The sequence below is a fragment of the Perognathus longimembris genome, chromosome 16 (genome assembly GCF_023159225.1).
Source record: "Perognathus longimembris pacificus isolate PPM17 chromosome 16, ASM2315922v1, whole genome shotgun sequence".
NCBI lineage: Eukaryota > Metazoa > Chordata > Mammalia > Rodentia > Heteromyidae > Perognathus > Perognathus longimembris.
The window spans coordinates 53,188,762-53,259,858 of record NC_063176.1 but is presented as its reverse complement, the minus strand read 5'-3'; the positions used below and the strand labels follow the sequence as shown (position 1 = coordinate 53,259,858).

Here is a 71,097-nt window from a genome sequence, read left to right as displayed (position 1 = left end):
AGTGGGTAACATAGAAGAAAGAGAGAGAGAGAGAGAGAGAGAGAGAGAGAGAGAGAGAGAGAGAGAGAGAGAGAGAGAGAGAGAGAGAGAGAGAGAGAGAGAGAGAGAGGAAGTTACTCTGTATTTCCAATTAAGCCGTCCATGGCCTAAGGGCCAGGTGAGAGCGCGAGCGCGCTGGGAAAGCCCGGTTAGGATGAGTTGGGCCTGACCTCGAGTTTGTTTCGGAGTCCAGCATCCTCACCAAGGCAAACTGAGATCGACGGGCCGTTGGGAGGGGAGTCCCACAAATTCGGATCAAACTGAATTTAATGTGGGTCTCTTCCACTCCCCCCTCACTTTCTCCCCCTTTACAGTCCCAGCGGAAAGCCCAAGTCGGCCAGGCCCTGCTCCCGCCGGTGGCCATGGGGGGGACAGGTTTGTGGTGGGGGAGGAAGCGGCCGAATGTGCCGCCATGGACGTCAGGTCGTTCGCCAAGTTGGAAGAAACGCTTTGGCTGCCTTGCCTGCGAATCAGCCAGGAAGGAGGGGAGCCAACCAGCCTCTTAGGGCTGATGGAAGAAGGGGGTGGGGGGGGGGGAATGGCCTTTGTTTTTTTTCCTTCCTAAAAACACACAAAACACCCTCTTCATCCGAGGGCCCTGTCTGGGGAAAGGAAGGGAGGAGATCGCAGGAGGAATGGCAGGGCGACAGCGTCCTCTAAGGAAAGTGCACGTCTGGTTGGTGGTGGGATTGAAGCGGGAAGGCCGCGCGTTTGCCGGAGCCGGCGGCGGGCCGGCCGGGGCCGGGGCGGCGGGCTGGGTTCCGCGACGGCGTTTCTCGCCCCGGGCTTCGCCGCTCCCGGGAGCGGGCACCTTTTGGAAAAGCTCTGGCGGCGGCGCGCGGCCCGGGGTGGCTTCGGGGGTGGGGGTGGGGGGGTGGCCCCCCTGCCTGGGGCCGGTACTCGGCCGGGTCAGACGGCCGGTGGGGTGGCTCCGATCGGCGCCCCGGGCTCCGGGGGAGCTGCCGCGGGCCGGGGCGGCGGGGGAGCCTGCGAGGAGCCACGGGCCCCGGCGGAGCTGGGGTGTGCTAGGGAATCGAGGCACTCGGGGTGTTCATCTGGGACATGGGGGTGAGGCGTGGCGCGCCCTCCGCTCTCCCAAGGGCGCTGGGCCCCCGAACGCTGGGGAACGCGCCCCGACCTTCCCGGGGAGCCGCGATCCCCGCAGCGCGTCCGCAACCTCCGCGGCAGGTGTTCGGAGCCCTTTCTGGGCAGGAAACGAAAACGGGGTCGTCCGTTTCGGAGGGGGCGGGAAGCGCTGAAAAATCCCACGTGGAAAGCAGGGAGTCGGCGGGAGGCCCGGGAAGGATCCGTGGATTTCAGCGGTGGATGGGAATCGGCCCTGGGAGGGAAACTCGTGACCTCGGAAAAAAAAAAAAAAAAAACCACGACGTCGTGGGGATGTGTGTCCCCGGGTTCAAGGCCTCCTGGTTAAAAATAAATAAAGTAAAATAAAATCCCAGAGATCTTGGTTCTCAGATCCTGACGGATTTAAAGCCTTGATTGGCCGTGGGGTTGCTGGGGAGAGAGATGAGTCCAAGACCCCAGACTCCGGGGGCGGGGTGGGGGGGACTGGCCAGGAGACCCCGCTCTCTCCAGCCCTCCCCAGCCGCTCGGAGGGAAGCTGGAGCGACGACGCGGCGTGCAGAAAGACGCGCGACACCGAACGTTTATAAATTACAGAAACACACACAGCCAACAGAGCTCCCAAGTCTCACAAATCTCTTTTAAAGATAATACTCTAGTTGAGTGCACAGTGCCACGAAGGAGGCAAAAAACACGGAGAGAGGTTGGTAAGATGGGGGGGAGGGGGGGGGTCACCGGTCTTACCCCAGGTGCGGGCCATCGCGGGCAGCCCAGGCCCGCAGGCGTGGTGGACGGTGGAACTCAGGGGCCAGGCTTTGGGGAGGGGGGCAGGGGGAGACACACTGGGCCAGGCCCCTCCATGGAATTGCCGGCGGGGATGAGGGGGGGGGTTATTCACATTGAATACAAAAATAACTGTTATTTGAATACAAACCATTGGAAAGTGCTGCACGTCTTAATCTCCTTTGTAAAATAAAATAAGAGAGCAAGAAAGACAAGCGTCGGCCCAAGGCCCCAATCAATCGGATCGGGTGTGACGTCTGCTCACGGGGGGGTGGGGGGGTCTAGGAGCTTCTTTTCGGGCTGAGCCCTGGACTTCATAAAGCGAAGTGTCGGGGAGGGGGGGAACCCCCTGGCTTGGCCTGTCTGGCGCTGAGAAGCTCCCATTCCAAATTCCGCATCTGACAGGGCCGATCCCTCCCCCCTCCCATGACTTTAAGAACGGAGGGGTGGGGGGGTCCCCCAAACCAAACCTTTCGCGGTTCAAAACATAAACCCCACCAGCCCCCGGGAGCTGTCAAGAGTTCCCACTCCTTTGTCTCAAATGTAATCTCCGAATACAAAATAAAAAATAGAAGATATGTAGATACACATAGATTGGTAACATGGATACCATGAACTAAGTGTGGCCTAACGCACGAAGCTCCCCCCTTCCTCGCCCCCCCCCCCCCACCAAGGCCGGTGGCCTGACATCCTGGGGTTCAGGCTCTGTGGGCTCCAGGAGTCCTCTCTGCTCTGGGGAAAACACCATCCCCAGACAAATCTTGGCGTGGTAATAAATAGCGTCCGTGGGGTGTGTGTGGGGGGGGAGGGGGGTTAAGGCAAGTTGAGGGGCAAGCAGAGCCCCCTGGGTATTCTTAGGGTGCCTCTGAACAAGTCGGAAACGGCGCCCTCCCCTGGGCAAGGCTCAGTTTGGCTACCAGGCGGCGGGGCCCAGCCTCCCCCTCGGCCCTCGCGGGAGCGCCGGGGCGGGAAGGGGGCGCTGGGGACCCCCTCACTGCGTGGAGAGCGCCCAGCCCGGGAGGCAGTAGTACGGGTAGTAGTAGGAGGGCTGGAGCGGCAGGAGCGAGGGCGGCCTGAGCACCTCGCCGGGCAGGTACTGTCTCTGGTCGTCGCGCACCAGCACCTTGACGGCCACCTTTTTGGCGGCGGGCGCCGAGGCCAGCAGGTCGGCGGCCATCTGGCGGCGTTTGGTCTTGTAGCGCCGGTTCTGGAACCAGATCTTCACCTGCGTCTCGGTGAGTTTCAGGGACGCCGCCAGGTCGGCGCGCTCGGGCCCGGACAGGTAGCGCTGGTGGTTGAAGCGGCGCTCGAGCTCGAAGACCTGCGCGTGCGAGAAGGCGGCCCGCGACCGTTTCTTCCGGGGCTTGGGAGCCACCGGCTCGTCCTCGTCCTCCTCGTCCTCGTCCTCCTCCTCCGCGCCGCCCGCCGGCCCGGCGCCTCCGCGGCCGCCCGCGCCGCCACCGCCGCCGCCGCCCGGGCCGGCCACGCGCGCCCCCCCGGGGCCCGCACGCTCGTCCTCCGCTCCGGGGCTGCGGTCGCCTGCGGGCCGGGAAAAGCAGACAACTGTCAGGGCGGCGGGGTCCCCGGGGTCACGGGAAGCGCAGGGCGGGCTGCAACGGGCCCAGCCAGTCCCCGCCGAGCCCGGGCGTGCTGGGCTGGGCTTCTCGGTCTCTGCGCTCGGGGGGTCACCGGCCCCCTTGCACCCCGCTTTCCCACGCGCACCCGAGGTGCGGGGAGCCACTGGGAGGGAGCTGGCCACACGGCGCACCCTTGGGCGGCTTAGCCAGGGAATAAGAGGGGGGACTGGGGCTAGGTGGTGGAGCCGGGGCAGTGCCTCCCCCGCCCCCCCGGCCCCCCGAGTCTTTAGACGGATCCAGCCTCCCTCAGTCACTCTGCACGCGACCCCGTGACAAGCCCACCCGCGGCCTGAGGCCTACGCCGGCGCGCACCGGACCCGGCCCGTCTCTCAGCCCCAGGACGGTGCCGGCGCGCGGCCGAGGACACCCCTCACTTCAGCGTCTCTGGGGTGCTCCAGGTTCGGCTGTGACCCCTCCGACTTCAGATCGCTTTTCCCACAGCCGGATGCCCAGGCCGATCCCGCGCTCCCTGCCCTGGAGTGTGCACGCTCAGCCAGGCCTCTCCCCCCAGCCCCGCCATCCCCGCTCGGTTCCAGTGGGGGACCCCTCATCCCCCGCCCCGCAAGCTCTGAGGCTGGGCTCTGGGACCTCCAGCCCCGAGGGGTCTGTCTACACCCCGGGGTGTCGTGCTGGTCTCGGAACCCCGTCCAGCGGTCCCAGGACTTAGGGTCCTATCTGGGGCCTCCGTGGGTTCAGGGTTGGGGCGGCCCTTTCCAGCTCGTAGAACCAGGGGCTCGCAGCCGGCGCACCCCACTCGGCAGCGGCTGACCCCCCCCCCCCCGCCCCACTTCCCCTCGAAGGCACCGCAGACCTGAAACGCTGGCGGACATCTCGCTGTCGCTGCGGCCCGCGGCGTCCTCCTCCAGGTCCCGGGCGGCGGCGTGCAGCTGGCAGCCCGGCGGATCGAGGCCCAGGGTCCCCCCGGGGCGGCCGGCCCCGCTGGCTCCGGGCGCGTCGGCGCCGCGCCGGCGGCCCTCGTTCTCCTCGCTGACGGCGGAGTCGGAATCCCAGGCCCCCGGGCTCTCGGCCGTCAGCCCCGCGGCCGTTCGGATCCCGGCGGGAGACGCCAGCAGGCAGTCCTCGGCGCCCCCCAGAGCGCCCGGGTCCGTCTCCCCAAAGAGCCGCCAACAGCAGACGGCCGGCGCCGCGGCCACCGCCGCCGCCAGGGCCGCCGTGCTCCCCGCGGCCGGGCGCCCCTCGGGCGCAGCCCGCCCGCCGCGCTCCTCCTTCTTGTTGAGGATCGCCTGGATGGAGAAGGGCGTCAAGGTGCTGGCGCCGCGCACCGCCATGGGCGCCGCGGGCCGGAGCGGGCGGCCGGCCGGGCGGGCAGCGGGGACGCCGAAGCCCTCGCCGCCGGAGGGAGAGCGCGGGCGCCCGCGGCGCGCGCCGGCCGGGTGCGCCAGGCCCCCCGCGCGGTCCGGGTCCCCCGGCCTCCTCCTCCCCTCGGTGCCCGGAGCGGCGCCGATCCGCGCCCCCGCCTCGGAGGGCCCCCTACCCTCCCGCGCTCCCCCGGAATCCAGAGCCGGACGCTCGCTCTCCCGCCGCCGCCGCTCAGACGCAGTCTCGCATGGTCGGAAGCCTTCCGGAGCGGGCGGGCGGGCGGGCGGGCGGGCGGGCTGGGGGCTGCGGGACGTGCGGGGTCGCTGGCCCCGTGGCCGTCCGCCCGGGCGCACGCACGCACGCACGGCCCGGGCCACGCTTTTCTCCCCCGGTGCCTCGGTCTCTTCCTAGCCGGCTGGATGGGTGGGGGGGGGGGGTTCCCGGCGAGTCCTCCTCCCGCTCCCGCTGGGCTGGCTTTTCCGGATCCCACCCCCCTGGTGGCGGCCGCGGAGACGGCGGGCGGCCCGCGGGGTGCGGAGAGGAGCCGCCGGGCACCTTTTACCCTCGGGCCCCGGCTTTATCTGTTCCGTCTCTTTCCTTCCCCGGCGTTGCGCCGTGCACCGAACCCCCCCGCCCGCCCGGGTGTCATTCCCCGGGGCTGAGTGACAGCCCGGGGCCACGCCCCTTCGCTGGGCCGTCTGGGGCGCTCCCGGCCACCCATTGGCTGGCTCCAGCCTGGGGGGTGGGGGGGCGAAACGTTGACTTTAAGAGACTAAACTGGGCCCATTGAGCCACCGGAGACGAGGTCTGACTTAACCCCTTTCTCCTAAGCGGGGTGATGGAAGCATCCTGGAGCCAATAGCGGCTCACCCACACCGACAGCTCCCTTCTCGTCTCCGCACATCTATGCATCTACGACAGCGCTGGTCTGGACCGCTGGGAAGCTCAGTCAAAGTCTGCCGCGAATCTCAGATCATCGAGGGCCGTCGGCGACACGCTTAGTTTCTATTCCCTACGACGCCCAAGGCGAAGAACGAAATCCATCTTTATTTTCACTCCCCAAGCTTCCCTGCTTCCTCATTGTGAGTGCTTTTTGCTGAAAAAAAAAAAAAACAAAAACCAAAACCAGTTACTTAGGAGCACGCTAGAGATGTTTTTCTTTCCTTGACACCTGTGATTTGTTTTGAGGAATGAGGAGGTTTTTAATAAGGACCCACATGTGGAACGAGAAGGCATCTTTGAGAGAGTTTTCTGGAATTGTACCATTATTTTTCCTGGGCAGTCAATACTGACCTTAGCTGGAGTTTGTTCCCGGTCTTACAGCAGGAAGAAGGGAATCTTTAAAAACTTGTACTTAGGTGTTCTGTTACTTGAATAGAATATCTGGGAATCTCTATAATATCGATCCAGAACTGACAGCTAACACTCTTTGAGACTGAGATACACACACACACGTTGTTTTAAGTAAAAGAAGGAAACAAGCAAAAAAAAAATATTGTGAGTGTATCAAAACATAGGTGGCTGGCCAGGTGTTGGTGGTGGCTCATGGCTGTGATCCTAGCTGCTCAGGAGGCTGAGATCTGAGAATCTTGGTTCAGAGCCAACCTGGACAAGGAAAGTCCAGGAGACTCTTCAAGTCATCACTAAAAACCTGGAAGTGGAGCTGTAACTCAAGAGGCAAAGCACTAGCTGTGAGCAAAAACGGTCAGGGATAGTGCTCAGGCCCTGAGTTCAAACACACACACACACACACACACACACACACACACACACACACGGCTTATCTATGTTAGCCATTTCTAAATAAAATTTTATTTAACATATTTTATTGGCTTCCATAGATTTCCCCCCCCCAAGCTAACAAAGCCAATTATGCAAACTTGAACGATTAAGTACGTTTATAGAGCTGTGACTTTAATCTAAAATTTGCTGAGGTTAGTGATTTGGGTGTGAGGAAAATCGGTCGCCGTCCAGGGTTACTTGCTGTCTGGTTGCTCTTCTGAACTGCCAGGCAGCGTATTAGGGGCTGAGCCATTCAGCTCCGCGCTACAACGTTCAGTGTTTCATCAGCAAAATGTTTTCTTGCTCTTCCCCGACACTGTAGTATATTTGGGGGAGAGGGCGGGGAACCCTCTCATTTGAGGAGGTCATTGCCCTCCGTAGCTCTTTACCAGTACATCAGTTTTGAGGGGGAAAGTGTTTAAATTTAGCGTCAGCAAGCAAGTGCAGGTGATGCTCTTCAGGCTGGGAGGGGAACCGAACTGAAGACGGATGGGGCTCCTCCCCTGGAAACCTTTCCAAAGTTTAAAAATTGCTGCCACATGCTCTCCCTCCTCCCACCCCCACCCCCCCGCCCCGCAAGCCGGGGTGGGTAGGAGGTCCCTAGAGGTCACTGTAGGACCAGATTGATACAGTTGCCTTCCTGTGGGGACGGACAGGTGTGTCCCCCAAATAGCTGTGGCTTTGTGGGGTCACGACCTAGTTGGAAAAACACAACTGTTAAGTCCAGGAATGAAGGGGGTTGGACGGCCATGTACCAGAGTGAACTTTGGGAATCTAGAGACTTGAAAGCAAGATTTCATGAACTATTATTAACAAGAAACTCCAATCCCGGTTGCCACGGGTGGGTAGCGGTTTTCAGAGCATGGAAAGGTGCGTTTCGGTCCATGTGAAAGCTGCCAGGGTTTGGAGGAGGCTCGGGCAGGAACGAGAAAGCGGCCGAGTGAGTCCCCATCTCCAGCGGGCGCAGTTGGCTGGTGGCTGGTGGGGACGTGCGGTGACATTGGCAGCCACTGCCTGGGTCCCGGATCTGTGGGTCTGCGGGCAGGGCCCCGGCGGGGGCGGGAAGGCTGGGTCCCGGCGCGGAGGAGGTGGGCCGCGCGGATACCCCAGCCGGGCCTCGGGGGTCGGGGGAGCGCGTGGCTGGGGACCAGAGTGCCGGAGATGCCCGCGGATCGCCCGGGTGCCGCGATCGAGCCCGTCCTGGGTGGGTTCTGGCGAGCGTAGCGGGAGATCCCGGAGCGCAGCGATCGCCCGGGGGCCGGGCCGGGCCGGGCCGGGCTGGGGAGCCGCGCTCGGCGGCTGGGTGATCGCGCCTTCCCCTCCGGACTCACCCTCGCCTCTCTCCGGGTGTCTTTTCTTTCCTCCCCTTCCCCCATTGTCTCCCCCGTTTCCTCCCCTGATCGACCCCGGCGTCTCCCTCGCGGTCTTCCCGGGGCGGTTCGGAGCCCGCGCGCCCCCTGCGTGGCGCGCCCTCGGGGCCTGGAGGCCGCCCGGGCCGGGACCTCCGCTCTCCCCGAGGGCCGGGGGGAGGCAGCGGGCGGCAAAGCTGCCGGGGCCCGGGCGGCTGAGGAGCGAACTCTGGGTCCGGGCAGCCGGGAAGCCGGCGTGTGTCAAGCCGCGGGGTCACGGGGGCACGCGTGGCCGCTCACCGTCACCCGCACCCCCAGCCACCTGGCCTGCCGACGGGGGGCGCCTGATCTTGGGATAGGCCAGGGGCCGGGGCTGGGCGCGGTCCCGGGGTTCACCTTTCAGCGCCCTGACCTTGACCCGAAGTCACCTTTCCTCTGCGCTCGGGTCGGAGGGAGGGCAGTGGGGTCGCCTGCAGGCTCCCCTGAGCCCGGGCCGGGCCGGGACCCGCGGCCAGTCGGCGTGTGCACACTTGGCGGGTGGAGGAAGCGCCCTGCGTCTCCCGTGTCCCCACGCGGGGCCCCCCACGCGGGGTCCGGAGATGCGGGAGGCCGGCACCGTTCCAGGCCGAGGGACGAACACGTTTAAATCTGACGCATGGACTGTGTGCCCGGTGCCAAACCCCACCCATGGAGTCGGGGTGACGCGCCCCGGGGGGTGCAGTGACTAGAAACCAGTGCGCCTCGTTTGCAGTGGAGGGCCAGGCTCGCGGGCCCCACGCGTGTGCGGATTCACACGTGACACGGGCGCGCCGAGTCCAGTTGGGTTTTCCACTCCAAATCAACTTTCGGGGTCCGGTCGTCCTTACCGATGTCTAAAACGCCCCGCTTTTGACTTGGGAGGGATCCAAGACAAGATGGACGCGCTTGCAGAAGCCAGGGGGAGGATGTTCTGTGTTCCCTGTCACGCGCATCCCCAAGTCCACGCGCGCGCGGGGCCGCGGATCGGACTTGAAACCCAGTTAAGCCGGAAGACGTAGTTCACTGGGATCCCCAAACTAAATCCTGGGGACAGCTAGACAGCCCGGGGGTGGAAATTCACCGGGTCCAGGGCGCAGACGTCATGGAATCGCCTCCCCGGGATCGCTTCCCCTTCGTAGCTTGGCTTTTCTCAGGCGTTAAAAAAAAAAGCCAGGCTTGGAGATCACCCACTTAGGGTATTCAAAAGTGAACGCACTAGTTCTGGAAGCTTCCTGGGTACAGTGGAGGACGAGCGCCACCTAGCGCGAGCCAAGCAAATCCAAGGAGAAGGCCTCCCCGCCCTCCCTCCCCTCCCCCCCGCCCCGGCCCCCCACCTCCAGGGTTTTCGCTCTCAAGTTTGATCATTCAGAGGGTAGCAGGAGACCCTGCATTCAAAGGAGCGCACGGGAGATTCAAGCGCGCGGGGGTGGGGTGGAGGGTGGGGGGAGGATGGGGGGCAGCGGTGGATGGGGAAGGATGGGTGGGAAGGACTTGGGGGAGGGCCCAGGACCTGGCCTGATCTCTGGCCCGGTCTCCTGGGCTGAAGACTGGGGCACAGCAAGCTGTGTGTTTGACCGGAGCCGCAGGAATGTTATTGGGAGACAAATTTATTCGTGACTCTGACAAAGCACTGAACCCTGTACATCAGGATGCTCAAGCCCGTCCTGTCCTTCCTGCGTGTGGGTTGCTGGGTCAGCGGGGGGAACGGGGAGGCGTGATGTCGGTTGAGTGTGAGTTGGTTGTGTAATCCAGAAAAATCGCATTTGGGCTCCAAGAAACAAACGGTTTGCGCTTTCTCGGTGTTGTGCTAGGTTGTCCTGGGGGCGGGGGAGGGGCGGGAATTAACTCATTCCTGTTGGGGCTCAGGCACTTTTTAGGGTTTGAAGGTTCCAAGTGTTGTAAGATCTTCCTCCTACAAGCCAACAAGTTAGTGGGGGGGGGGGGGGGAGGATCACACTCACAAGAAGTCTTCACCACGGGAGAATTAAAATGGAGCAATGGGATAAAAAGAGATGCAGCTACTTTATAGACTGTGAGGTTTGAAACAGAAGGAGATTACCTTGGAGAACACCAAAAGAGACTAGAAAGAACCAGGGAGGTGGGTGCGAGAGAGAGAGAGAGAGAGAGAGAGAGAGAGAGAGAGAAGAGAGAGAGAGAGATATCACCTCAATGAGAAACCCAATGAAGGTCAAGGTTTGCTACTGTCGTTGAACAATTTGAGACCGAGGTGGTGCTGGGGTCTCGGGACACAGACCCCCACAGGAACTGCCTTTCAGGACCACGGGAAGAGACAAGGTTGTTTGGTGTTGCGGTGCTGGGGATGGAGTCCAGAGTCCGTGCATCCCAGGACAAGCATTCAATCGCGGAGTTATGTCTCAGCCTGGGAAGAGACCAGGAGATCGGTTTGGAAAGCATCTCAGTGACTACGGCAAGAGGAAGAAACTGGCGGCTATTGGCCACCCTTTCCAGAAGATTGGTGCAAAGCTGAGCAAAGCACTGAGGTGGAAGCTGCCGAGGATCTCATCTCAGAGATTCATTCGCCCACAGAACATACTTGGGTGTAGGTCTGTGCTGATGGAAGCCAGCCAACACAAAGTGACAACGTTGATAATGCAGGAGAGCAAGGTCATTGCAAAGCCCTTGCGAAGGTGGCTACAACGGGTTTCTGGTAAGAAGAACACATTGGAGAGGAAGGGGAGGAGAATGCAAGAATAATATTCAATGCATATGCTACGAACAGAGGAAAATTGAAGAGCGGATTGGATTTGGAGTGCTGGGTGAGCACAATGAAAGGAATGATACCGATCAAGATGCACTGTACTTATAAACTGACTCGCTGAGTGGCAACCCCCTTACATAACTACTTAAAGATAATAAAAATAGAATAAAAACACACGGATGCCTGTAGGTTGATTATGCCAGTGACATAGGATCAGGTCATAGGTGATGGCTGGCATTCACAGAGCCCTGGTCCAGCCAGGTACAGTTCAAATGATTTACATTTCCTTTATGGAATTCTCTCAACAAGCAGGAGGCCAGCTGGGCTTGGAGAAAAAGCTGAGAGAATTCAGGACACAATGTCAAGGTGGGAAATAGTCACTGGGACAATGGCAGCAAAAACATTGCCATTCCACGATAATAAACAAAGACTCTTAAATCAAAAGTGTGGCTTTGTAGAGCAGCATGTACCAAATTCCCGGCTTTCATACCCTCTAACATCTTTGTACCTGCATGTATCCGCCACTGTGATTGATTCAATACTTTTATTTAAACAACTTAGAAAGCTTTCAATGAAAAAAGGACAGTTATATTTTAACAATGATGCAATGTAAATATACTTATAATATGGAAACAAGTAATATAAATATTGTAACACAAAGCAACAGTAACTTCTTTCCATATACAATGTTCCAGGTACATGGAATGTAGATTAAGCAAAGGTTGTGAATGGTAGCCAATACAGACAGAAGACTAAAAGTAGCTTCCTGTCATGTGATCAATGGATAAGGGTTAAAAGGATGTTCTAGCATACTAGCCGCAACCTGGGACCATCTGGCATTATTAGGAAGCCCGATGGGGAGTTGGTTGCTTTACAGAAAGGCATACACAAGTCTCCTTTAGACCACTTGGACTCTTATTTGTTTTCAAAATAGCCAAATGCTCAATAGTAGAATGGATACACCAACCCTAGTATATTCATAGAATAGAATACTATACAGCAAGGAACGTGACCACTTTATAACTACATGCAGCTACAGGGAGGAACCTCATAAACTCAATGATCAAAGGACTCCCTGTCTTGTCCCTAGTGCCTTGAAAGTACCAGACACAACACAGGCTCTTAGCAAATAGTTTTTCAGTAAATGACCTCATTTTTTGTCCTTACTACCACCCTAGGCAGGCTGCAGGTCAGGTATCAGAATTTCTCATTACAGATGAGGAACCCGACTCCCTCTCCCTTCCTGCCATGTTTTGGTGGTACTGGGATTTGAACTCAGGCTCTTGTGCTTGCTTTATCACTCAAGCCATGCTCCCAGCTCCAGATCAAGAACAAGGAGAGGCCACGTGGTTTGTTCTAGGTCACCACAGAACATGGCTGTCCCAGGAGGAGTTCACTGGAACAAAATGTGTGCTCCCTGATCATTTCAAGCGACAGGGCTGCTCTCTTCACCTTTTAGCACACACAACATATTTCAGTTGCTCTCGTTGTTGTTAAATCATCTTCGGAGACCTAACGTGGAGATGTTTATTTCCATGGCAGGACGTGTTGGATTGAGTTTCCAAAAGGAAAGTCCTAGAGGGCTGTGACTTCAGAGAAAGGGGCTTCAGTTAGGCAAGAAAGCTCACTGCAGAGATTTATGTGAAGGAATTAGAGCAAAGGCTGTCATTCTGTCTGAGTAAGTGTGGTGGGGAACAGGGAGGGGGAAACAGGATGGAGCAGGTCGCTCTGGGCTTAGTGGCTGTCAGAGGGACAGATGAGACAGAGCTGTCCTGGGAACTGTCAAAGGATCCTCAGAGGAAGCATCAGCACAGCTCGCAGACACCGACACAGGAGATGTGAACTCAAAACAGGGTGTTAACCAGCTGACCAAAGTGCCAGCTCCGCCCATTGCACCGGAGTCATCTCTGCAAGTCGGGTTCCAGAGCTGGGAGATGAACACATGACTAAGACCTGGCGTTCCCACATTCTTTGATCCAAAGGCTCTGAACCAATCGATTATAGATGCAATGTTTAGGAGGGAAAGATTCTTTTTTATTTTTGAAGGACCTCAGGGCCCTAAATGACAGGGATAAAATTAACTACACTGGAAGGTAAACAGGAGACATGGTGTTAGAGTATTTCAAAGAATTCTAGTTGAAGCCTGACACATGGGTTTGGACAAATAAAAGTCATTGTCATTGAGCGATGTACAATGGCTTATGTCCATAATCTTAGTAAGGGGGATTATGATGAGAGGCCAGCCCAGGCAAGAATGTTCACAAGACTCTGCCTCCACTAAAAAAAGGTGGGCATGGTGTCGTACCCCAGTCACTAAAGGGGGACTCTAACCCATGGCCAGACAGCAGTGTTTCATCCCGAATTCAAAGGAGACTCCAAGCAAATAGACATACAGAAGCAGAATTGGTGGTTAATGGTTACCGATGATTACAATTCCCGTAAACAAGCTAACAGGGACTGGCACACATTCCAGGTTTTTGCGCTCTTCGGAGGGAAGTTCCCAGGAGTTATCATAGTCTGGATGTCACATTCCCAATTCCTTTTGTTTTTTTTCGGGGCGGGGGGTGCCCAAATCATTGGCACATTTCCACATTTCCCCCTCTTCCTCCTGATTTAAGAGTTGGTACAGAGCCTGGGAAGGAAGGACCATGAGTTTAACTGCCTGCACTCTTTCTTTTTCTTTTTTTCTTTTTTTTATTAATTGGACATAAATTTTTTTACAAGGTGTTGTGCAAAGAGGGTGCAGTTACATAGTAGGGCAGTGTGTACATTTCTTGTGATATCTTACGACCTGTTTTTCTATCCCTTGTCTAGGTCAGGTTGACATATATGCAATATACAATGTATCAAGAACATATACAGTATTCACAGACTTGGTCTCTACTGTCTCTCCCGTCTCCCTTTGTTAACAGTCATATATCAGGGAGATCATGCCCCTTTGTTTTCTGTGTTCTAGGCTTGTCTCACTCAACATTATTTGTTCAAGTTCTGACCATTTCCCTGCGAATAACAGTATTTCACCATTCCTAATCGCTATGTAGTATTCCATTGTGTATAAGTACCATATTTTTTGGATCCATTCGTCTGTGGAGGGGCATCTGGGTTGTTTCCATATTTTGGCTATTGTGAATTGCCTGCACTCTTTCTTGAACATATGTCATGGACAAGTTATAAGACATGGGCCAACAGTCAGGGCCAAGAGTAAGAGAGCCGAAGGGCTGCCAGGGCCATCATCGGGGTGCTTACCCACGGTGACCCCGAGAGCAAAGTCTCATACCAGTTTGCTCCTTCTTGCTTTCCTTAAGATTTTTGTGTACCAACGCTAAGCTTTCCCTAATAATTACTGATTGATTGGCATAAAACAACATTTTTCCTACAGCCATACTATAGCCCACCTTGATTTGTGGGGAGCAAATCCAGCCATTGGCAATGTTGCAGGACCATCTCAGTGAGAAAAATCAAGCTGTTATGTTTACATAAGGAGATCTTTCTGGTTTGTATTTAGAGGACATCACACGAGTCCCTCAACCCCGCAGACACAGATAAACATAGAGAATAGTTCCATAGCAACGCAGCCACTCTGACCCTATTTATATTATAGCCAACTTGACTGCATACGGGTCTTTTACTTATATGCTCCATTTCAAGACATACTCATACCATCTGCTACATACTCACACTTTCTGGGGCTTGTCTTCCTCCCTTTTCTACTTTGGAACAAACCATTGAGAACAATCCCTACCTTCCAAATTCTTTCTTTCTTTTTTTTTTTTTTTGGCCAGTCCTGGGGCTTGGACTCAGGGCCTGAGCACTGTCCCTGGCTTTTTTTTGCTCAAGGCTACTAGCACTCTGCCACTTGAGCCACAGCGCCACTTCTGGCCGTTTTCTGTATATGTGGTGCTGGGGAATTGAACCCAGGGCCTCATGTATACAAGGCAAGCACTCTTGCCACTAGGCCATATCCCCAGCCCCCCAAATTCTTTCTTATCCAGAGGAAACCATTTTTGTTTCCTCAGTCCCTTTCCCGAGGCTTTCTTGACTAACATTCCTCCTTTTCAAAAAACCATTACCTTGAGCTTCTTTGTGGCATAAGTTTAAAACTGTCCACATTTTCCCTTTTGCTGGTGGACCCAGGTTTTCTCAGAACTACCTCGAGGCAATGTACTGTGACTCCACCCGCAAAGATGGGCCCCGCGCCAGCCTGGTGGGATGGCTGCTCCAAAGCTCACACCCAGGAGGAAACAGGTTACTACCATCCCAGACGCAACCATCATGAGGATGCTACCTACTGTTGGATAGGTAGGTAGCCCTTGACAGGCCAGAGCTGAATCCAGTGGTGGAAGGCTGGGACCCGTACGGCAGGGTGGAGGTGATCAGGATGATGTAGTCTCCTCCAGAAGGCTGTCAGGCTGTCCTTGTACTTTACTCCAGGTTGGAAGAGAGGGGCAGGACAGCAGTATCTCCCCACATCTGTCTGATGGATCGTCACATCTGCTGGGTTGCCTGCAAATTTCTACAGGGAATGACTAAACAATCTTAACCTAAGGCCTGACTTTAGTGGAATCTGAATATTTTTCCGGTTGCCTTTTTCTAAGTGCACTGGCTTTTTGTTTGTTTCAGGCTTGCACTCCACTGGGTTTTAATTTTGCCAGGGCAACAACATTACGAACCAGATTTTAAGTAAGGCTGGGATTTTTAGGCAGACATGGAAGGCTTGGCCTGTAACCATCCCTCACAAGTGCTGGCTCCCCATTTTCACGCTTGTTAATACTATTTTTCACGCTCTTCCTTTAATCCATCCTCTTGCCTCATTTGCCAAAAGTGGCTGATCCCTGGATCTGAAAGGGGGGTTGATGGGCGAAGATCATCCATCTTCTGTAACTTCAAGCTGACTCAGAGGCACTGACCCTACCTAGCCAGGAACTCTAAAACCTCAGAACAGCTGCACAGATCTTCTCTTGAGTTACAGCAGAATAGCCTGTTTGACACTTGGGTTTGCAAAAGCATTTTTTTCTAGCTGCCTGGGGAACCTGATGGCCGGTGACCCCAGCAATGCCTATGTCACCTGTACAGGCTTAGACAGATCTCAGGGACAAGAGCTCAGGTCCTCAGCTTCCTTTCCTTAACAGAAGTGCCAGCTCAAAATTCCCTGCCAGTTAGGGCTTTGAGCAGGTGCAAGGGGTTGGGATTTTAAACTCTCCTCCCCATTGACAATCTTAGTTGTACTTTCCACTAGCACAGAGGACTGGCATGTTCCTGTCCAGCTACTTAGGAGACAGACACGGGCATTAGAAAGGCATGTTTATGAACTATTCTCCCGTGACCTCCTGGCTCTCACTGGTTTTTGAAGGGCCAAGCCCAAGTGACTCCAGGATCTGATATCATCTCTGCCATCTGAGCAATGGCTTTTCACTGCTTCTAGATTCGGCACCATTATTTCCAGGGTCCTCGGAGTGTCCTTTCCATGTTGGACTTGAACTCAGGGCGTGAGCGCTGTCCCTCAGCTCTCCAGCTCAAGGCTAGCACCCTGCCACTTTGAGCTTTAGCACCTCCACTTCTTAGCACTCCGCTGGCAAATTAGAAATGACAGTCTCACAGGGACCTTTTTCTGCCCAGGCTGGCTTTAAACGTCAGTTTTCAGATCAGTGAGTCTTAAAAAAAGCAACTTTACTTCAATTAAGGCAATACGGTGGTCAACACAGCCGTTTCAAGCATGCTTCTACCTGGAACTTATTAAGGGCCAAAGTTACATCTGACAAACTTAGAAGGCTCATTTGTTCCTCCATGGGCCTGTCTGCAACTGTTACAGAGAACCTGAACCCGAAAGGTAATCTAGAATAGCAATTAATCAATCATTTTGATAGCCCTAATTTTTCCTTTCTTCACTTTGAAACAAGCATGGCATTTTTACTTTTTAAATTCTCTTTGTCTAGGAAGGCAGCTACTCCCCTCTACTCCCCAAATTTTTTACACAGGGTATGCCAGTCTTCCCTTCACCCAAAGCCATCTTTTTTTTTTTTCCAGTCTGAGTTTCTACCTAGAAAACCTCTGAACTCAATAAGTTTTTCTTAATGCAAGAATTACAAGCATCAGCATTGTGCCACACATCCAGGCTTGACAAACAAGGAGTCTCAGAGCATCTTCTTGCTATTTCTCAAATGCCTCTAATTACAAAGATGGCATTGAAACCACATTGCATTACACAGATAGAACTTTTGAAACCCTCCTTTACTTCCCAAGGGGCAGCTCTAGAGAGACCAATCCCATCACCCGAAGTTTCCAGTATCTGTCTGCAGGGGAGAGAGACAGGGCAAAGACAGGCACCCGTCCCATCAACAGAGTGGGTACACACCCACCCCACCTCTTAGGGTTATATGAGCTGGCTTTGTGCCAGCTTAGCCTCTTCCAGCATGCGTGGCCTCCCCCAGGGCCTGTCCCCCCATGCGCGGGCCAGCCGAGCTGCACCTTTGCCAGTTCATCCCTGACCCCTGAAGATAGGCCCACAGTCCTGTTTTCTGTTTCCTTGTCCTTTCTACTGAGAAACCCAAGCAGTTTTTTTAGACAGATAAAATGGACCAAGTCTTCGGCAGTAATAAACAAAACCTTTACATTTAAATTTCTAACACTCATCCCCCAAATTTTAGCAGTGGAGGGAAACCCCAAATCCCTAGTGCCTTTTTGCTCAGCCAGGTAACTTGATTACAGTATAAACAGCTTTATTATACATTAAAGTACCAGATTTTCTTGATGTGCAAATTAGAGAATCCTTAGAAGACCTTTTAAACACTCAAACCTGATGATCATTTTGGAGTTTAAACTCACCCATTTACTTTTTTGTGGTTTAAGTATAATCCCACCCATTTTTTTTTTCACTTTTTACAGCATGCTGACAGTTTCTTAAAACAGATTCACATACACATACACTCACACATACAAGCATGCATGCAAAAAATCTTAAAGTGTGCAAATAAGTGTTGGCCATACATTTTCCAATGGCAAGAGATATTTTTTTCTGATCTTACTCTTGCAGGTGACCAAGATGTAAGACAAGACATTTTTAACAGAGCACTTTAGCTGGGCCTCATTTCACAGGGTTTGCTTGTGTTAGCAAGATACTTTGGCACATCAAATACTTTTTTGCTGAAGAAAGCTGGGGAAGGGTGGGAGGTAAGACTCAGACCACCTTGTACTTGTAGGGAAGAAAAAAGATTAGAGATTTCTGGCATATCAGTGTTCTGCTCTGGACACACATATCTTAAGTGACTCACATATTTATGTACAGAGTTAAGCACCTAGATATCTTAGGTGACTTAAGACAGCAAAGGAGACAAATGTAAGATGAAGGGAGAAATGCTGGTCTTTTTCATCTGTTTATTATGCAGCAGATATCTACCTAGGTCTAAGTGAAGAGCCTGTGACTTGGACCCAAGTGGTCACCAAGTGGCTGAGAAGCAACCTGAGTGTCCATCGCCAGTCATGTCACAGGGGTCACCTGAGCCAGGCGAAGGAGAGACCAACCACACAATAGCACGCAGCTTGGCAGGTCCAGCATTGGTGACATTTTCAAGTCAAATAAACCCAAGTGACTAAAAGCAAATGAGGCCCCGGAGGTTTGATTCGTTTCTTCCTCTCAGGCTTGCCCTCATTTTAACCACAAAGACATGTGAGGCCAAGTTCAACTTCTGTGGTAATAAATTTTAGCCGACACGGGGCAGCGTGGGGGAAAGAGAGACGGAGACAGAAGAGGGAGAGGAGGGGAGGGAAGGGGTTGGGGAAGGAAGTGAAGAAAGCTGTTACGTAGCTTAGTCTGGCTTTGAACTCGCCTTTCTCCTGCCTCAGCCTCCCAAGTACTGAGATTTCAGTATGCCACCATGGAAGGCTGGCTTATGCCGTAGGTGGGGAATGAGCATGAAGACATGACATTACTCCCTTAGCTTCAAAAGGTTAATGACATTCCTGACAGAAATAGAGAAAAGAGTACTTAACATTTATATGGAATCAGCACCACCACCAGCTAAAAACCCCACAGGATAGACACAACAATCCTGAACAAAAAGAATAATGTTAGGCCTGGATGGAGGAAGGAGGGTCCCAGCAACACAGTGCGCCCCCATCTCCAGTTGTTATTGAACGGTGGCAGTGAAAATGTAGTTTACTGCACAGTGTCATGTAACTTGCTGACCACTCTTCATGTCACTGAGAGTTCTGGCTCTCACTGCTTCTGAACACTTTTAAAAGAGTGTTGAGTCAGACAAAGGGGTGCATGGCCTGGGATCCCAGATACGTAGGAAGCAGAGGCAGGAGGGTATTGAGTTCTAGGCCAGGCAGCAACTCTTCTCAAAATCAAAACCAAGCTGGTGACATGGCTCAAGTGGTAGAGCATGCACTATTCATGAAAGATCACAGTAATGCTATCTGACTCAGGTGACATGGATTCCCCCCACCCTCTGCTTATTGTTCATTAATCATTTTCTACACTGACGACATTACTTGTATGATAAATGCATTGCTCAACGCGTTGAGATTTTGTACTGTTCAAGCATATTGACAAGAGTAGGAGTGAACGTGTGGGTCCCTGACCAACTGAGGGTGCTCACCCAGTCAGGCGGAGAAATTCTCAAACGAGAGCCTGGATCTTGGCTGCAGGCCCAGTCACACGTCATTACACGCGTGCTCGAGTGCTATGTGACCACCCCTCTCTTCCCTTCCTCCACGTGCAATGGGGCATCTAGTACTTCTTCACAAGGCTGGATAGGGAACTCGAGTTAAGGGTTTTCAAAGGTTTGTACAACTCATTCCATGGACGTTCACATTGCTGTGTAGGTTAGATAGCAAGAGATCCTAAGGCTTGATCATCTTGGGGAACTGGCTGGATGGAAGTCAAGCAGATGCACACGGAGTTACGGTGTGAAGGGACGTCTCTCGGAACTGGAGTTTCACATAAGGCTGGATTATATGAAGTTATTGTCTGCACAGGTCTTCAAAGAGCTTCTGAAAGGTTGACTTAGTAAAAATGGTAACGGTCTCCATTCTCCCCTCACCTCCCCAGATGCTCTTCTTCAGGGGTTCTTGCTTGAAACTTTTTGTCAAAAATCCCAGCAATCTCCCTCTCTTGTATGCTAGGAGTTAGGCCTTTCCACCGCTTCTCAGAAAGGCCATTTTTCTCCCCATTGCAACTGCGCCGACCACCTGGTCACTTCACATGGCTCTCGCTTCTGGAGATGGGGGTTCTGGGGCCCTTAGGGTTGGCCCAGGACAAAAGCTCAACAACCGTGTTATGTTCCCAGAAAAAATGCCAACACCTGTAACACTACTTTGCCCTTTAGACAAAAGTATCGCCATGAGGGTAGTATGAAAAAACATCTGGCTCTCGATGAAACCGAAGGCGGCCGAAGCAGCCATTTTAGAATGTAGGCACACAAGGAAAGAGCCAAGCAACACTCAAAATGGAACTAAGAAAGCAAACTTCCAGCATCTCTTCCCGTTAGGACCATTGTCCTGGATCTCAATTCCCTTGGGTTCCACCAGTGACAGAGAAGCTTGTGGGAAAGCTCTGCTCCATCCTTGCACGAGGGACTGTGACTCCTGTTTGGAGTGTGGAGAAAGGCCAGTTTCTCCCTCTCACAGGCAGTAGAAAGGAGCCCCAGGAAGTGCTCATTCTATGGGGGATGAGGGCCTCAGAGACCCAGTGATCCCCTCTACAAACAAAGATCAGCTAGCCCCGCTCTTGGGTGACTCTGCCATCCCGGGAGGTTCTGCAACCTGACTCAAGCCGTCTACTAGAATGTCCCAGCTTTGTTAGGGCTCTGCACAGGCCAAGGGACAGACACGAGGGTTCAGCTTGTCCACTGCCATGCAATGCCATGTCAGGGTGCCAGTGGGAATACCAGGGAAACGACCGACAGCTTTGATCTGCCACCGTGTCTCAGTGGGTTGATGAGAGGAAACTACTGGCATTGGGGACAGGGTTTTTTTTGATTCTAAGACTATCCTGCCAAGGGTGGTTCACACTGCCCACCTCCTTCCCACTTCTGAAGCCTAGCGGGACCAACACATGGCGGTAACTCCAAAGTGCTCCTTTCCGGTGTTCTCTGTGGGCGCTATCTTCTGTCTACTAGGGTTTCGAAACCATTCAAAGTTCCCAAGCCTTACTATTTAGTTTAATTTAGTTTAATTGAAAAGCATCACTTCCTCATAATCCCCTCAGGGGTGCCTATCCCCCCCCCCCCCCCCCCCCCGATTACATTCAGGCGTGCACAGCTGCTGAGCCAATGCGTAAGGGCCGGGTGTGAACTCTGTGACTCAGGGAAACCAGGAGCCACGGGAACCTATCATGGCTCCTGCCCTGGGTGGCTCTCAGACAAACATATCCTAACTTTAGCTGCGTCCAGATAAACAGGAGAGACTCACACGGTCCGTTTCTGAGGTCCTTTCTGGATCGAAAGTTCAATTCTGCCTTATTGGAGTGTGAAATGAATACTATATCTACAGTCAGTTATTTGGAGAGAGGAAATGGTTTGCATAGAAATAAAAAAGACACGGGAAAGAAATCCATTCCACTCAAGCTTTAGGGAAACCTTTTATAATTTATATATAAAATTTCAGTACGAAACCATGTAAAATGACAGGAATATCCGCCTTACATTAAAAGCCAAAATAAAACAAACAATCCCTCCCCCCACCGCCCCCCAAAAAATCCCCCAAACAACCCTACACACACTGAAGGTAAATTTTAATTAAAAAACAAAAGAGTAGGAACAAAACATTTAAAATAATCTCGATTATTTGGCAACTTACCACATCACTGCAAGACAAATTTGACCTTAAGAAAAAGTTTGATTTTATGAAAAAAACGTAAGTTGGACAGTATGTTCACATGGGAGTTAAAATGTTTAAAAAAGAACCTGGTGATAAAGCCAGGTTCTCTCCTGAAATAAGCGTAGAAAACAACACAAAATCCCAAAGCTCAACAGACAGGACTTCATCTTCAATGCATTTCTCTTCACTGACAAGGGCCAGAGGGCGATGGGGGGGGGGGGGGGGGCGCAGGGCCTGGGGTAGCGGCGGGCGATGGGGGGGGCACAGGGCCTGGGGTAGCGGCGGGCGGGTGAAGGGGCCTGACTCTCCCTGAACCAGATTCTCTCCCCGCAGCGGGGCTGGTGGCAAAGTCACAGATGCAAGAATAAGCTAAGAACAGGCGACATTCTGAAGAAAAAAACAACAGTCACAACTGTCAAGGGAAAGCAATGGCGACCCTTTCTGTAGCTAAAACTATTTGACTTGGATACATGCGCGAGTTTCTGTAGCGTTTCCTGCCAGGTCAGATTCAGCGAGTTACAGGGCAGGCAGAGTTCTAAAAACAACAAAAAAATCTACTAACGACTGCATAGCATTTAAAACCCTTCTCGTTAAAAAAAATAATAAAATAAAATAAACAGATATATAGTAAAGTTCACAGATAAGATTTCTCTGTAAAATAAATAAAATGTTCATTGATTAGCATCATACATAGAGTAAAATACAACCTATTTTTACATGTTTATATACTGTACACAGACCTCCAGAAGGCAGCCTGGGGTCTTGGGGCTGGGGGGGTGGTGGCTACAGTGGGTGGGGAAACCCCAATTTTGCATGTTTAAATATACAACTACTTTGCTGAATTCAGATACAAAGTAAGCTTACTTTCCTTTATCGTCAATAAATGTACATAATATCTTCTATGAACAATAGTTTATAAAGCTGTTTAAAACATAACAAGAAAAAGCTTGCACCTAGGAACTTAGAGCACATGCATATCCTTTTCTTGATCTTTTTTTTTTTAAAGCCCCAGCTCCGAGGCTCCTCCTTCTCCTCCTCCTCTCGAGGCTCCTCCTCCTCCTCCTCCTCCTCCTCCTCTCCGTGCCAGAGCGGCGGGGCAGGCTTATCGCTTCACCTTCTTCCCGGGGGCTTCCTCCACTCTCTGCTGGCCCCGAGTCCGGGCCCCAGGAGGGCTGCCTTCTCTTTTGCGCTTGGTAGAAGGTGAGAGCTGGATCTTTGATCTGCATTGAACAAGAGTCACGGCAATGGGACAAGGTAAAAGCACAGCTGCTTCAAATAACGGCGCATGTCCCGACGCGGGGAGAAGGGCTGAGGCGACGCGGGTTATGTCCGGCAACTGCACACGCAAGCACAGGGCCTGCGCTCTGGTTCCAGCCCTCCCGGCTGGTTTCCTCCCCTGGGCCCTCACTCTAGCTCTACACCCCAAACCTCAACTGCTGGCCCCACCAATACACAAACATCCCCGGCAAGAACACCACACACAGAAGGACGGCAACCCGGTCTAACCCAGTGAGAGCCCCGTTGTGTGGTGTGCGAGATGAGAGCCAGCGGGGCTGGGCTCGGAATGCTACAAGAGCATCGGGCCAAGTCCCCTACCGGGCTAGCTCTTTTTCCTAGGGTGTTAGGGGAATTGTTAGTCAGAAACTTCAACTGAGCATGCTGCAGTGGTCCTTACAAACACACAATCTCTGCTGGTACTCGGCAGATTCTGTGATAAAACAACGTACGGCACCGTACGGCCAGTTCTCTACCGTTACCCCAGCCCGACTACAGTTCCGAAACGAAGGGTGTGTTCAACATGCGTTCACTGGGGGGGGGGGGGGTGGGGTGGGGGGGTGGGGGGGGTTTGCTCTGAATCACCCTACACCATCCATCGTCTAAACTCCACTTCCAAAGTCACTCCAGGAGCTTTGTGTATCACACAGCAAGCCCCTCCTTTCTCAGACAGCCCACAGCACTCTGGACCTCCACACAGGGATTATCATTTTAATGGGAGGCTGTAATCTGTATTGTAAAGCAATGTACTAATAGAATGAAATAGAAGATACCAATGCTATCATCCCCATGCCCAATGGCTGCTGTTGGAGGATTATTGCTGGTGGCTCACGCCAGTAATCCTATCTATTTAGAAGGCTGAGATCTGAGGATTGTGGTTTGAAGCCAGCCCAGGAAGACCAATCCTCAGGACTCACATCTCCAATTAACTAGCAAAAGATCTGGAACTAGAGCTGTGGTTTCAGTGGGAGGGCCTCAGCTATGAGCAAAAAGCCAAGCTAGCGCGAGGCCCTTGAATATTGGCATACACACACAAACGCAAATTAATACCTGTATACACACATAGCTATCTCTCCCGCTAGATCAGATGTTTCCCCAGGAGGGCTGCTAAGACGTGTTCATTTTTCTAATTACATTCCTAGAATGCATGGAAAATTAAGTTGTGGAACAGGGAGCAATAGACCTTCTTCACTGGTATGAAGACATCTTCTTATTGCTCCTTTGACAGCAAAACTAGGTAAACAGCACTTCTGAGTTAAGTATTATTGCGGATGACATGGTTCTGACATGATGCCTGTGAATGTACTGAGAATGGCTACCAGTGTTTTATGACCACCCATGTTAAAAAATGTGTCTCTCGAGACCCGCTGACTGCACAGCTGCCGGGCACTAGCAGAACACAGCAGCTCTGGCTCAGCTGCCTTCTTCGCGATGTGGGAGCTCAACTGGGCCCGTCCCTTCCTTACCACAGGGGGCCTGAACCTCTGCACAGTCTGCAGTTCCACCAGCTCAGTCCTAGTTTGCATGCTAACCTGCATGTGATTCTTTCCCTCACATCCGGTCAGGATGATACTACACTGCACCTCGCGGAGATGCTACAAGAGCATTGCCTTTCCTTCGCAGGGCTGAGTGTCCACACAGACAAGGCCCCACGGGCGATCAGAGTGTGACAGAGTCATCCCAACAGCTTTGGATACACTGAACTGGCTGTTTTTGAATGCTATGGGTGCACAGAAAGTAAGACAAGCGCCTAATCTCAAGGAAGAAACTTATAGTTCAGAGGGAGAAATAAAACGAGGTCACCTACACTACACCAGCACCAGATGGCACTGATTAAGGTGGAGTAGGGAGAGAGGAGGCACACAGGGAAGGCAGCGTGAAGAAGAGGGGCAGGGGGAGGCAAGGACCTTCGGCTGGGGCAGGTGGGGAGGGCCTCCTCACTAGCACACCCGTGGGAAGCAGGGAGCTGAACCAGGCAGCAAGTCACACGTCGCGTTTCGTTGTGTTTGCTTTGTCACCTCGCCACATCTGCAGGGCTCTGGCAAACCCTGCTGGGCTGTTACGTGCTCTATCAGGCCCTGACGACTAAACCAGGGCTGCGGGGGAGAAACGTGCATTGCTTTGCCATCAGTCTCGGTGAGTGAGTCCAGCAGACGAGGCTCACAGCTGTCAGGCACAAGTCTGTGTGTCTGGGCCACGAGGTGAGCATGCTGAGGCATCTTTATCGTCCTTCCTGGTCCTCTTGGAAACCAAGGACAACTATTTGGTGGTGAAACAAACGTCTCAAAAGGAAATTATGAGGAAAGCATTACTGTACCAAAAACAGCCTCAGGGAGTTAAAGGGACCTTCGAGTATAAGCAGGGACTTATCTGCTTAGCGGGAGGGACTGACCTAGCTGCTCTTTGGTGAACTTCTGGCTCTTCTAGGAGGAACTGTTTGTGGCCTGCCGTACATGCAGCTGGCTCGGATGCTTCCTGAAGCATCCTCTGCAACCTCTGGCTGACAGTGGCAATGGATTCTCCAGGCCTTGGACGGCCGGAGAGGATGAAGCTCCTCGGGTGTGAGGAAAGGGCAGCAGGGTCCCAAAGGAGGAAAATGGTTGGCTTTTTAAAAGTCATTAATACACCAGTTATCATTATTATTTTTGCATGTGTTGATCCCGGAGCTTAAGCTCAGGGCCTGGGTGATGTCCCTGAGCTTTGTCACTCGGGGCTGTCACTCTACCACTGGAGCCATAGAGCTCCACGGCTGGCATTTTTTCTGGTTAATTGGAGACAAGAGTGTCACAGACTTTTCTGCCCGAGCTGGCTTCAAACTATAATCCTCTGAGTGGCTGTGACTGCCGGCATGTGGTGCTGGTGCCCAGGAAAATGGTCATTTTTTAAGACCTCTGCTAATAAGCAGACCTGGATGTTGTCTGAGACTAACTCTACTTGCACAACTGTTTTTGCTTTCCATGATATTTTAGCATGAACTAGACAAAGATGAACTTGTGAAAAATAGAAAATAGAATGGCTGACAAAGATACCAAAATAGTTCATCAGAACAGAACAAGATGGATGAAAACACAATTCACTGGGCCAGATGTTGAGTTCAAACAATGTGCAAGGAAGAAATGAGATAGGGAAGATCTGACTTAGAAGCAAAAACTCTAGGAAAAAGGATAGGTTAGCTGTTGTACGATCTAATCTAAGCCAACTCTGATTTGGCTGCATTCTGAACAATCATGTCCAAAAGAAAAGGCAGGATGATACATTCTGTGTCCATCAGACCATACTTGGTGTGGAATGCTTGCTTCTACCATGCTCATCCTTTCCTACTGGTGGGAATCTGCACAAGTTCATTTCTTACAGTTCTGGAGGCTGAAAGTCCAAGTTCAAGGAGCCAGAGGATTTAATGCCTGGTGAAGGCTTACTTCCTCAGAGAACCCTTACTTACCGAGGAGGGAGTATAAATGGCGAATACTGGCTGTTTAAGTTAAACTAAACAGACTTCCTTCCTTTCTAACTCAACAAGTCTGTAACATTGTAAGGTACATTAGAATCGAAAAGGAAAAGAAAATTCACTGGTTTGCACAAACGGAATTGACTATGGTACTCCTACCCCCGACCCGCTACTTCTAGAGGTTTCTGGTTCTAATGTGGAGCCACCATTTGCATAGGAAAAAGTACTGAGATCCAGGCACTTTCCTAGGATCAGCGCATGTGATGTCAGAGTGATGTCTAATTCCCCTGCTCCAGGGGTAAGTACTGAGTGTAAGGTCTGTGTTTTCTGCGTCTCCACGCCCTCTCGTGGTGCTCAGCACAGTGTTTTGAGACACTGCCGATGCCTAAAAAAAGTTGTAGAAGCATTGATGCAAACAAGCGTCTACACTTTGCAGCGACATGATCAGACAATGGGCTCCATGAGAAGATGCAGAATGGCAGAGGCTGATAGCATAGGACTCTGCTGAAGGTACACTGAGAGCAGCTGTTTCACTACAACAAGTGTGAGATGGTCCAGAGGGATGCCCATGAACCAGAGCCATTCGCAAGGGAGAAGCGGCGGTCTCCCGCAGCTCTGGGCTGTCCCCGTTACCTCTGTGCCTCTGATCTGGTGGTGGATCTGGTGGTGGCACCGGGGGGCTCGTCATCTTCCTCCTCCTCCTCCTCCTCATCGGAGTCCTGATCTTTTTTGTCCTCAGTTGCTTCAGAAACTGATTTCTGGCGTTTTCTCTCTGGCTCTGAGGAGTCTGTGTAGATAGAAGGGTAACACCTGGCTTGTGAACTTCCCAAAGACACTTCCAAATGAGAGGCTTAGAGTTTAGAACTTAGGCAAGGAGGGCCTTGGGGTAGAAGAAGTGGTTTTCCATTTCCTTTTATTTCAGCACTTGCAATTCACAACTGTTTAATTTAATCCCAAACACATTTGGGATAGTTTACTTATGCAGTTCACAGCCAGCATTTGTGAGATTCACATGCACTTGGAAAAGCATCTGGGATGTACCATTTCTGACACAGGATTAGAGCTAGTTCACACAGATTTACACAATTGCAATGCTGGCTTTCTCCCTATCCAAAACACAACGTGAAAGAGAGGTGTACTTCTTTCTGAAATAATCAAGCTTTGTAATTAAGAATGTGCTAGAGACATACCAGTGTCATCTGACAGTGTGAGGGAACGCTTGGGCTTCCTTCCTCTCCGACGCACGCTGGCAACTGGTCTTTCTTCATTGTCATCCTGGAAACAATGAAATTAATCTTGAAAAGTTGGTCTCTTGAGCACTAAGTTGATTTCTAAACAATACATCTTGATAAGAAATGCACTTACATTGCTTATACTCCTTTCTTGTAGGTTGGCTGTTTCTTTATTGGACTCATCTTTGAAAAAAAAGGGAAATCTTTATTACTATTATATTTCAACGATTAGTGTGATTTGTTAGCTGTAATATACCAATGATACACAGTCACACAATTTATTATTACTTCTTATCAGGAAACTAAAGATTGCTATAAATTAGGAAACCATAGATTTCATTTCTGATTTGCACCAAAGAAGCTATGTGATCTGGGCAGGTCATTTCAACCAAAAGCTCTCACACAGTTAAATGTGGGAACACCTGTGAGCAGGCTTTCTTGTGATGTTTAAGGACTGTACTTTCCTAAATTGACCACCTTACATTATATTATTTGACAGAAAATCGCTGTCATTTCACCCTTCAAAAGTCCATCAATGGCTCCTCATGATTCAATGCATAACACTATTCATATTGTTAAACTATGGAAAATAGCGCATGCTAGTAGCTCTGTCACCCTAGTTACTCAAGAGGCTTGGATCTGCAGGGTTATGATCGGAAGCCAGCCTAGGCGGAAAAGTATGTTAACATGCAAAATAAGCAGTAACATGTTGAATTGAGAGTTGTGGCTCAAGTGGTATAGCACCAGCTGTGAGAAAGTGGATTGAGAGGACAAAACAAAAACGAAACAAAAAAATCCACATCTGGAAAGTGTATGTAATAGATAAAGAATGACCCTGTTATCTTCCCACTTTGAGGTAATCATTCTCAATGTTTTGGAATACAATTTTTCTCCCTGGGCTGAGGATAAAAGCACTTAAAACAATTTAATCTTTTTAGTTCTAGGTTCTGTTAAGGTACCCAGGTAACTTGAAAAAGTATTCCTTCTCCAGGAACAGTAGGCTCTTAACCTGTATTTCTGTCTTGTGATAACAGTGCTCATTTCCAGGCTGAAAGAGGATTTCTTGCCTAAACAAACCCAGCCTATTCTGATCTGGACAGTGCAGTGCAGTGATATCCATGAATGTAATGCCTTCATTAGTTTGTCTTCCACTTCCTTTACCTTCCTTTCTGAAGGTTGTACAGACTTCTTCAACTAAGAAAGGCTCAGATCAGAGAAAAAAGAAAATAAATATATTCTGCTGGGGCCATATGAACAACTGTCAACAGGTCTACTCACTTCACTGAGAAGCAGAACGTCTACAATCTTCCCTAATAGCCACCACCCCGTGCAAGCAGACATATAAAAACACTTACCTAGAGAAGCACTTTGAAAAATTTTGCTGTATGGGCTGAAAATAAACCAGACTCCTTACTGTGATACAGAGCGAAATACTGTAGGTACATACCTGTTTGTGTTACTTTCAACTTGCTGCTCGGTGGAGACTGTTCTACCTAAGTTCAAAAAAATAAAAAACTGAGATTAGTAGTTTATCACTAACACAGACAAAGGCAAGCGATAAATGCAACTTTCACTGAGGGATATCAGCAGCCAGGATATCAGCACCTATATGTTCTACAGCTGGTCAAGTATACCTAGCAGATGTGGATGCCCCAAGCCTCTTCCCAGCCACCCTGCGGTGACACGGGAGGGGAAATGCTAGAGGCAACACAGCAGGGCCAAGGTTCTTACCACGCCCTGCATGCAACCAGTGAGCCATTTCACAATCTGGTAAATCCATTCACACGGAGCTCTCTGATCTCGCTGTCTTATGAGGAGACTATGAAAGAGAGACTGTAGGGATCACTGAACCACTTTATAGGCAGGAATCTGAGAAGCCAGAGGGGTCAGATGACTGGCCACAAGACACAGGTGTGGGAATAAGTGGCAAAGCTGAGGTTTGAATCCCATGTTCTTTTGTTAGGTCAGTGTGCATATCTGTCCTCCTTATGCTGCCAGTGAACTGCATGCAATAAAATCCTGATCCAATGTTTCACTGGGGCTATGCGTCAGGGTCAAAGATAAAAAATATCAGAAAGATAAGTATCACTGATGATTCTTCTGTACTGAAATCAGTGAGAGTAGTAATCAAAGTAGTGAGAGGAGCAATCTAAGAGAGTAGTTAAGACAGAAGGACAACTCAGAGGTGTCTCTAAAAAAGCTATTACCTTACAATTGTATAGAACAATGAATTTCTATTAACAAGAATGACCATAAGAATCTAACTACCTAAATAAATTTATATAACCAATCTCCAATGGGAATGGAAATGCGTAAAGAACAATTAATATAATTCTGCTTTACATGAAGGCATCAATAATTAGGATATTATGCAAATGGATGTCCATATTTTACTTAAGAAAGTCTTTCAAAACTTTCTAAGTGTCTAAAAAATGAACTAGTTCAAAATGTTAGATATTGGAGTATACCATTTGCATGTCAAGAGCAAGTATGTGAAGGGTTCATTTTTTATCCTCTGCAATTACTTACAGTGACAATGCCAGTATCTGTTTTGGTGTCGTCTTCTATTTAAAAAAACAAAACAAAACAAAACATAAACAAAACTCACTTAGAAAATCAAGTGTGAAAATTTGTGTGAATTGAAGATGTACCAAATACCTACTCGATTTTAATGTTGTTTCTACAGGGTATTTACGAGGTCGTCCTCTTTTTCTTTTAATAATTATCGGCTGATCTTCCTAAGGGAGAAATGGGGGGGAAAAGTCCAGCAAGAAAAGAATAATTGTATTTTCTATGATATTAATAGTTTATTTTCTCAAAGGGAGATTTAGAGTTCCACTCTAACAGGGCTCAAATCCCAGCTTTGTCACTTAAAAAGTATGATATTGATGCAGGCTGTATTTTCTTCACTACAGTTCCCTCCCTTGATCATAACAGGTGTTGTGATGACCCATGCAGTTCTGGAAAGATGAACAATGAGGCAATGGAAGTGCGTGCGCACTTGGTGCTGCCTCTTCCTTCTCTAAGGCCTGTGTGCGCCCAGGATGTGTAGGATTTCGTTCAACGCCCTTGTGGCCAAATATTGCCTTACAATAAACTGAGAAATCTACTGATTTTCTCATATAGGATGAGGAAACCTCCAAAGAGCCATTGATTATCTGGCAATCTGAGCAATGGCTATCTAGAAGCTTGGCTGATCATCAGGTTTGTGTCCCTGAACTGAAGGGGCTGGACCAGGCCACTGGCGTTCTCTGCCCGTCGGCTCTGACTGGGCAGAGCTGGGAGAGCCTGTCTGCAGCTGCAGCCTCCCAGGAACCCCCATGGCCTTCCTTGCCTCACGAAACTGGGTCTCCTCCGGTCCTCCCTGCTGCTGCTCTCGTTTCTCTCTGCTGGACTCCATGGCTCAGGTGGCCTCCTCCTGCTGCTCTGCCCTGCTCTCTGGCCTGGCAGTGATAAGCTGACAAGGCCCTGGCATAGAGGTAAACTGACCCTACACAGCCATAATGAAGTAGGTCTCATACAGATGTTTTGGTGAAACAAAGACAAAGTGAACAAAATTCATCATAATGACAGTGATAAAATATACTGTACAAAAGAGTGTCCCACTGCACTAAAAACAAAAGACAAAAAGCTCTTTCAAAAGCATGTACAGTAATGGTTTTTAAGCATTTGGCTGGGTAAGGAAGAAAGACAGTTCTCACTTCCTGCGATTTGATGCCATCCTCTTCATTCTGCTCCGTCCTGTCACCAGTGGCCTCACTGCTGCTAAGCTCATCTGCAGGAAAGGCAGAGCCGGCTGCGGCATTAGTGGCCACGGCCAGCGCTCACCCCGCCCGGGGGACTCATCCAAGGGACCCGCCCGGCAGTGGCCGTGCACGCCGCTCTCCATTTCCGCATCCCCCTCATCAAAACCAGGAAGCTCGGGGGGCTTGCTTAACCAAGAAGCAGCATGCTTTTGAGAAGAATACAATCCAAATTAAAATGTAATTCCCAACTGTATTAATGTGAGGCGCACACCCCGGGGAATCGGCGACGCGGGCTGGTGGGCGGGTGCTCTCGGGGCGCGGTCTTCCCCCTCAGGCTTTCCCTCACCTTTTTCTTCAGCCTGCAAAGCGCTGCTGTTTGTCTTGGAACTTATTTTAGGCAACTCCTCCGTATCTCTGGAGCTCTCTTCCTACAGACAGGTGGAACAAAACAGGAGGCTTCTTTCTTAAATTTAACTTTGACTCCATTCACCCTCCTTAAAATTCATTCCAAAAGCAATTTCCTAGCTGTGTTTTTGGAGTAGTTGACCTATTGAAAAATAGGTCTTTTCATTTTTTAAAAAAGTAACCATTACTGCTGCAAGCGAGACTATAAAAAGGGATTACAATTCTGAATGTAGAAAAGCATGAGATCAGGCCAAGCAATATGACAGCAAGTCCAAAATTGTTTTCCAGTGAAATGCACTTTATCTATTGTGGAAAAAGACAAAACAAGGAACTGCTAGGAACTGGCAACAGATTTCTTTGAGCAGTGGTGAGAGGAGTAAGGGAGGAGGGACGCACAAGGTTGTGAGGCAGAGAAACTGGAAGGTGCCAAAGAGAATTTCACAGATTCAGGTGAGCTAATTTAGAGCAGTTATTTCAATTACTCAGCTGTGGTCATAAAAGTTTTGAGTATAAAATGCCAAAATAGTTATATAGTAGTATATAAAACTATACAAAGTAGGACGCGATTAAGGCCAATTAAAAACTAAAGTTTTAATGTTGCTACTTTAATGGTTTTACATAATTGCACATCTCCATTTCCATTATATTTAAGTTTACTTAAATTACTTCTTCAGCCCACAATGTATCCTCATTTCTTTTTTTTTCCCTTTGTCTTATTATTTTTTTCTTGCTGGAATCTTACGCTAGTGCCAATTTTGGAAATGTGAACTCAAAACTAGATTAAAAGACTGCAAATTCACTTAAATGAATGTGTGCAAACTCTAATCATCATGAAGCGCTAACACGAGCAAACTTATAGGGAGGTTTTCAAGTCCTAAGTATTGAGGAATTCCCATCTTCCCATAAGGTACTTTGGAAGTACTGAATAATTAGGATGGAGACCTGCCATTATAGCACAGGACTCACGATGGTTTCAGAGGCGACCTGGTTGCCACCTACAACAGCAGGCCCAAACTGTATATTCAATATCAGTAGGAATTTATGTATTTACTTTTATTCATGCCAGGAGTAGGGCTTGAATTTATTGCTTTACACTTTGGCTCAGCATTCTTCCACAGCTAGTGCTTTACCACTTGAGTTGATGTGAGCTTGGCGATGTTGCCGGGTAATTTCAGATGAAATCCTGAGATTTTTCTCTGCAGATTGACTTAGAGCCAAGATCCTCCAGATCTCAGCTTCCCGAGTAGCTAGGACTATAGGGGCAAGCCACTCAGAGGTGCTCAGAGGAGATTTTCAGAGAATAGTACTTCTCCCATTTTTCTCATACACCAGTAGTTCATTGTTCTGACCCTGCCTAAGAAGGTGGGCATGGTTGAAGGATGGAAGGTAGCTTAGGAAAGTCAAAGAGCCTTTTCTGAGCAAAAATTATTTGCTCTGAACTTCTCAACAAAGAAACTCATGCACTAGAACCTCTTTGAGGGAGAGAGAAGAGGAGAAAGAAAGAAAGACAGGGAGAGAACAAGAGGGGGAGAGAGAAAAAGAAGAGAGAAAAAAGTGAAAGACAGTATGTATTCATATTTTTCCAGTTCCTGGTGTTTTTCATTCTCACTGTCTTTTTTATTTGTTTTTTTTTTTGTTTGGCTATATATACTTTTAGAATAATGCCTTTATGACTTTTATGTAGTGATATATCTTATTACATTAAGACTGTAACAAAAGTCATAAAATTAATCTCACTACTCTCCAAAGATTACTGTTGATTGTATGAAATATATACTATAGCAAACTGCTTTCCGCCTAAGAACATATTATTTCATAATACTGAAAAGATTACCTATGTATGCATTGTTTCTTCTTTGTGATTCTGATGCTCAGGTTCAGAACCCTATGCATCCTACAAGCCTACATAAGTGCTCTACCACTGGGCTATATTCCCATCCAGTTTGCAAATTTTTTTTTTTTTTGGTTGTTGGACATGGGGCTTGAACTTGGGGCCTGGGTGTTGTCCCTGAGGTTTTTGCTCAAGGCCAGCACTCTACCACTTTGAGCCACAGCTCTACTGCTGGTTTTCTAATGGTTAATTGGAGATAAGAGTCTCACAGACTTTCCTGCCCAGGCTGGCTTTAAACCACAATCCTCAGATCTCAGCCTCCAGGATAGCATGAGCTATTAACACCCAGCACAGTTTAAAATTTTTAAATGAAATAGCTATAAGGCTTTACCTAATTTCAATATTAAAACCTAATGAAAATTCAATTTCCTTCTTTGGCCACAACTGACTGCCACTTTACTCCTTGGGCTGTTAATATTTTCGTATTTTTTATTTAGTTCATTAGATACTGGGGGAAAAAAGAGAACGAATTGGTTTTAGTTTAGTGAGCAGACGCATGCATTTTATAAAGAGAGAAACACTTTTGGAACAAGGTGGAAAAAATAAAGTAGGCGAAGAGAGCAGGAGGGGGTAGACCTAGTTATCTGGATACACAGTCAATTTCAGAATACTGAGTTTCAGAAATGGAGGAACACTCAAGAGGTAGCTAGTTAGAAAGGGGGAAATGTGGGCCTAGAATGAAAGAATAGGGGCAAAGAAACATCTGTGAGCTGCCTCCTTGAGTCCTGAGACAAAAATGACCACAGGGGACAAAAACAAAACCAAAACCAATAACGAAACAGTAGTCTGATCCTACAACTGCCTATATTTTCAGGAGCAAGAGATAATCCAGAGAGAAGATAGTGCATTAATGTTTTAAAGCAATATGCATAACCATTATTTCAGTATTTTGGTGCAAACTTGCAGCAAACTCTATCTGTAATAAATACACATTATAATTTGGAAGAAAGAATCTAGCTACCTTAAGAAATGAATAATATTAAGTGGTATGTAAGTATACTAAGTTTATTTAAACTATAATCCTGAATCAATTTTGTAGTTTAAGAATTACTTGCAACTTGGTTTTTCTGGGGGCAAAGGTGAGAGAGTAAAAATACAGGTATCTTTTAAAATATGTAAACTATGTTTAAAATATGCATTGTTTAAGTGGATTATTGTTGAGGTGTACAGGGCAAGAGATATATTAGAATAAAAAACTTCTAAGTATTCACAGTGATGTAATCAGGTTATCCCACAAGCTTAAAATTACTATGCAGAAAAAAAAAATACCTTTGTGTCTTGTGTCTCGGCTCTGGAACGCGGCCGCGGCGTGGCTGCTATTCTGGAATCCAGGACACACGGGTTATCATCTGTAAATCAGTTTGGACAGAACCACAAAAGAAGGGAAGCTAAGTGAAAAATGAAAGTACAAGTTTTATTTTAAGGCAGTTTGAGACTTCCTTAGGTTTGTGATTCAGTGAAGCCAAAAGTTATTCTACATTTATCTAAAATGTCATATGATTTGAGCACTGAATATTAGTTTTTGGCCCTGGCAAAGTAAACAAGAGAATAATAAACAAACAAAAAATCCCCAAATTCTCACATGACACCCCTCCAAAAAACACAAAACAACCCCCCCAACACAAAACAGTATTTTATGGAAAGGGCTTGGTACTTTCCAGAGATATTTTCCTTCAGTTTCCTAAATGAGTTAGCACTTTAGGGGGCATAGCTTAGTAATTGGGACCATGGGCTATGCAATAAGATGGCTTGGTGCTGGAAGTCACAGTCTCTCAGAGCCTTAATTCCTATTTATTTATTTAGTGCTGGTCTTGGGGCTTGAACTCCAGGCCTGGGGACTATCCCTGGGCCTTTTTGCTCAAGGCTAGTGCTCTACTACTGGAGCAGCAGTTCTGCTTCCAGCTGTTTTTGGTGCTTTACTGGAGATAAAAGTCTCATGGACTTTCCTGCCTGGGTTGGCTTTGAACCTCAATCCTCAGACCTCAGTCGCCTGAGTAGCTAGGATTCCAGAACCATTGATACCTGGATTAATTAATTTATTTAATCCCTACCATCCCCAACTCACAGAATTATTGTAAGGGTAGAATGGGAGCTGTGGAAGAAGGTAGTTACTGCCCTCAAGAATTCTTTCACTGGCCACTCCTCTGGATATAAAAATAATAGGGTTTTTAAAGATGTCTAAAAAAAAATGATTATATATTCTAAATACCCAGTTCATCTTCTGAGGAAGGGCAATGCTTCTTTCTTTTTCTTTTTGGCACGTGCCTTTCTTCCTCTTCAACCTGGAATTAAGAATGACTATATTAAAGGCAACAAAATATGGGCCAAATCAACTTCAGTAGGGAACATAAATATCAGCTCCTACTCTTTGGAGTAGGTTGATACATAAATTTAAAAATATAATCTAGAGTAACATTTTTAGACTAACTCTAAACTTGACTCTTTATATTTGAGTATATATATATGTGTGTGTGTGTGTACATACATACACACATATATCTATATCTATATCTATATCTATATATCTCCAAATCTGTTTCTGGTTACACAGCCTATTCCAAACTACAGAAAAATGTTCATTTCACCATCTCCGAAGTCAAACACTATCTTACATCAATGGAATTTCAAAATTTATTAGTATTTTTCCAATATAAGTGGGTCATTAAATATTCTGGCTATATAATGCAGACATTTCCCAATTCTGAGGTCTGCCAAATTGTGTAAACATTGTAACTGCATAAGCAGGTGCACGGGATATGAGGAACTCCTGATATCTCATCCATTTAACTCATTATAGGCCTCCTAATGCTTTTCATAGAATACAGACAAGACCGCTACACACAATACAAGAAATGCTTGAGTTTCTAATGAAAACGTACCTCTTTAGGATTTGTTTCAACACTGTGATCTCTTACAGTTTCTGCGCTGTCTTTTCTATCACTGGATAGCTCTGAGTAGTAAACACAACAAAACAAAACAAAACAAAAAGTCTCAATATTTTTTGATCCAGTTCTTATTTTAGGTGTATATGTTGATGGGGGGCGGGCAGAGAGAAACTTTGAATGGAGTAGCAGCGATGTAAGAGGCACACAGCAGATAGGTCACAAAAGATTTTTGCTGGGATACCCTAACAGCGTGGTCAGTTTAAGTTCTATCTTCTCCATCGCTAGATATAAGGAAATAAGGATCAAGGAAGTAACATTTCTAGGGTCACAGCAGATGTCCAAGAGTTTCCTCCGTGGTACTAAGTATTTCAGGAAAACAACTGCATCATAATCATCAGATGAGAAAGCATTCACTAGTCTAAGATCACATACAAGGAAAGATGTGGGATGATAATTAGTACACCACTTGAAGGCAACCAGGCACAGTAAGAGACACTGAAAGGGTGCCTATAACTGAGACTACACTAGAGACATAGCTACACTCATATGTTCTAGAAAACAGGTCCAAGGGTGTGCAAAGTAACACTCTTTTGTAAAAGTTAGAGAAAACCCTAAAGGTCCACCAACAGAAGCAGCAAAAAAGAAAAAGCTGTAGTCACATAATGGAATAAAATAATAAAAATAAAGTAGCTAGAGTATACTAATCAATACTAATCTCAGAACATATTTCTAAGTTAGCAAATAAGGTAAAGTAAGAAATATATAGTGCAAACTCATTTACCCGAACTAGGCAACCTATGCTTAATGTTGCATATGAAACCAGAGTCTAGCTACTCAATGCAGAATGGTGGTCCCCTATGGATAGGAAAAGGAAAAGAAGATTGTGACTAGGAAGGGACAGCAAAGGTACCTATGGCATTTTTAAGTAAGGTGTAAAGAACATGTTGAATTTTAAGATTTAATTATATTAGGTAATAGATATATGAGTATTTATTATTATCACTTTTTGTTTGAAATATGACTCAACATGTTATACAACAGGATTATGAAGTCCGGCACTGGTGGTTCACAACTGTAGCCTTAACTACTCAGGAAATGGATCTACAGCATTATATTCCTAGGATAGCCCAGAGACAAGAATCAGAGACTACATTTCTATAGAACCAACAAGGTGTGGCTTACATGATAAGAGTGCCAGCTGAACAAAGGTGATGACAAGTATGAGTCCCTGAGTTCAAGCCCTGACAGCAGCGTGCACACGTATATACACGCCCACGGCCCCCCCCCCCCAACAACTGTATATAGAAGGCCCTGAGTTCAATCCCCAGCACAGTAAAGAAAAAATAATGTGTTTAGGTGTTGTTACTCACACCTGTAATATTAGCTACTCAGGAGGCTCAGATCTGAGGACGACAGTTTGAAGCCAGTGTGGGCAGGAAGGTCTATGAGACTCTTTATCTCCAATTAACCAGCAAAAAGCCGGAAGTGGTAGTGTCAGCTTTGAATGAAAAAACCAAGCAAGAGTGTAAAGTGCTGAGTACAAGCCCTAGTACCTGCACACATACAAGCCCCCTCCCCCCATATATATGGGTCTATTCCTCATATATATGTATATATGTGTGTGTGTATACACACACACATATACTTGGAATAGAGACCTACAAAGTGAGGAGGAACAAACAAAATTCTGTGTTTTGGTGAGAAGAAAATGATTAGTGTACAGAGTTGGTGGCCTACTTAGTTGTGGCCTGACCCACAAAGGTATGTCCCTGATCTGTGGCTATATTGAGACTACTTGTCAGAAGTTAACAAATGTTCAGGTATATATGTAGCACAGGATTTGTAGACAAAAGATATCCAGCTACAGACCAGAGAGACAATGCATTTTATACTTACAGTGAAACAAGTTCACTTTGAGGTTGCTGGCAAAGTTCTAGTAGCTACTTAAGGAAAACAAAAAAAAGCTTAAAGTCACCTGACCTCTCCAAGCCTCAGCTTACCTAGATGTGATATGACATTGAACATTCTCTGGATTTTAAGACTGAGATGAGAAAATTTGTGAGCCTGGCACACAGATAGCACGCAATGAATGCTAATTACAGTTAATATTTAAATGATTATAAGACATTCATTAGCTTACCTCCTTTGTTAGAAGATTTTTTATTACATTCTTCATTTACTCCTGCACCTGAATTTTCACCCTAAATATACAAAATAAAGGATTGTTTATTCTCACAAAAGGTAAAAGGGCAATAAAAGGAATGTATATAATTTGGTTGTGTGTGAAAATGCCAAAAAGTACTAGAGTACACGTTCTTTCTAATTTACTCAGAAGCTCAACAGGAGAGGGTATGGTCCTGTGAAAAGTTTCAACTTAGTAAATATATTCTTCAGTGTTTATTCTCCTGTATTTATATTGGTTTTGCGAAAAAAGGAAGTAAGAAGGGAAAAATTTCACATAATCTCTTCTCATCCAGAGAGCTCTTGTAACTTTTTCCCTTTTATTTAAAAATTGTACATACATATATATACACACATACATATGTATATAGAGATACATATATACACAGATATATCTGTATATATGTCTATCGATATCTATCTATTGGTTTGTTTGTAAGTCATGGGGCTTGAATTCAGGGCCTGGGCACTGTCCCTGAACTTTTTCAAAGGCTGGTACGCTACTAGTTTGAGCCATAGCACCACTTCCAGTTTTCTGGCAGTTAGTTGGAGATAAGCGTCTCATGGACTTTCCTGCTTGGACTGGCTTCAAACCGTGATCCTCAGATTTCAGCCTCCTGAGTAGCTAGGATTACAGGCGTGAGCTACTAGTGCCTTGCTAAGAACTGAAGACTTTTGTCACATGATTAGTTGCTTGGCAACTCTTGTATCTATCTATGTATCAACTTAGGTATCAATCTATGTATGTATGTACGTACGTATATATATATATATATACATATATATATGTATGTATCTGCCTGCCTGCCTACCTACCTACCTACCTACTTACCTACCTATCTACCTACCTACCTATCCATCTATTTCTAATGAGAAAAGGGATGTCTCAATGTACTCTATGATATTCAATGTCCCAGCTACAGAACTTCATGACTATTTGGAGGGTGCTTGGCTAGGGATGAGAGAGCAGCAGGGACTCAGGAAATGAGGTGGCAGGTCACATGTGCTGCTGGTTTGGTACATTTCAGCCTCATTGAAAATGTCTGTACATCTCACGGTGCAAACCTGAACCACACCAAAAAGGGCTCTTCCTTATCAGCACAATTTGTATGAGCTTCTAGCTAATACAAACGAGTCTTGCCATGATCTCACAGAGCCTGAGAATAAGCCAAGTTCTCTCAGTCCACTGTGGGAATGAGAGAAAATACAGTTGGTGCAATTTGAAAGCATTTTATAAAATGCCTACCACCCTGCTATGGTATTAGGGTACCTAATAATATATTATGGCTAAACAAAAACAAGTGAAACACTCTGAACCATGAAAGTGACTTTGATAGCCACACCTGGGAAATATACATACTTAGGGCAATTATGCTTCAGAATTTTAAATGTTTCCAAAAAGCATACAATGAACTTTCTCAAACTGAAGATTATTTTTTCTACATCACCAGGACAATTTAAGGTATTAAATCCCATTTTCAATTCTATTACGATCAAAACCACAAAGTTCAGAGTTCATTACCAGTGGGTATGGGTGAATATGGAAAGGCCGAGTTAAAGCTGCTGTCAGCACACCGATCTTTAGTGCACAACAGTCACTTTCAAACAAAGCAATCAATGCCAACAAGACTGAAATCATCACAGATACTTCATAGACACTTACATGCAGTAACTCAGCTTCCAATGAATACTCCCCCTGTATTTCAGCTGTTCAAAGCAAAAAGCGAGATGTTAGGAAACAGTGAAGCTTTTGAAGTGCACAGAAATACTGAAAGATATTCAGGATAGTTTAAAACAAAACTAGGTCACTTAGTAATCTTTGTGAGTTATATAAGTTTGACCAATTATTATGGACAGCCTGTGTTCTATCTTTTATCAGACAAACAATGGAAAGTAATATTGCCTGTGGTTTACTGCGGTTTTGCAGAAATCGCTATGGACTTTATTAAGTCAGTGATGTAAGTATTTTGATGATCTGAAAGCTTAGAAAAAGGTAGGGCTTAAAGTTAACTTAAGCTGTGATAAAACACTGGTTCTTTAAAAAAATAATGCTATCAAATGAAAAGTTAGATCCTATCCCCTCAAATAGCAATGGTTTGTTTATATTCTTTGGAGACGAAGTACAAGCTCTACTGTTTCTACTCAACAATGACAGAACACACATTTTTCTTTTAAACAACTTCCTTTTACATAAATAGATCTCTTACTGAATTGTATCTAAACATAGTAAAGCAATCTGAAATATAACCATGGGAACAGAAGACTTTGGAATCCAAAAATGTTACCTTCTTGACAATGAACAAATACAATGCTAATTATTTGTCCTATGAAACATACAAACCTATCTGTCCAAGTTTTACATGGATGGATCGATCACCTTCGGCATAAATGACTTTTCAAGTCTGAGTGTGGTCTTCCATGACTGGCTGGTATTTCTGTATGTAAGGCCATTTCAGATGACTTTTATCTAAGAGGGTCTAAAACCACTGACCCTCTCACCTACCCAGACAGTGGTTACAGATGGCGACTTAGGCACTTTATTCTTAGATTTTGAATAACTCCACTTCCACCATGGCTTAAGCTTCTGTATGTACATCTCAGTGGACAACTTATTTCTATGAGTCATTTCCATCTTGATATCCCTGGTCCTTGCAAGGGGAGGGGAAAACCTTAAAAGACCCAAGGTGAATGCAGCAGACATTATACATACCATCCAGGCATCTTTCTCATAGCCCCGACTATGTAATGTGAGATACCATGTCCTAGGAACAGTGCACTAGACTTAATTTAAGCCAACCAGCAAGATATATTCCTCTGGTCATAGTACTAGTCAGGATAGATGCACAAACTTAAGTTGAATGACAGTGTCTTATGATTTTGGCCTGAAAAAATAGGGCAGACCTATTTTCCAATAGGTCACAAAGGAGAAACAATGACCTCAGTGGGATAAAGAGGATAAGAAACTGAGTTTCTACTGGATGTGTGTGTGGAGGTGTCGGGACAATCTTGGATCATGCTGTGCTTGAACTGTTCGGTTTCGAGAGCTAATATTCTCTCTAAGCAAGCATTTGTAAGTGTTCTATTATGTTCCAACAAAGTCAACTGTTCCACTGACTTGTACAAATATTTCAAAAATGTAAAGAAGCTGAGCACTGGTTGCCCGTGTCTGTAATATGAGCTTCTTGGGAGGATGAGATCTGAGGATTGTGGTTTGAAGCTGGCCCAGGAAAGGAAAGTCTACAAGAATTTATCTCCAGTTTTCCACCAAAAAGCTGGAAGTGGAGCTATGGCTCAAGTGGTAGAGTGCTAGCCTGGAGCAAAATACACCTCAAAGATGGTGCCCAGGCCCTGAGTTCTAGTCATAAATTTGTTGAAGTTCAAAAGTTCCTAGTACTTTTTATGCTTGCTTTTTTGTCGGAGGCACTGAGGAGTGAATCTAGGGCAAGGCACACCCAAATCTACCAGTGAGCTTACCCCCTCTTCCCCACCAGTCTATTTTTCTTCTTAACATCTGCTTCAGAAGCAAACAACCCTCTATAGTCACAATTCTCCTCGTTTCTGTTTTCTTAACCTAGTGGCTCTCAAAATGTGATCTACTTCCATCAACCACAAAAAGGGGGGAAGTTTCCCAGGCTTCCTTCCACAAGGAAAAGGGAACAGAAAGGGTCAAACTGACATCATGGAAATAGGAAAATCATCACTGGTTTATGAGCAGAGATCAAAGATGTCCACAATGAATTCAAATCTGACCCAAAGGCCTGGGGATATAGCTCACTGGTAGATACTTGCTTAGTATTTGTGAAACCCGGGATTCAATCCTCACCACACACATCCACACAAAAATCAACACGTAAATCTGTAGTGGATTTTGCATTATACTTCAACCAAAATAACAAATAGTTACAGAATGAATGTGAAAACAGATACAGAGAAATCAGCTGCCTTCTATTAAGTTAGATTTAAAGAGATTTACAAATAAAGATAAAATGTCACCTTTCTCACTAAATTTTGTTGTTTTGGAAAATTCAGCTACTTTCTACAAAAAAGCTAACTTAGAGTGAGTTACTTATATTGAATTAATACTTATATCTTATAACATCGTTAATTTGAATTTACCTGAAAAATATCAATAGATAAAATCTACAGAGCAAATGTTCTTTGAGGTTTTCAATAACCTTCCACAGTATAAAGCAGTTTTCTAACCAAAATGTTTGAGAGCGGCAGCCATGATCCTTTCTGATTTTCAGATTAAAAAAAAAAAATCTCCAGTGTAAAGAGACTATTTCGGCAGACTAAGAAGAGGCTGTGTAAGCTTAGAGCTGAGAGCAGTTTTGGTGCTGTTACTAGGGCAGATGCCAAAGTTCAGAGCAAGAGCCGATGGTGTCAAGTATGCACGTAGGCTGCGGAACAGCCTTCTGGGAATGAGCTACTGTAGTTCTCTGGGCATTGGGTGTGTAGAGACACTTTGGAAACAAGCACTGGCTCCAGAACAGCTTTGTTTCTGCTACTTTAATTTGGAGAAATCAGATTTAAACAATGACTTTACATAAAAGGATTTTTAATGAGAAAAAATGTGTTAAAAATAAAAGAACAGAGAATTTCTTTTGAATTGTTTTAAAAGGTAAGAGGTGAATGACACCATCAAGTGTGTCAGTGTTTCATTATCAACTAGTATTGATTTTACGCTAGTATGAAAGGTAAAAACAATGCATGAGTACTGTAAAAACTCACCTATTCTACTCAGCTTTCCCACATAGGGACTTTCTGATGCCGCTGGAATTTCATGATTTTTCTCTTCCTCTGAAGGCACCACTGTCTAAAAAATTAAAGCACCATAAAAAAATAAGTTAACCGAGTTTTACAAGGAGGCAAGACCAGTCTCCAGTGAATGAAACCAAACAAAACTCCAGTATTTTGAAACATAAAATCTGCTTTTGCACCAAACTGAGTGCCCTCTGCCTAGAATCCTTTCCTTCTAGTGTTTTCTGGTAGAAGTTCACTCTGATTACAGATTTCTACTGGCATGTTTAAGTCCTCCTGTCTGCCTGCTCACTGGTACTTTTTGTTAAGTTGTAAAGTTGTGCTTCCTCTATCACAACTCTATGTGAAGGTTTGTATTCACTGTTACCTCATCACATATAGGTGGATAGTGCCATGCAATGAAGCTGGAAAAGGGGCAAAGAGATTGAATTGTGTAAAGCACAGGCCGTACTAAAATCAAGCAACATTTTAAGCAGAGCAATAATAGGACCTAATTTCTGTTTTTAAAGACAAAGGACATGGCTGATTGTAGACTGAAGGAGGGTTGGAGAAGTAGAAGTCTGATGGGAGGCTACTGTAGCAGGGGCTAAGATGAAGGTGGTAGATGCAATAAATGGATTCATGCTGTGGAACCTTTAAGATTTGGTAATAGTGGGTTAAATATGACAATAGGGACAAGCTAAAGGTGACCTCTGGTTCTTGATTTCTTCCCCATAAGATAAGGCAATGACAAAAAAATAGCTGAGTATAATACGAACAGATGCCGCACACTATACACATGTATGCATGCACACATACAGAGCAAAATGACACATAACCACTAACAGTTCAGTATAAATGAGTTATCAGCCATACCTCTGTTTTCAAGTTGTTTGTCAGTTCAGATACTCCCAGAACATTTATATTGCCTAATGAAAATCAAAATGGTTAACACCAATTTAAGAATTTAATTGCAAAATACATCTTATTTATTTACTTTTTTTTTTACAAAACATATATACTTATTTGGCAGACCAAGTTGTCATCTTACAAGGAGAAACCAAAGGAAGGTTTGCTGGTTTACCTCACTGTAAGTAGAAATGGGATTTTTTGTGTGAAAGGAATCTGAAAAGTGGAAGTCATTTGCTCATTTGCACAGTTAAGATGGCTGTCCAAATAAAAAAAGGATGCCGTATTATTTGTGTAGTCATGCCATCCAACAGTATCTTTCTGTGGTCACACCCAAACTGTATGGAATCACTGAGACATACACCTAATCGAGGTGATTTTTGACTAGGTTCTCTTTATTTGCTTCTTGTGGGTAGAGCAACACTGAACACAAAGTTAAAAAGAAGCGAGGAAGACCCAAAGATCATGACATTTCTCAAGTGGACGATCAATTTTACTTAGGTTTTGCCTCTTTATCCCCTGTCCTTCTGTAGCTGTTGCTTGTCCGGTTTCCTTCATTTGCCTTACATAATAGATACCAAAGAAAAGTTCCTCCCCCACCCCCCCTTCCCCAAGAGGCTGCAGCCCTTTTGTCCCTAAAAAGCCCTTCTAGGATGTGGCATGGCTCAAGTGCTACAGCACTTACCTAGCAAATTCTAGTTCAATCCACATACGTCACATCACACATATCCTGCAACTTTTATTTTCCAAGGGAAAATGAAAAGGGGAGGGAGAAGTGAAAGACCACAACAATGCCTGAGTCGTAAAAACTTTCCAAGTGTTCAATTTACTCCAGGCTAAATTCAATGGAAAAGTTTAGTTATTTTAACTTGTGACATCATGTATTGTCTACGTAAGTTCACATAATGAAGAGGACTAAATCAACCTCAGCTTCCTGAGGCTAAGGTAGATGATAGCTAAGGTCAGTTTCAATTTAAAAATCTAAGATGCCACAATTTCTACCATCAGAGTGGAAAACCAGGCCAATGTCACGTGAGCTTCTATATCTAGCCCATGAGCTGTCTTTGCCTTCTTACAATACAACACTAAGTGCTTGTCACACTAGTGTTACTTCAAGCTTAGGTACAATATACGTCTAGGGTCACAGAATCTGTTCACTATAGCGATACACTGCATAGAATATCTGAAATGGGATGGTATAATAAATGACGGGGATTGTACCCTTGAAAGATATCAACTACTTCTAAATGATCAGCAGTCTCTCGTTTACCAAGAGGGAACACATGTCCCTTCTCTCTCATTTTCTGAATGTCAGTACTGAGGCTTGAGCTCTGAGCTCAGAGTCTGAGCAATGTCCCTGCGTTTTCTGGCTAAAGGCTAGTCCTCTACTGCTCTGTAGCTTTACTTCAGGCTTTAGGCTGGTTAAATGGAGATGTACCAGGTTGGGCTGGCTTTGAACCACAATCCTCAGATCTCATTTTCCTAACTATCCTCTCTTTACAAAAAATTCTAAACCCAAATAAACTTGTTTTACTTGAACAGTGAATACACTTAACAAAATAATAATAGAGGCTTAGAGTAAATTTGGTGGTAGAATGCTTTTCTGGCATTCATCAGTCTGGGTTCTATCCCCATTACTGAAATAAAAACACAAATAAATGAATGAACCAATGAATGAACAGGAAATCTGAAGAGCAAAGAGGTTTAGACACTTCTAAGTCATTACAGTTATACTTCTCTACCTGTGTTCTCCTGTCTCTTCTCTCTCTCTCTTTTTTTTTTTGGCCAGTCCTGGGCCTTGGACTCCGGGCCTGAGCACTGTCCCTGGCTTCTTCCCGCTCAAGGCTAGCACTCTGCCACTTGAGCCACAGCGCGGCTTCTGGCCGTTTTCTGTATATGTGGTGCTGGGGAATCGAACCTAGGGCCTCGTGTATCCGAGGCAGGCACTCTTGCCACTAGGCTATATCCCCAGCCCTGTCTCTTCTCTCTTGACACGAGAAATGGGTCTAAAATTTTAACTCTGTGTGTGTGTGTGTGTGTGTGTGTGTGTATGTATGCCAGTTGTGGGGCTTGAACTCATGGCCTGTGTCCTATCTGAGCTTTTGTGCTCAAGGCTAGTGCTCTAACACTTTGAGCCACACTGACATTTCCAGATTTTTAGTGGTTAACTGGAGAATCTCATGGACTTTCCTGCCTGGGCTGGCTTCGGACCGTCAGCCTTAGACCTCAATCTCAGCCTCTTCAGTAGCTAGGATTACAAGTGTGGGCGACCAATGCCCAGCTTAAAATGTTAACTTTTTAAACAAAAATATATTTTTAGAGACGTCCAGTCTTCAACTTAGGAGAATTATTTTTCAAGATTATGTAAGGAAAATATTGTGAAAATTGCCTTAAGTGAAATATCATTGTAGAGTGCAGCCATACAGTTAGACACTCACCTGTGTCACACGTATTTTCACAAGCAGGAAGAGTGGCCTCAAGGTTCCCTTCTCTGTGGTGTGACTTCCTTGTGCCAGGACTGTGCCCTGTTTTCTCAGCAGATGCTTCGGCAGTCCCTCTGTCACTGTGATCACTCTTTGGAGTTAGATCCTTTTCACATTTCGGAGCAGTTGGAGGTGCATGGCAGGCAGCTGGAGGGATAGCTATGTCTGAAGGCGCAGTTTTGGATTCTTGGCCTATACTGTCCTTGCTGGTAGTGCTTTCCAAGTTGTCCCCAAGTCCCTGTGGCTGAGGAGGATATTCTGCAGGGTCTTTGGTGAGTGGTATGTTGTCAGCTGTGTTAGCACCAGTATTTATTGCAGCCAAATGGTGACTACTGAGAGAGGGATCTACTGCCGATGTCTGCTCTGGTCCTCTCGGATGGACAGGTGAGTCAGCACTCTTCTCCAAGACCCTTTCTGCTGAACAACTGGTTGAATTACTGTCCCTTGTCACCTGTGCCTCTGGGCTTTTGTCGTCACTGTGAATGGCACTCAGTGTTACATTCTTCTCTTCTAGCATAGCACTACTGTTTTGTCCTCTTGGTGTGAATGGGCCTTGGCCAGGGCAGTCCTGGCTGTGTCTGTCTTTCTCTTTTGCACATAGAGCACTTGACTGGCTTTGCCCCACAGAGGGCTGGTACAGGGATTGCCTGCCCCGGCCTTCCGCTGTGCTCACTGGCAGCACAGGGCCCGCGTCCCTGCCTCCTGAGGATGGTCCGGCATGCTGACAGTTACTCTCAGCCATGAGGCTGGGCATGGGAGCCTCGCACTTAACTTTTCCAGTGGCTAGGTCATTTCCTGCTGGGGCGTGGGCGGCTGCCGGCTTCTCTTTCTGGCTGCCCAGGCCAGTGCCCGGCGGCACACACTCCGCCGTGCTGGTGGAGATGATGGCGGCGTCGCTTGAGTCTTCTGCCCTCTCACTGGGGGCCTGGTCTTCACCCACGGGGACAACGCCAACCATGACCGCTTCGCGTCCTTCAGAGGTGCTCGTGGAAATCATGGCGGTGTCACTTGTCTCCTCTGCTAGTGCAGCTGAGGGATGGACTTCTTTCCGAGGGGCGCTGGACACGGCTCCCTCACAGTCTTCCACTGAGCTGGTGGAGATGACAGCACTCCCATCTGTGAGAGAGGGTGCGTTCCCACTCACGCCGGAAACGGAGGCCTCATACTCTTCTGCTATGCTGGTGGAAATGAGAGCGCACTCATCCTTTTCTTCCTTGCTGGTCGAGGCAAGAGGGTGTTCAGCTTCTGTGGGAGCACTGGGCATGGGCACCTCAAAGTCCTCGGTGCTCGCCCGGGCTGAGCCTTTAGCTCTGTCATCAGTGGTGGCGGCTGGCTGCTGACTTTCAATACATTTGATGTCGACAGCGCTGGAGATGGGCCCTTCAAACTCTTCCCCTATGCTCGTGGAGATCATGGCACATTCGTCCTTTTCTTCCCTTCTGCTGGCGGTGAGTTGATTCTCATTCCCTGAAACGGCACTGGGCATCGGGGCCTCAAATGCTTCCATTTTTTCTCTGGCACCTTCCACGTTTCCTTCAGTTCCCAGAGTACTTGAATGTCCTGTATCTACAGCCATGCCTACCTGAGGGGTGTACTCATTGGTTGTACTGGTAGAAATCATCAATCCTTTGCCTTGACTTTGACCCCCAGCTGAGCTGTCTTGGGTGGAAGGCTCACTGGCTGTGGCGGCCATGCGGCCATCACACTCTTGGATTTCTACCGAGGTGATGACGCCCTCGTCTTCTTTTTCACTTAGGGATGTGTGGTCAACTTCACATTCCGGGACTGCCCCAGACACAAGAACATCGTAACTGCCCCCGACCAGGCCGGTGGTAATAGTGCTATCTTCACCCTTTTCCTTCCTCCCCAGGAGACTATCAGTTGGATCAGCACCTGCGCTCGTCATGGGGCCTTCTGGAAGTGGGGCCATGTCGCTCTTGGCTGCAACCGCACTGGTCACGCTGCTCTCTACAATCCCTTTGGCACTGGAGCAGATCTCCATGTCTTTGATTTCCTTCTGGGCGCCGCTCATGCTATCAATGTTACTTTCATTGGCACTCATGACAGTCGCTCCGGCTTCTGTGTCCACATGCTCGACTGTAGGACCAATCTGACTATCTTCCCCTTCTGCGCTCTCGCAGATTCCTTCACCTATCCCTGTGCAAGTCGAAGCGTGGCCAATTTCATTTCCTCTCCCAGTACTAGTCACAACACCTTCCCCTTCATCATCTTCTTCTTTTGCACCTGTACTGGTCACAATGTCTTCATCATCACAAGGGCTGGTGGCTACTAAGGGTACCTCAGTGTTATCTTTGGCAACTGTGCTGTCCATTGCACTCTCTCCACTTTCTTCTGTCTCAGAACTTATGGCGTAGCCTTCGCTGCTGTCTTCCAAGCCAGTGCAACTTGCTGGTCCTTCCCCATCTTCTTCTGTTATGCCCGTGCTGGTGACTGCACTCTCCCCTTCCATACTGTCATTTCCAGAACCATCTCTGCTGGGGATGGAGCTTGTCCCAGGGGGTGTGTTATTATCTACCTGGACCACATCTGCACCTGTAACCATGTGCTCCCCTTGGGGCTCGGCCCCGGTTGCTGGGCAGATAACCAAGTTATCATTTCTGCCTTCTGCTCCTGTACATGTCACAGCGCCCTCTGTTTCTTTTTTGAGATCCATCCGTGTTCTGTTTCCCTGGAACCCAATGATGTCTTCACTGCTTGCAGATCCTGCTCCTATTTCTGTCCCTGCACTTGTAACTGCTCCATCGCTTTCAACTTCACTAATGCAAATAACAGTCCCCTCAACGATTTCTGAGTCTCTGCCTGAAGAACCATCACACTTCTCTTCCGAACCTGCACTGGTTACGGCATCATCTTTTTCCTCGGTCACAGCACTGTTGACGCTGACTTCCGTTTTCACTGTATCAGCAGACACAGGGCCTGCTGCTCTGTCTTCTGATTCTGCCACAGTACACTCTCTGCTTTCTCCCTCCTTGGTGCTTGTGAGGAAAGTCTCGCTTTCTGCAAATCCTTCTGTGACAACACCCCCACCTTCTTCGGCTGCAGCAAAAACGGTGCACTCACTGGCTTCCATCCCAACCCCTAGGGGATTGTTTTGGGGATGTGTACCTATTATAAAGCCTTCGTCTGCCTCGATGCTGGTGCAAGGCAAAGCCATTCCCCTCTTTCCTGTCTTTAATGAAGTGGTGGTAGCACCCACAGCCTTTACTGGGTTTAAGGAGATGCCTTTGTCCTTCTCTTCAGTACTAGTAGCAATAGAAGTCTCTTCGGTTCTACCAGGTCCAACAGCTTCCTTTGGAGTTTTCCCATTCCTCTGCTGAGACACAGAGGGAGCAGTGTCACCTCCAGCGCTGGTGTTTATGTCATTGTTTTCAGCCCTTTTCTCAACATCAGTCGGCAGTGTTTTCATTTCAACCAAATCTTTATGTTCAAGTTCATCTGTTTCAGCATCTTTTTCGGTACTTATGCCTACTACAGGATTAACAGCAATGTCATCCTTCTTGTCATTTTCCATGGCTGTCTGCTTTAAATTAAGCTCTGCATTTAAGTCAATTTCTTTCTTGGCTGCATCCACAAAGCCAGCTTCTTTGCCAGCATTCTCATTTTCCATCATCATGTCCATTGACTTGCAAGCAAGACTAGTATTTACTTTCTCTTGTTTATTGTCTAATAAAGTGGCTGGGTGATCTTCTGAAATGTGTTTCTTGCCAGCTGTGCTTGATTTTCCTGATATATTTACTGTGAAATCATCACCACTTTCTTTGCCATAACTTGTCCTAGAGACTTCTGATTTCCTAACAGGCAAACTTTGGTTAGCAGTATCAGTGGGATCCTTAAGGGATGTGCTGGCTATGCTACCTTCTAAAACAGTTCTGCTCAGAGGAGGAATCAGTTCTGAACCAGGAGATTCTTTCTGCGGCAAAACAGTCACTGAACTTAAGGATGGGGAGGGATTTAAGTTTATGGAATGTTCCAGAGCAGTGTCTTCTTGACCAGTGTGTTCTTCCGAGGGACCAGCTGTGCTTTTCAAGTTCTTCTGCACTCTATTATTTGCTGACAGGGCACTAGACAACATTCTGAGACTTGGCTCCGGGTCGACACTCACATCATGAGCTCCTCGCTGAGCAGATTCTTTCTCCCCAGGATTAGGTCTGGACACAGCATGCTGAGTATGAGACTTCTTGGTTAAGGTGCTGTTATGGTCAGCACGCTTTTCAGGATTGCTAGTAATTCCCATTCCACGCCCTGACTTACAGGCTGCAGTTGCTGTTTTTGAATCTACTACAGAAGTTCTTAATTCATCTTTGAGAACTGTCGTCGTTTTTGGTTTTATAGGATGGTCAGACCCAAGGTCATGCTGAGAACTATTATGGCTGCTATCTTGAGGTTTAGATCCTTCACATACATTTTCAACAGCAGCCTCAGAATCAGTTTCCATTGGTTCTTGTTCAGGAATCGACACGGTTTCACCACTTTTTTTTGGCCTCAGAAGAGAGGAACTACTTGGAGTGCCCACAGTATTTCCTGATAATTTATCTTCTCTGGTCATTTCTTGTGATAAGCTTCCTCTTCGATTTTCACTCATCCTTCTACTTAATTTTTTTTCTACGACCGAACCATTCCCTCTAGTCTTTTCATGGTTACTGTCAACTTCTTTACTGTCCTTGTCATCTGGTTTATTTTCTTCCTTCTTTTTCATGTCTTTATTACTGTGCTTTAAGTTTCTGCCTTTGTGTCCCTCTGATAACTTTCTCTCAAGTCGGGAGGCACTAGAATCTTTATCACCTTTATATTTTTCCTTTGTCACTGGTAACTTTGCTCTGTGGCTAGAGTCTTTCTGTGTACTGTGTGCTGAAGAAGCAGCACTCTCTAACCCATGATCAACACCGGATTCTTCTAAAGGTCTGTCTTCAACTTTAGCCTTGCGTTGTTTTTCTGAATCCGTTTCTTCGGTGTTCTTCTCCTTATCTGGTTTTGGAGTGACTGACTGTTTTGTGATACTTTCTTGTAGCTCTGTTTCAGAAACCTTTAATTGTTTACCTTGACTTTTTGATTTAGACTTCAACACAAGTTTTTCATCCAATAAGCTCTTTGTTCGTCGCCTCTCTTTGTGAACGTCTTCTGGTTTTAAACTACTTTCTAAGTTAGTTGAATCTGTCTCACACTTATCTTCTGAGTAACTTTCGCTTCTTCTTTGTGCTGGGACACCATGTTGCTTGGAGCTGGAAGAATCTTTCTGCAATTTAGAATCACTTGATCTCCTGGATTTGTGCTCTGCCTTAGTTTTGTCAGATGATATGTGTCTCTCTTTTTTATTTTCTTTACGCACATTCTCATCTGTTTTTATAATATATTGAGAAACTGGCTTTCCATCTTTGCCTAATACTGATAATTTCCTTTCATTCCTATGTTTACTTTTTCGTTCCGCTTTCTCATCTGAAGATACTTTAGTTTGCTGATTTTGCTTCTGAATAGTTTCTTCTACTTTTAGACCTTTTTCAGAGTGAAGTTCAGCCTCATCACCTGTTTTCTGTACACTGTCACCTTTATACTTGTGTTTTGTAGGCAGTTTTTCTTCTGAAGGAGTTTTTTCCTTTTCAGCCTTCTCTTTAGATTTTACTTCTTTCTTAGGTAAGGTTTTCAAATGTGGAATTTCAGAGTCATCTTTCTTTGGATGTTTTTCATTCTTAAGTGAGCTTTTCTGTTTCTGGGTTTCCTCTGTTCCACTTTCTGAGCGTTCCAGTTGCTTCTTCCCATCTCTGGTGTCAGTTTCTTCTGGTGCCCCATCCATTACCACGGGGGTAGATGTCCGTCTTTTATGTTCTCTTTCTCCTTTGGATTCAGTTTTGTTTTCGTCAGTTGAATGCAAAGATTCTGAAAGTCTCCGGGTAGGTTTACTTGGCTCGCCTTTTGCATGGGCATGCTTGAGCTCCTTTGAAGAGGATCCCTTTTCCTTTTCACAGTGCTACACAAAAGCAAAAGTTAACATATGAGAAACACCAAAAATCAATCTATAGATTCTAACTGAATATTTGGAGATCATTAATATGTTGAGTGCTAGTACTTATGCAGAACTTTACTCGGTCCTCTCTCATATACAGGGAAGCTGAAGCTCAGTGGGACTTCCTGATACTCAGGCTACAAGTAGCTGTGCTAGAAGTCAGATGATCTTGTTTTGAGCTTAGTATTCCTCCCACCATAGTATAGGCAGATTCACATGTTAAGATTCTTCCTGAAGTTTATCCATGCACTTAAGAAACTTCCTTGAATCTAAACTGTGCCATAACAAATAATCACTAAATTATTGGGTTTTCCAGGAAATGTTAAGATATTTTAACTACAGAATTATAAACATGGATGTTTGAACAAGGATTCAAACCTAAAGTCAAGTTTGTCCCAAGAAAATCATCAAAATGGAAAGAAATGTATTTACTTAATATAGTTTTGTTATGATCACATTCTGAATATAATGTAGGTGTGGGAAGGAAGAGTGGAGAAGTAATCATTATCTAGCTAAAACGAGCTGGGCACTAGGGGCCCACATTTGTAATCCTAGTTACTCAGGAGGCTGACATTCGAGGATTACCAACTGCAATTCGCCCAGGAGGAAGATCTGTGAGATTCATATGCAATTAACCACCAAAAAGCCGGAAGTGAAGCTGAGGCTGAAGTGACAGAGGTTCAGGGACAGTGTCTAGGCCCTGAGTTCAAACCCTAGTATTCGGTCCACAACACCCCTTTCCCCTGACTGCCACTCCCTGGCAAACACAACTTACCAAAGTGAGAATTCAGGCTATACCAGAACGGGAGTGAGTTTTTACTCAATGTGGAGGTCAAATATGGCAGTCCACGTTTTACTGCAAAGGACTATTTGACCAAAGAATGTTTGAGATAGGGCTTGATTAAGACTTACCTCATTTGTTTTGAGAGTCTCTTTGGAATCTTCTTCAGACTGTTGTTTCTTTTTGGAATTCTCATCAATGTTCCTAAGCAGAAGAAAGCAAAGTCAAATATGAGCTTTCAGTCTAATGGAAGAACTTGTTATGAAGGCTGAAAAGAAAAAAAACAACCTTTTCCTTTACTAAGAATACTTCAATCATAAGTGGACACTTTTTAAACTTCTAAAAGTAACATCCTTAATCAGGGCAAACATAATTCAAATAAACTGACCTTGATGATAGAGGAATAGTATGGATTCAATTTTCACATTTGGAAAGTTTGCCATTTGTTGAGTAAATAAGGAGGCCTTTTATATTCAGTTCAGTAAATTTATGAATACATCACTGAATTCAAATTCAATAAATTACTGAATTCTTCAAATTATCAGCTCACTTACTTTGAAGTCTAGAATTAAGTTATAAAACTGCAACTTAATATAACATCAGAACTGTATGCCACGCCCAATGACTTCATATTTTCAAGACTCCTTGGGCTTTCAAATTCTTATATCATTAACCATATGTTAAAAAAGAACTTGATTCAGACCCTGGGTTAGTGGAAGAATCATGGGAAATTGGTAAAAATAACTGTGTGGAAAGGCTAGACAACAGATGCAATCATTATCCCAAAATAGAAAGTTTTTTAGTCTACTTCTCGAGGATCCATATATTCTATGAAACTCTAGGAATAACTGTGTATTAATGGATGTAAACGTTTTCTGCAGAAAAGTGCTAATCTACCAGATTATAAAATTAAAACATACTATTTTGAAATTATATGTATATATATTTTCATTGCTTATTCATGTAATAGGTAAGCATAATAAAAATGAAACCTTAAGATCTTTAAAAAATATACAGTAAACATATGGGATATGACTTTCTACTGTTGTTTTCAACATCTCCTCTGAGAGCATGCCAAGAGAGTATTACAATTTGAACATGGCCTGTTAAAAACATGTACCGTGAATCTTTCTTTCTTCTCTTGCTTAATGCTACTTTTTTCTCTAAAACCTTCCGTTCTTTAAGGACTTCTTTAATTCCAGGGGCTTTAGGTTCCACATTCTTTGTTGATGACTCTTCTAAGTCTATGCTACTTTTTCCTAGGAAATAAAGCAATTAACAAATTGTATTTCAGAAGAGAGTTTTAAAGACAGTGTTGTGTTTCATTTTCTCTAAGATTTTATACTCAGTATAAAAATGCAAAATGGTGTTGAATGGTTCTTAAGTTTTGCTAGTAGCAACATAATACAATTTAATTGTGTTTCATGCAATACACCAAAGAAATGAGGTCAAATAGGGATTGTGGGATGAAGTTCTGTGGAGAAGAAAATGCTTACCATGCATGAGGTCCTGGATTTAGTCTTCAGTGCCACAAAAGCAAACAAACAAGCCCTCCCAAAGTAGCATGAAGCATAGGTTAATTCCATTAATATCACTATTATTTGTGTTAAAAATCATATCCCAGTGATAATTCGTTCTATCATTACTGGAAAATACATTTTTAGCTCATCGTTGGCATAACTTGTGACCAGATAGAATGCTTAACAGTACCATAAGAAACATAACTAAACATACCAGAATAAAAAGGAAATCCTGTACACTTGAGAACAGATCATTTTCGGTAAGGATGTGTCATAAGTAGTGTAAGAGTAACTTGGAAATCACATATTATTATAGCTCAATATAATAAAAGTATCTGCTATACCTTGATTCTTGGCTTGAGAAGACTTGGTCTTTTCTGCTTTTTGTTTTCGTTTTTCTTCAAGTTTCTCTCTATTAATTTGCCTTCTTAAGAGCCTCTCTTCTTTTTCTTTAGCCTAAACCCACGAAATACCCTGATAGATTATTAGGCAAGAGCAAAAATAAGAAAATATGGAACAACTTTTAGGCCTGGTGTATATGTTCAATGGTAGAGAGCTTTTCTAGCATGTGTGAGTTACTGGGGTCAATCTTTAGGACTATAAACGTTTTCGTCTGTTCTTCAACTGTTCATACAAATTATGGAGATCTGCAAAATACATACACACTCTGTATACACACATACTTATGTGTGTGTTTTACTTCAGAGGCTATCAAAAAGAACAAAAGAGACAAACATGAAAAATTTCCATTATGTTTTAAGAAAGCTATTTGTTTAAAGAATGAGAAAGGTATGATTTTGATATATAGTGGTTTAAAATTGGGTTATTCCAATAAAAAGATACCTATGAAAATATGAAGCATCACATGTATATAGGTAGGTCTCCATGAATGTTCAATTGTCCTTCCAGAAACTGAAATACAGATTCAAGTAACAGGATTGTTCTACAACTTTTGACTTGGTCGGACCCTGCCTTTAGACTTTCATTTTTTTTTTCTGCTCTCATATTTTAAACCAGGGAGAACTCATATTCATATTTTAATGTTTCACAAATTGAAAATTGAAGTCTGTCATTTAGATACGATAGAATAAAAACTTTCCTTGAAAACATTTATAATTCAGTGTCACATTTCATAACTGAAAGCCTTTTCAAATCCAAGAAATAGATAGATTGTATTTCTCTATCAATGTTATGTTAATGGATGCATAATACATCTTTATATGACTTGATCCACATTGATCCAAACATTTTTATACCACGAAATGTTTAGGTTGTTACCACTTATTCATTTGTATAAGTAACAATAATACAAACACCTCTGACATATGTTTCTACTCGCTCGGGTTAAATGATAAGGATCCTGAAGGCAAAACTTGTATGTCTCCTTATACACAGAATATGTAAACCTCTCATCCTAATGCAGAAGACTAAAACAATAAGAGATTGAACTGGACTTACAATAGACTGTCGCCGCTGTTCTACAGTAAGCTCATCATCAGAATCACTATAGTACTTTGAATACAGAAATGGTTTGTGAACATAAGCATGACGCACACTTTTTGCTTTTCCTTCATTCAAATCACTGGTTTGAGCTTTTGTTTTATTCTGTTTGTTCTTCTCTTCATCTGGAAAACAGGGGATAGGAAGAAGTATGTTTCTATGATTTCAGTGCATTAGGTAGTACAAGCAGCAAGAGCAGTGTCAATGTACATAAGGACATTTAACATTTTAAAAGCTAAAATTTTATCCTTATCAGTATCAGTAGCTTGAACAAGGTACTTTGGCTCTTATATGCTGCACAGAGAAATAAAGTAAATAATTTGATTGTACAACTAGACCTTTGCTTTACTTGGGTATGATCTAGATGTAATAATGGGAAGTATCCAGTTAGAGGTTAATTGGTGGTTTCTGATGCTGCTCTTCAGAATATGAAATGTACTTTTTCCTGGATACAAACAAAAGAATGAAAGATGGGCCAGACTGAAGAAGAACACCTGTAGTGTCAGAAGGTCCCAAATGTTCCCACTCTTTTCTCCCTACGGATTCTATCCAAAGACACCAGCAAATTTATACAATGCTCAATGGGTAGGAAATGGCAGATACTATTCAGTTAATTTTAAAGTCACAAGATTTAACCATGGGGTAAGGAGCAACAAAAGGTACAGGTTAGAGACAGACTCAAGTTAAGAGTTCTGTGCGGACGCTCATGCGCCATGTGACTTCACACTAGCAATGCTTTCGGTGACTTTTCATCTGGTGACTTTTTCATCTGTACTTATGCTTCCAGGATTATGGGGAGGACTTCAGGTGTTTATATAGACGGCCCTTAGCCAGCCTCTGAAACACAAAGTACTTTGTCACAATTGGGTGTTAAACAATGTGTAGAATACTCAAATTGAATTCAGCTTGACCAGAGAGGTCTAACCTTTGCTCTTGGACTCTGAGAGGTTACCTCTAAGCCTTATAAATGCTGCTCCTGACTGAAGGACTATTGTTTGCCTGGTGAGGTCTTGAGTAGAACCAAAAAAGTTTAACACATAATTTAGGGTGAGTGTTTTGGGTCTTAAAAGTTATCAGGTTGACCTCGGAGAGGTAGAGATGAGATTAGACACAGAGGCAGTCTACTATAATTCTGCAGCCCCAAGAAGTTGGGGACCAACGCTCCAGGGAACTCAAGATGACTCTTGGTGTATTATGAGACATGAGTGCTAAGGAAATAAGGCTGTCCACAGCACCGAAGTGAGGACAAATGGAAGCTCCTTCTTTGGAACTTTCCTGGATTTTGCCCTATTATCTGTTCTCTTACCTGATTTTTATCCCTGTCTCTCAGTCGTAATAAACCCTGTCCAAGTATATATCAGCTTTTGGTGGGTGCTGTAAGCACTTCCAGAGGCTACTGAATCTAAGGCAGGACTTGGGGTCCTGAATTTGCAACTGAAGCCAGACATGAGGGTGGTTTTGTAAATTGTGCTTTTCGTCAAATGTCATAGACACAAAAATACCATTTTCATATTCATTATCTTGCCTCAATCTTGTAATAAATCCCAGAGGATGGAGTCAAGAAATGAAGAACCAAGTCTTGCTGAGGGTTAGTAACTCACCAAGTTTGCTCACACAGACAATATTGGAGCTAGGATTCAGAAAGAAATCAATGCTTTACCATCAGATGCAATCTCTCCTTCCTCCATGCTATCAGACATTACAACTTCCTCCTCAGTGTCTTCTTCAAAAGATGAAAGGTCACTGGTATGAACAGAACTAACTGTAATGTCTGTAAGTCCATCCACATCAGAATCTATCAAAGAGGAGTCTTCAAGGAGAAAGTCAAAGAGAAAATAAAATACCTGTTATAAGAATCTACTCCAGTTTTATAATAAAAACTTAAAAAAAAAAGAATCTACTCAAAGCCCAGTTCCTAAACTATACTGAAGTTTATGCTTTAAATATACATCAGAGAAACTAAACAAGTAAACAAGGTAGAGCTGTTTCCAGGAAACACAAACTAGTATCTAGTAAAAATAACTGCTAATTTGTGTTTAAAATGACACACACAAAACCAAATTTTCTGTAACTATTTCCTACCTAATAATGTAAAGATTAGGAATATAGCTAAGTTGCTTGAAATATGCGAATAACTTCCATGATAAACTATAAAGTCTGTATTTTCTTTTTAACTTTCTCGGTGAATAGACACAGCCTTATAGAGAAGACATAAAACAGTTACTGCCGTTTTTTTCAGGGGAGGTTTCCCTTTGGCAATGTTGGGGTTTTGAATTCAGGGACTTCCCTTGCCAGGTAGGCAAGTACAGACTTGAGCTATGCCCTCAGCACTTTTTGCTTTAGTAATTTTTCAGATAAAATTTTGTGTTTTTTGGCTGGGTCTGTCTTGGACTTCAATTCTCCTAACTTGGATTATATTGATATGCACCATTATACCTATTAGCATCTTCTCTGCTAATTCCTCCCCCGTCCAATACTATGCTTCTAGTTAACATTTCCTACAGAACTGGGATTACAGATGTAACCCCTCTGTGTCCAGTTTATTTATATTTATTAGTTTTATTTCTTTAAAGAAAAATAAGTTTCTGAGTTCTGAAATAGACAAAATACTTAAATTTGAAGCCAAACTTGATACTTCCCCTCTGTTCCAGACACTTTTTGCTCTTTAAATTGCTGTTGTTTTAGAAGTTTTTAATGTACCTTCTTTTGTCCCTTCAGCAGTTTTAGCCTTACTAGTATTCTTTTCTGAAGGAGGTTTTGAACTCTCTACTTCTTTGTCCTTTGCTTGTTTCTCATCTTTTACTTTTTGTGTCTCTTCATTCCTTTTGGAGTGGTCAAACTTCTTTTCAATCTTTTCCTTCTTGTCTTTCTTTCTTTCTCCTTTTTCATTGCTCTCTGGTTTCTTTTCAGCTTTGTCTGTGGATTTGTTCTTTTGGTCACTGCTTTCCTGTTGAGCATCCTTATTTAGCAGAACTACGCCACTGTTCTCTTTTGTGTGGTTTTTAACTTCTTCACCTTGACAGGGAGCATCACTGAGTTCTTCAGACTTGAGGGCAGTTTCGAGGGTTTCCCCTCCAGAGTCAGGTACGGCCCTTTCTTGATCAGCCACGTCCTCTGACATCTTCTCTTTGTCAGCACTAAGGTCGGGGCTTGGCTGAAGGGAGAGCTTCCTGGATACTCTCTCACTACTCTTGGCATTGGGCGTTTCTGTGGAGGCCCGGGCAGCATTAGCTTCTTGGTTAAGAGAAGTTATGGTTTCTAAGATCGACATAGCATCACTGGCGACATTAGCACTGGGCCCAGGAGCAGGGACACCTTAAGAGGAAAAGAGAATTTTGAATAAATTGAGATAGAGGCTAAACACCTCTCCTGAATCAACACTATCTACCACTCTCATTTTTCGGTCACTCATATGTGTTCAGACCATCTATGTGCATCAGGGGCTAGTACTGGCATTTGCATTCGGATCTCTCTATTGCCCAGAACACACAGTATCTTTGGAAGGGTAATGGCAAGTCTGAGCACAGTTTAGTTCCCTGAGAAGAATGTCTTTTGTTAATTATCTTAGCGATTCCCCTATTGTAATACACACATACGCACATAACACTACTTAAATGATTTTAAGCTATATTAAAAAAAAAAAAGCCAGTTAAGGAATTTGGGTAATATTTGACGTAAATACAGTCTCAGTAGAGTAGCCAAATAGAAAATGCTCTAAAGAACCACATGTGACTTGATTCAAGAAGAAAAGCAATGGATCTGACAAGCAGTAAAAGCAAAGCACCTTGTGTAACGACGGAGGAGTCTGGTTTCTCGTCATCCGGGACGGCACTGCCACTTGCTTCCTCTTTGTGATTTAGTGTGGCCAAAAACTCATGCACAGCTTTCTCTACCTGAGGTCTGAATGTGTGGTTGATCTTTGGATCCACAACCTGAGAAATAATTCGATCGATACCGGATTCCAGCATTCCTGATCTGAAATATAGGATATTTTACAGGAAAGTAAATAAATAATTTAAATTACATTAATGATTTAAAGCAGAATCAAAATACACGGATTACATATATATTCTTCTCTAAATGGTCCCAACCCATTCATCTAGATATAGAAAGTATAGGCAAAATAGGTTTCATGCTAGGGTGGTATTTTGGTATACTACACTATACAAAAGTTTGTAAACATCCCACCACTGTGTTACTTGTCAAAAAATAAAACAGACAATAAAAATATGACAAGAACACCTTTAAACCTGAGCTGGAATGTAGCTGGGGAGAAGAGTATACCTAGCATGTGCAAGTCCTGGTTCCAATTACCCAGAACTGTAAACAAAACAAAACAAAACAAAAACTCAACAACAAAAAGAACCAAGCAAAAAAGAGCAAGCAACAGTCCTACAGACCAAAAAAAAGGAGCAATACCTTTCTTACCACCCTGCCAATAATAGCAGGCAGGGACAATCACTAGATCTGAGTTCTGGATCTAAAATAAATCCATGGGCTCTTCAAGTAACTCCCCCACCCCGCAGCAAGTCAGGGGTTTGAACTCCGAGCTGCACCTCCCGCTCCAGTGTGATTGCTTTTAGAAAACAGAAACATGTCTTTTATAATAGGGTCTGCAGAAAAAGTGAACAACATATACAAAGTATAATTTAATCCAATCTTTAAAAAAAAGAAAGAAAACTTTCAGGAAAGTAAAACACAACCCAAGACTTCTGGCTTTATTTTTATTATCTTTCTACTATAAAAAGCGGATGACTTATTCATTCAACAACTATGTTATGAGTGTCTTCTACATAACAGTCACCACCCTGACCACCACCAGGCAGCTACAAAACAGACTTGGTCTCTGTCCTTGTTGGCGAGGTCAATGTAAAGAACTAAAATACAAAATGCTAGGCACGAGTATACATCAGAAAGAAGAAACAATCAGATGTTCAAGATAACCTGGGAACACTCCACAAAAGACAAGGAATTTAGTCTGAGTCTTGGTTTTTGAGAAAAAAGGGTATAGAAAGGCTCTCTATGTTGAAGCAATATTATGTGCAGCAAGCAGGAGAATGATAAAGGCCACATAAAAAGGATGCTGAATGAAGGTGCCTGAACAAGGTAAGAGAACGGAGTGGTGTTGGAACATGGGAGAGGCAGTCGTTTCCAGCTCCGAGGACTCCATCTCCCTCTACGAATGGAGATGGCTGTCTTCACAGTTGACATATGCTATTTATGCACGCAGCTCTGTCTAGAGTGGAGGATGAGTTAGATTTTTCACTTCCTGAGGCTTCTTTGCAACCTTGTGATCCTATTTAAGTGGGCCAGAGAGAAATGAGCCAATGTGGCATAAAGTAGGTTACCTGCTTTAAGATTAAAAAAGCAAGGAGCAATCCTACAAACAGTGCCTTTAAAATGTAGCAAGGTGAAAAGTAATAAAAAAAAAGATAAAGGAATCCTACAACTGTTCTGATTAAAGGCTTTATGTACAAAGGTACAAAAAAACCACAACCCTTGTACTCTATAATTATATTTTATATTTTCTTCTCTGCCTATCTTGTCTTTGATTGCCAATAGATAAATTACTATTACTTGTAGTTTTCCCCACATGGAAGTCAATGCTGTGATATACAAAACTAGAATCCAGCTGGGTGCCAGTGGCTCATGCCTGTTTTACAAGCTACTCAGGAGCCTTAGATCAGAGTATTGAGGTTTGAAGCCAGCCAGTGCATAAGTCTGTGAGACTCTATCTTCAATTAACCAGCAGAAAGCTGGCTGGAGGCATGACTCAAGGGACAGAGCATCAGCTAGACAAGCAAGTCAATCCCAGGAAAGCAAAAGACACTGAGTGTGAACCCAGGAACAAGGGCAGGGAGGGTAAGGTATGTAGTCCTGCACTAAGACCACACTGCTTTTAGTGGGCTCCCTGCGGTACAGCGTGGCGTGGCTAGAACTACTTCACCAGCGTGGGAGTCTTTGTTTCAAGGGCGGAGCTGAAACCCTGGCAACTGGCATTTTACTCGTTAACGTTACCTCCTTGTCTTCCTTTTAAATTCTGTTAAGATCGTTATTCAAAACTATCTAGGATTTTCAGATTCTGTTTTATACATGAATGACTAAATAGAATAAATATTTCTCTCCTACTGAATTAGGAGTTTAGCAGAACCATCTGAACTTACCAGTGCTAGATAGCAACTTCAGATGGCAACCTAACAGAATCAACAGAATATGTATGACTGTATATGAAAAACTGTTAGAAGTTACGTACTTATTTACATGGGCTAGTCCGTTCCTACATCATCACTTTCCTTATAGCTAGATAAGCTCTTTCTTTAAGGAAGTTTTCTCTTTGCTGTGGAGTTTTGAGACAAGGTATTTGCTAGGCAAAGCATTAAATGAGAGAATTATATAGTTAGTATGATCCTGTATAAATGTGTGTGTGTGTATGTGTGTGTAAGTGTGCACACATGTGCACAATGTCAGTAATGCTCCAGTTCCTATGCTGTTTGGGTAACTTCTCCTGAAGGCCTTTGCAGAAATGAGCAATCATCCCAGCCTGACAGCCAATAGACACTGTCTAGTCTCTTCTTCCGGAAGCAGCTTTTACTTTTCTCTAACAGGTGTTATTATGCAGGCCTCTAATCTTCTGATCTCACCCAGACTCGTTCACAGGCTGCTCAAGCATCCTTTAAAATGTAGACAACACAGCTACTGTAAAGTTCTCTTCCCTTTTATTTACAAGGAGACACAGTCCAAGCCCCCAGGTTCCTGGATTCTAGTATTACATGGGGATAAATGGTTCTTTTGAGGTGTGAATTTTTATTTCTGGGTCTTCCTGTGGCTTGGAATATCACACTACATTGGCTTTTGATTCCTATGTGACAAGAGGGAATTAAGAAAGGGCAGGTATAAAATGGACTGTCTGTTTAAAAGTTACATTTCATTCTCAAAAATGTGCTTAAATATAAATATTTGTCAAAGCAGGAAGACTTGATATTCTTTAAATAACATATCCGTTGTGTGTGTGTGGGGGGGTGGAGACTGGGATAGATCTTTTTGTCTTGGCAAATATATTCAAAAAACAAGTGCAAGATTGTAAATCAAAAATATTTTTTGGAATAAATCTGATTTTTTCCCCCAGGATTTTTAAACATTCCAGCTCTTACTCTTTTCTCTTATGTTCACACAAAATGACTCAAGATCTAAACATACCCTTTTCCCCCCTCTATGTCACTAAATAGAAGACTTCAAAATCAGCAAAACGCAAGTCAAAAGGGAGCAGCTGTATTCCAGGACACGGTCTCAGATCAAGGGAGAAGTTTTAATTTCAGTCATCTTTATAGTGTCTTTATTTGTAAAATAAGAACAGTTAAGCATATTATATCTTGGGTTTTTTTTAGCATGTTATTTCTTTCAAATATTTCTATAGGGTTTCAAGTATTTGTACATCTTTTCAAATCTGCAGGACAAATGTGAGTAGGCTGTACTACAAAATTATTCTGCATCAGATGGGCTAGTAACATTGAACCTGATAAAACTGTCGCACCAGGAGGTGAGTAAGTATCTCTGTGAAATTCCTGCTTTCCCACAAAGCAAGTTAAGAAATCTGAAAGCCTGCCTAGGAGCTCTTATCCCATGACTTACTTGAGCACTTGCTGTCGAATGTTATTTCTTAGCTGGTTCTTATTGAGGCGAGGACTCCAGGTATGAGTTGCTAGGTGGTTTGCCACGAAGTTATCAACACGCTGTCTGAGATTCTGATAGGCAGGCTAGAAAGAGAAAAAACAAATATAAATGTCAAAGACCCCTAAAGTGATACAGGACCAACACCTGTGTTGGCAATGCGACTGACTACCTTTAACAACGTCAAAATCTCTTAGAGTGTCAATAAACTTTCACAGCGGGCGATAATTCTACTTATAACACTCATTCAAATACTGCCGATTTTGTCTAAGACAAGAGAATACAGAAAGAAAACCTTGTATAGAAAATGGACTGAAAAATAAAACACAAATACTGTTAGATGACTAGAAATGAAGAAAGGGAGAGAAAGGGAGAAAGTAATCCTTAATTGAAAATGTGGGATTACAGGTGGTAATTCAGCTTCAAAGTTGCACAATGTATCTGGCATGCAACTGGCTCTCTTTGCAGACACAACTCATATAGGAAAGGAATGTGGATGAGAAGATGTAAGGTCAGAAGCATTTGTGGAGAAGAGAATTGGTTGGAGAAGAGAATACAAAAAGAAATGAGGTTTGAGACATCAATTGAGTTCAGTGCTTGAAGGCTTAAACTTCTGTATAAGAAGTCTGAAAACAGGGGGTCAAGAATGGAAATCTACTTCAAAAATGAACTTCATGGAAGTGGTGCCGTGGCTTACGCGGTAGAGTGCTAGCCTTGAGCTGAAGAGTTCAGGGACAGTGCCCAGACCCAGAATTCAAGCTCCACGACTGATCAAAAAAAAAAAAAAAGGCAGGGCTGGGGGCCTTGCTCAAGCCAGCAACCAAGTGAGTCCAAACTCCAGGACCACTAGAAAGAAAAAAGAACAAACTTAGTGATATGACAGCTAGAGTAATAAAGTTTCGTGTGGGGTGGTGGGATGCACTCAAGGGCAATGGGTCTCGTCCAGGAGCTATTTCAATCTCCCTTGTCCCCAAGGGGGCTTTTGGCAGTGAGAGAAACATTTTTAGTTGTCACAACTGAGGGAAGTACTGCTGGTATCTACAAGTAGAAGACAGGGAACAGTCTGTAGTGTCCAAGGCAGAGGACAGTCCCCAGGCAAGAACTACCCATTCCAAATGTCAATAATGTTACAGAGGCAGAGAGAAGACACGCAGTAGCAGTACATTGTTCTCACTTAAAAGGACACTGCCTAGGAGGAATGCATGATCACTCGGAAATGCACTCAGTACCTGTAAGTTACTTTCTCTTTTCTTCACTTTTCCCCATGTTCTGATATTTTCCCCATTTCCCTTTTAGAGTTTACAGTCTAGCAGTTCTTGCGCACCAAGCATTCTTTCTGCTGGTCCATCTAGCAAACTTCTCACCTTCAGAACTCATCTAAACCTATGAGGTCATCACTGTACATCCATGTAGCTCTTCCTTCATGTCCCTACTGTCTTCCATACATACCACGTTCCAGCAATTCCTGCTCTGCTTTGTATGTTGGAGAAGGGGAGATATTTGCCTCCCAATGAGGTGTATGGCTGGTTCTCTTTCTCCCATAAGTTTTGTTCTCACACAGAACATCATACTGCATGGCAGATAAGCAACTGAAACATTGCTGTGAGAAGAGGCAGTCTCTGTCTCCAATACAGGGTGATAAGATTTTATCCCCATGAGACCAAACAAGTGTATCCAAAGTTTTGGGCCTTTGCTCACATCTACTTTCTACTCTCCAGGAAAGTCGCACTGTTGTTTCTCATGCTCCTCTCCATTTACAATGTGAACCGAAACAAATTCTTTCTCTCCAGTGAAAGCAAAAATCAGGTTTTCATTCACATATTCAAAAATGTAACCAACATTGATAAGACTTATATATCACATTGCAATTAGCGTTTTACACTCCCCATAAGATGTTCACATTTGAACTACCGAACTGTTAATTTTTTGTGAGTCCAAGTTCTCTTTATATTAGCAAACGCTGTCAGCAGTAGCATCAGAATACATCCAGAACCCGATTGCTTCCTACATTTTCTACTACCAGGCTGTGCAAGGCATCCCATCTCTTGTCTGGATTACAGTAACTGATGCCCTCTCTGCCCTGCCTGCCTAAATTCTACTTTCCCATAGAGTACAGTATACTTCCTAAAATCAGAGTAACTACAAAATTTGCTACCCAAAGTAGATCAAGAACGAGCATAAAAGAGAACATTATGAATACTGCCCATGGCCAACCTACCTACAATTCAAGCCAGATGGGTTTTTCACTGAAAACCTACCTACGGCCTCTCAGTTAACACACACAGAAAAGCAAAACTATTAGTCAAGCATCCAGAGCTTGCTAGATCGGTGACGGGAAGGAAAGGCATATCCAGCTCTCAGCGGGTTCTGCTTCAGGTCTGCTACTTGGAATGCAGCCACCTTATCAGTTCCTTTAGGGACAGCTGAAGCCTTTCCTCAACAACTTACTCAAAACAAAGAGAAAGCCTCACACCCCGTGTCTGCCTTTTTCGCTCCTACAGACCCAACACAAGTTATTTAGCAGCTATTTTTCTCTTCCAGGCTATAAGTGTCGTAACAGCAGCAGGACTTCTGGTGTACAGCTGTGTCACTGTTGCCCAAAACAAGTCCCTGGTACACAGGGGCACTCGGTGACTGTTATCTGGATGAATAAATTGGCCAGAAGCCTGTTATAACAGAAAACAACAACAAAAACAACAGCAACCCCACTAGGCTTGCTTCCAATGCCTAGGACCTGGTAGTACACAATGGGAGAGGCTTGGAGTGGCTGCTTCTTGCTTGGATGAGAGTTGATGTGCCACAGACAGAGAGAGCACCATCTTGGTGAAAGGCTTGGGAGACCTCAAGGTGGTGGGCAGGAGATGGGAATTTTATCACCATCTGGGGAAGCTGACTTTTGTACTTCTCGTTTTGGTTTAGACACATTCAGATGGCCAAATTTGCTCTAGTATAGCATCTGGCATATATCAAATGTCTAGAGTCCGAAAAAATATACGCAACTGATATAATCCAGCTACTACTACAACCCTGTATGCTACAGTTAAGACGAGGGATATTTGTTTTACTTTTTTATATTTTCAAGCTAACTCTTTTGCCCTTATTCAAATGAAAAAGGAAATAAAAAAACAAAGCTGGGCATCAGTGCCTCACACCTGTATCCTATCTACTCAGAAAACTGAAATTCAAGACATTCATTTATTTAGTTGCTTTTTTTTTTTTTTGAGTGAGCCCAAGTAGGAAAGTCTATGAAACTCCGATCTCTGATTTACCATCAAAATGCCAGCAGTGGAACTGTGGCTCAAGTGGCAGAGGGTTAACTTTGAACACAAAAAGCTCAGTGCCAGCAACCCGGCCCTGAGTTCAAGCCCAAGGACCAGCACCCCTCCTTGCAAAAAAAACCAACAAAGCAATATCTTAAATTGAAACCAACACAATAACCAGTGAAGGGAGAAGAAAAGAAGAGAGGAAGAGAAAGTAAAGGTGAAATGGGGCAGTGGACTGTGAAGCCAATGGACAACCATACCTAGGAGGGCGACTTCAGTTCTGCTCCTCCCATCCCTGAGCTCCCTATGCATTAATTAGGGTGAAACTGCCTAGGTCTGAGCGTTTTCAACTATTTGAACAGTGTCTCTGGGTGTACATGTGCATTTTTCTTGGAGGGGACAAGGGCTTTCACTAAGACTGTGCAAGAATCTAAGGAACAACTGTAGCTACTCTCCTTCACCCCGAAAGTTTTAATAATCCAGGTTTCAGAGGCTCTGGCAGGGATTTTGCAGACGCAAATTATTTACTGGAGATGGGAATGAATAAGAAGTTGAGACTTACGTATTGTAGCCCTCTGTCAATCAGCATATTAAAAATTCAAGCCAAATACACAATGACATCGTGCAGGTTTGCAGGTTTTGGAGAATAGCAAAGTGCAATCTCTAATTGTAAGATAAAACTAACCAGTGTTTTGTGGGTAAATTTACCCAGTTTGGTGTAATTTTTTTTAAAAACCTATTTTTAAAAGGCAATAACGATTACTTTTAAAAAGATCTGTGCACATTTCCTAACACAAAGTAAGAAAATTGTGCATGATGTCTTCAAGTAAAATCTAGTCCTCCGTGGTACAAAAACTTCACTGTCCCAAAAAAGCACCGTTTTATAGTGAGGTCTCCATACCGGGGTCCTCAGGGAGGAAGGGAACCTCAGATTTCAGTGGTTCCCAGAGGACATGATACACTGTTGCAGTTTGGAATCCACCCCCACCCCTTCCTTTCTTTAAAAAGAAAAAAAAAAAGGACATTCAGACTCTAGTCAGTCGACAAGGAAAAAAAAAACACCACAAAAACCAAAACAACAACAACAAAAAATTTCCTTCCACCAAAACTCAAATCTAAGGGATGAATCCAGACAGAACCTCCTCAGGTTAAGGAAAAGAAAGAAAAAAAAGAAAACAAAAAAACCCTCAAAAACTTTTCAACCCAATTTTCACTTCATCTTGCTTCCAGGGTTGCAGACTTCAGTCTCTCTCTTTTTAACCTTCCTGGGGTCCTTTGTTCCTCCATTCTTGACTAAAAAGGACATTTACAGGCTCCTGTTCATGCCCCTTCACCTTTCTGGCCCCTAACTCTCTTCGGGGAGCAGGGTACTTCATTTGTTGTTTGCGAACCCTTCCTGGGGGACGGGTCCCCGTCCCCCCCCCCCCCCGCGCCCCGATATTCTCCAGAACTCCCTATTCTTTTGCGGTCCCCTCCCCTCTGCGCTCCCGGGTCAGTTCCCGATCCTCTTCTACCCTCTTCTCACCCTAGAGAAATGACTCTGGCTCGGTTACTGACGCCCACGGGTAGAATAATAATAATAATAATAATAATAATAATAATAATAATAATAATAATAATAAACGAACCCCACCATCTGCGAACCGACCGACCTCTTCACGGGGGCCCGGGGTGAGCCCGCTCACCACGGTACCTCCCGAGAGCAAGGTCTGGCCGGAACACCTTGATTTCATCGCCGCCTAAACAACAAACGAACAACACCACAAAGCAAAACCGACAAAACCAAACCACAACTCAAACTTTAAGGAGGGGGGGGGGAATAAATAAGTCAATCCAAGCCAGCGACTGGATGATACTAAGTTAATGGCAGGACAGACCCTCGGAGGGAAGAAGGAACGCGCCGCACTGGGTACTGTGGCCAGTCTCCCTGGGGGAGCAATGACAGGTCTGCTCGCCGGGCCGGTGCCAATGCCCGAGCCCGGGCAGTGCGGGGCGCCTAGTGGGCTCTTCACCCACCCCGGGGTCGGTTAAACGAACGCGAGGGTCCCGGGTGGGGTGGGGGGAGGGAAATGAATGAGCGCGACCGGCCGGACCCCCCCCACCCCCCCGCGCGCGGCGGGCGCCCAGCGGCCCAGGGTGGGCCGGGTCTCCGGGTGGCGGTGCGCGGCGCCTCCGCGGGCGGGGTTGCCCACCCGGGGACGCCGAGGCCGGCCCGCCGCGGTCCCCACCCCCACCCCCCGACCCGACCCCGCACCTTGGTGTCCACGTCGGCCAGGCAATCCCTGCGGAACTGGTCGAAGAGCCCCTGGCTCTTGAGGTGGTTCACGATCATGGCCACCAGCTGCGGGTCCCCGGCGCCCGCGCCCGCACCGCCCGTGCCCCCCGCGCCGGGACCGGTTACGGGGCCCGGCGGCGGCGGCGGCGGCTGCGGCTGCGGCGGAGGAGGCGGCGGCGCCGGCGGCGGAGGCTGCGGCTGCGGGTTGGAAGCCATGGCGGCCCGGGGGGACGCGGGGAGCGCGGGGAGCGCGCGGAGTCCGCGGAGCGGGAACCCTCGGAGATCCCGCCGGTGTCGCACGGAGCCGACGGGATGTTGTCACGGAGTCAGCGGGCCCGCACACCTACCCGGAAGTGAAAGGGAACGGAGGGAAGGAAGAGGCGGCGACGGCAGCCGCGAGGGGCCAATCGCGGCCGCCGGCCGGGAGCGGGCGCTCTCGCGAGACTGGGCTGTGCCGGAAGTGGCCGCGGTGACCGCTGCCCGGAGCTGAGCTGTTGGGGGCACCGGTGGGGTGTTTTGGCTGACTCGTGGGGCTCCTGGGGGCGGGGTGGGGGGATGGAGGGGGGGGGGGGACAGGGCCGAGGACCGACTGGGAGCCCGCTGGGGTCGGAGGGCGGAGGCGGGGCGCTGGCCGGGCCCCATCCGCGATGGCATTCGGGCCAGACGCGGATCGTGCGGCCTGTGGTTGCAGATGAAGCTCCTGGGCCGGGGCCGGGGCCGGGGCCCGGGGTCTGGGGCGGTGATCTCCACCCTTTGCATCCCCTGGTCACTCTCCTGGGGTGCAGAGAATTTACAACTCCGCCCCTCCGGTGCCCCGGCTTCCTGTCTGTGGAGACCTCAGGCTCTCGTGCTGTTGATTGATGGCGCGTGAAGCTCCCGTCAGGGCCGCGCCGAGTTCCAGGCGTGGCAACCGAGTGCTTTTCCAGGAATGTGGAGTCTTAAGATCCGAGGATCACGGTTCAAAGCCAGCCCCGGCAGGGGAAAGCCCGGCCGAGTCTGATCTCTACCCGGGAGGAAGAAGCCAGAGGTGTGGAGCTGTGGCTCGAATGGAACGCTAGCCTTGGGCACAGATGACTCAGGGACAGTTTCCCTCCTCTACTCCCAAGAATTTGGAGAACGGAGTAAGAATTAAATCCTACTATTATCCCCATTTCCATTCAGGATGCTGAAGCTCGGAGAGATCAACTTCGTATGAGGTCTCACAGTTTGCTAATTGTGAGTTAGCGTTAAAGTTATGACTGGCCCTTCTTCAAGGCAATGTAGACCTTACAAATACAAATAAGGTGACTACACACACACACACACACAGAGCTCAAGAGTGCGAGAGAGAG

At 45.8% G+C, this 71,097-nt stretch overlaps 2 protein-coding genes across 2 annotated transcripts; both read right to left on the bottom strand.

Moving 5' to 3' along the window:
* Window positions 1–2,896: 2,896 nt before the first annotated feature.
* Nkx3-2 (NK3 homeobox 2) lies at window positions 2,897–4,831 on the bottom strand. Its single transcript, XM_048364130.1, has 2 exons — window positions 4,354–4,831; window positions 2,897–3,444 (listed from the first exon to the last, which is right to left on the bottom strand). The coding sequence occupies exons 1-2, from the start codon at window positions 4,829–4,831 to the stop codon at window positions 2,897–2,899; spliced, it is 1,026 nt and encodes a 341-aa protein (XP_048220087.1).
* A 16,982-nt stretch (window positions 4,832–21,813) lies between these two features.
* Window positions 21,814–70,103, bottom strand: Bod1l1 (biorientation of chromosomes in cell division 1 like 1). Its single transcript, XM_048363830.1, has 26 exons — window positions 69,746–70,103; window positions 64,190–64,314; window positions 60,345–60,535; window positions 59,261–59,875; window positions 58,221–58,370; window positions 56,519–56,685; window positions 55,405–55,516; window positions 54,661–54,799; window positions 53,672–53,744; window positions 46,696–52,723; window positions 44,225–44,277; window positions 43,340–43,424; window positions 40,272–40,315; window positions 38,568–38,628; window positions 36,422–36,492; window positions 35,752–35,824; window positions 34,812–34,891; window positions 31,593–31,674; window positions 31,202–31,275; window positions 30,163–30,238; window positions 30,030–30,064; window positions 28,948–28,993; window positions 27,634–27,683; window positions 27,459–27,543; window positions 26,902–27,055; window positions 21,814–22,768 (listed from the first exon to the last, which is right to left on the bottom strand). Exons 1-26 carry the CDS (start codon window positions 69,980–69,982, stop codon window positions 22,651–22,653), a joined length of 9,024 nt encoding a protein of 3,007 aa, XP_048219787.1. The 5' UTR covers window positions 69,983–70,103; the 3' UTR covers window positions 21,814–22,650.
* Between the last annotated feature and the right edge of the window lie 994 nt (window positions 70,104–71,097).

Excerpts from the sequence above, each read along its gene's own strand:
- Nkx3-2 (XM_048364130.1), bottom strand. The coding sequence starts at position 4,831 with ATGGCGGTGCGCGGCGCCAGCACCTTGACGCCCTTCTCCATCCAGGCG. Across the intron at positions 3,445-4,353 it reads GATGTCCGCCAGCGTTTCAG|GCGACCGCAGCCCCGGAGCG; the intron begins GTCTGCGGTGCC and ends CCCGGCCCGCAG.
- Bod1l1 (XM_048363830.1), bottom strand. The coding sequence starts at position 69,982 with ATGGCTTCCAACCCGCAGCCGCAGCCTCCGCCGCCGGCGCCGCCGCCT. Across the intron at positions 31,276-31,592 it reads TTTGCAGGCTGAAGAAAAAG|ATGAGCTTAGCAGCAGTGAG; the intron begins GTGAGGGAAAGC and ends CCTTTCCTGCAG. Across the intron at positions 28,994-30,029 it reads CAGATACTGGCATTGTCACT|GTAGAACAGTCTCCACCGAG; the intron begins GTAAGTAATTGC and ends TTTTGAACTTAG.